The sequence below is a fragment of the Crassostrea angulata genome, chromosome 1, assembly GCF_025612915.1.
Source record: "Crassostrea angulata isolate pt1a10 chromosome 1, ASM2561291v2, whole genome shotgun sequence".
Classification (NCBI taxonomy): Eukaryota; Metazoa; Mollusca; class Bivalvia; order Ostreida; family Ostreidae; genus Magallana; species Magallana angulata.
Genome location: NC_069111.1, coordinates 50,304,462 through 50,359,461, shown reverse-complemented (window position 1 = coordinate 50,359,461; position 55,000 = coordinate 50,304,462). Strand labels below are relative to the sequence as shown.

The following is a 55,000-nucleotide window of genomic DNA, read 5'->3' as shown; positions in this document are numbered from 1 at the left end:
GGCTCAAAGACCATAAACTGAGAAAACTTGGGTCAAAATTTAGAATTGATGTAATATTGGTAATACAGTAATGGATTTTTAATGATTAAATTAAGGAGTGTTTTTATGGATTAATATACACAAACAGAGAATAACCTTTTATCATTTACAATTTATGGGAATGAAAAATTATAATTTTTTAATTGAGTCTATTCTTAATTTCTGTTCCATGGATGATGGAAATTTCTAATGCATCTATTTAGATTTGGTTATGACCATGTTAATATAAGTGGAAAAGAATGACCTGTGCATTTATTACTAGTATCTTTGGGATTTCTCTATATTGTACATGTATTATCTTTGGGATTTCTCTTTATTGCCAGAGACTGCTAGAAGTTAAGTATCGGTGCCATTAGGTGATATCCTGGAAAATGCTGAGTCATAGAAATAGTGTGCTTTTATCTTAATTTGAAAAGATAATTATCTCTTTTACTAAAATTAATAAAGTACTGCTGAGTTGTAAAATGTTTTCTAAACAGTTTCTCTGCAGATCACAATAAGTTCATTTATGTAGCATTTAACTTGTAATGTTGTAGCCTTTACCAAAAATGATAGTTTGAAAAACAATATTTCAGTTACTGTAAGATTGTGTCTTAAATTCAAGAAAATGAGAATCATACATAGTTGACTATTCCTTTATTCTGTACATAGTTTAGAAGAAATTGTTTTCATTTTTAAGAATTTCCATTGATATTGTTTTGTTGTTATTGGATGCTGAATAAATCTGGTTACTAAGGCAAGGGTGGGTTTGATATGAATTGCTACAAAAAATTATTCCCCATTACACTGCAACTCTTCCTTCAGTAAATACAATATTGATTAATAAATTAGTTGTTCTTTTTATAATATATCGGTGCTGTTACTATTAATTTGTTCAGTCTTATGTATATGTTACATTGATGAAGAAAGATGGTCCTATGCTGTCTGAAGATGTAACAGTTTATATTTTTTATTTTGAAAAGCGATATATTTGATAGAAAGAAAATGTCAGAAGCCATGACTAACTATTTTAGATGATCTTTGTCCTATTCACCATTTTTCCGTTGCTAGTTTATTATCTGAGGACGAGGCAGAACAACCGGCGAGTAATACTGGAGACACCCTTGCATTCTTACACAACATATTTGCCTGGGCTGAGATGTGTTGATAATTCAGATGGATTATTACATAGAAAACTTACTACTAAAGAGATAATTATGTCAGTAGATGTTGAAATGACAATTCTAGACATTGTTTGCATTTTGTAAAAGAACTCCCGATTACATGTATTAGAATAACTTTGATGTGACCGTTTCGTATTGTTTCATTCATTGCTATGGTGACTGACTTGTTACCATGGTAACAAGTGTGTTGTATACTAATCTATATGAATTTATACCTATGGAGGCCGAGGCCAGAGGGGTTGACATATTTCTGATAGTTTGATAGATTTCTTGTCCACAACAATCCTGTATATGGGTGACTGTCTTCAGCTGGGAATATGTTACAATCATTTGTGAATTTTTCCATTACCAAAATAGACTTTTTTTCTGGATATATTTTAGCCCATGGAATTTCTACAGGACAGGAGTTCTGTGGGGCTTACACACAGATAATTTGATGGACAGTGCTGACTACTACTATTACACGTGCATGCTGATGGCATTTCAGATGTTCATTGGCATGTATTGCCCAAGTTGAAAATGCTGGAAAACGTTCTTCACTATGATTAAATGTGTAATTTTCTTTCTATTATATATTTAGTGATCAATTCATTCATGTGCAAAGCATATAATGAGGGTATCAGAGATAGTAACTTGTCCTTTTATCTCAAAGATCCATGGGGTGGGCTAAAAGGTACAGGGCCACACAAAATGTGCTTTCAAGAGTTAATTACGTTAACATGGGTGGATAAAATAAAAAATAAAGTACAAGTTTCAGGTAAAAAAAATATTCATATTGTCAAATTTATCATTTTAAAATCTATTCATCTTTTAATTTAAAAAAAAATCAAATCTCTGAGGTTTAAAATACCATTTTGTCTCTTGATATAGAGAATCTTGAAACTAATTTTTGTGGCCTTGTTCAGTGCTCTGTTTCTGAATTGGGAAGGGGGACAATAATGCATGTTTAATCATTCCAGCAGTTTCTTCTCCGTCTATTGCTGACAATACTATAATTGTTGATTTTAGCATATTTTGTTTATATATATACATATATATTATATATATTTATCATTTAAAGAATCTAGACTTTTTACTCTGTCATTAAATAAAACGTGAGATCTGTTGGTGTTTGTGTCTTTGTAATATATTTCCACACAGAGACTCTAAAGCAAAGGATGACTTGAACATGATCTGCCTGTGACCTTTTTATCAGTGAAGATATATACCTTCATATTATGTCCATTAGACTAGTAAACATTGCCAAGTTGGTCTATGAGTAACATATGCCAAGACAGTGCAAGAAGTAGAAGTACTGGGTAGTAGCCAGTTGTAATGCAGATCTTTGGTAATATGTTATTCAATATGTTTGTAAATTGCCTGTGGAGCTTTGGAAAAGTTAAAGAAAAAAAAGGGGAAAATATTCAGTATATGTTGCACAACACCTCTAATTTCTCCAAAGTCAAGGTGACCATGACATTGACTTCTCTAAAACTTTCAAAGGACCATTCCCACCCATCCACAGCCACTTGCTTATTATGATATCAGATCAGGGGTATGTCATGCATGAGCCTCTGATATATCTTCTCACAACACAACGAGACATGGAAGTATATGCCATGGATGGACCGATGGAGTGGACATTATTTCATTATACACGTACCCATTTATGCACTAGTTTCAAATTCATGTAATGTTGCTACAAAATATTTTTGAAAAATGGCTACTGGTTAGTCCATTGATTTGAAAAAAATTATGAACCATGAACCAATCATTATGAAAATAACATCTGTACATCTTTATATAACTAATGATGACCATAGAAATTTTCAGAAAAATCCTGAGTTTTTGGAACTGAATTGTACAAATTATGTTTGCAGACTGATGGACAGATAGTTGAACAATGCATTTCCTATGTACCAAATTATGTTTGCAGACTGATGGACAGACAGTTGAACAATGCGTTTCCTATGTACCAAACAAACTTTGTTTACTTGGGGTTTATAGTAGTACTGAAGTAAGGTGCTTTCTATTGAAAAAAAATATCCTAGTATCAATTACAGAACACACCCAGTAAAACTGAGGCCTGTTTAACAGAGCAAGCGCTCGCGGGTGCTCATCATAATTTGTGTCGCAGGTATTGGGAATTTTGGCAAGCGCTCACTTCATTGAACTCGCTTCAGATTAGACCTAGATGAAAGTATAAGCATTTTTGCTCACTTCATGCAATGAAGTACAAATTAACCAATTTTCATGATAGATCTCGTTTTTCAATGTAAAAAATAATGCTCCTTCTGCAAGCCTATTTTTATGACCTTGACCAACATGATAACCAATCATGGCATTCAGATCAAGAGTATGGTGGCATATTTCTGCCCCTACATACAAGATAAATTATGTCAACATGCAAGAAAATTATGTCAATATGCAAGATGATTATGTCTAGTACATGCAAAATAATTATGTTGACATGCAAGTTACAAATTTATTTATTATACTTTCATGTTAAATACTGAAATCTGATTAGTTTAGACACAGTTGATAATTCATTCAATTACCCTCAGCGTAAGCAACAACACACTTGGCAACGGGTAACACTATATAAATAGTGCCAGTTTGGGAGGGTAACAGTTGAAATCGACAACTTTAACTGTTATCCTCCCAAACAGGCAATATTTATTTCATTATACTGAATGTTGATTTAAAGAAAACTTAACTGCTTTTCTACAGGAATGACTTCAATTCTACTGCGAACCGTACTCGCATCATTTGTATGCATGTAACAATTCGTATTATTATATTTTCATGTTAAATACTGAAATCTGATTGGTTTAGACGCAGTTGATAATCCGTTCTATTACCCTCAGCGTTAGCAACACACTTAGCAACGGGTAACACAACGAATTGTTACATGCGTGTACGGTTTGCCGTAGAATTCATGTGAAGCAGTAAAAAATTCTCTAAAATTAAGACATTCAGTATAATAAAATAAATAGTGCCTGTTTGGGAGGATAACAGTTGAAATTGACATCCCTCGAAAACCATTGTCAACCTCTACTTTGCGTCGGTTGACAATGGTTTCCTCGGGGTGTCAATTTCAACTGTTACCCTCCCAAATAGGCACTTTTTATATAATGTTACCCTTGCCAAGTGTGTTGCTAACGCTGAGGGTAACAGAACGGATTATCAACTGCGTCTAAACCAATCAGATTTCAGTATTTGACATGAAAGTATAATAAAACGAATTGTTACATGCGCGTAAATTATGAGCCTACGGTTTGAGTAGAATTCATGTCATTTCTATATAAAAGCAGTAAAATTTTCTCTAAAATTAAGACATTCAGTATAATAAAACAAATAGTGCCTGTTTGGGGAGGTAACAGTTGAAATTGACACCCCTCAAAAACCATTGTCAACCTCTGCTTCACATTGGTTGTCAAAGGTTTTCTCGGGGGGTCAATTCAACTGATACCCTCCTAAACGGGCACAATTTACGTATAAGGAAATCTGATTTTTATATCGGTAAAATCACTTACTAAAGCCAGTATAGGACATCACAAATGTAAGGTGCAACAAAATCATGTCAACATGCGAGTAAATTAGGTAGACATGCAAGATATTTATGGCAATATGCCAGTTAATTATGTCAACATGCGACTTATTTATGTCAACATGCGTCTTATTTGTGTGATCATGCAAGTTAATTATGTTTACTTGCAAGATATTTATGTCAACATGGGAGATAATTACATTGACATGCAACTTATGTTGACATGCAACTTATGTATGTCAACATACATGATAAGTTGCATGTTGACATAAATATCTTGCATGGTAACATAATTTTTATCTCGCATGTTAACATAAATATCTTGCATGATGACGTGAATATCTTGCATGCTAACATAATTAACCTCCATGTTTACATAAATAAGTCAAATGTTTAAATAATTAACTTGCATATTGACATACATTACTCGCATGTTGACATAACTTTGTTGCATCTTACATCTGTGATATCAGATACGGGCGTTATTAGATCTAAGTGATTTAACAACATAAAAACCAGATTTACTTAAAATATTTGTAACTTGCATGTCAACATAATTATCTTGCATGTAGGGGGCAGAAATATGCCACCATACAAGAGTAACCCAGCTGTAGTCAAGTTTTGAGCCTCTCCCAATATATTTCTGAAATATTTAGGATTTACTAACATTAAATTCATGGTGATCAATGATAGCATCAGAATTTGCCAATTTGGATAGAAAAGGTAGATCAAATAGAGAATCATCTTTTCAAGTCGCCAGGATTTCTGTTCTGATCCTTTCCTCACATGGAAGTTGGTCGAGAATTGGTACTGTGACGGTCAGACCGGTTCGAATACCGGCGCCAGATAGCTCAGTTGGTAGAGCACCTGACTAGAGATTCAGGGGGCCCGGGTTCAAAACCAGGTCTGGTCCGTCATTATTTCTCCCATCCCATTACATTTGGTGCCGTGACCAACCCCTGGAACTGACAGGTGAACTCCTGCCAAGGGAAGAGCCTGGGGTGATCTTCGGGGACGAAAATCATTTAAGGGGGGAGGAATGTGACGGTCAGACCGGTTCGAATACCGGCGCCAGATAGCTCAGTTGGTAGAGCACCTGACTAGAGATTCAGGGGGCCCGGGTTCGAAACCCAGTCTGGTCCGTCATTATTTCTCCCATCCTGTTACAGTACAAAGGCTTTATAATACACTTAGATTTAACCAAAGAGTAGACACAAGACATGACTTTGTATACAGATGACTAACATTTATTTAAGCTCTGATTGATACAATGGAATGTTGATATATGTTTATCAAATTGTACATATTGGAATGTGAAGTTACTTAACCAGATTATATGGAACAAATCGTAACAAAATTTGCCTCTGCACAATGGCAACCAATCTACACCTGAATTATATCTCAACAAATCATAACAAATGGAAAAAAAATAGTGTAAAGATACCTACACTAAGAATACAAATAATGTTCTCAAGTTTTCAGTTGTAACAAAGCTCTCACATTACAACACAATTCGGATCTCCCTGTAAAGTCTTTTTGAGGGGTTCGAGTTTAACACCATAATTCTGTGACTTAATATCATGATTTACGTCTTGCATATGGGTTTTTGCAAAAAATTAAAAATGGATTGTGTATACATTATGGTAGCTCCTTAGCAATATTTTCTGAGAAAATAAATTTCTATCTTTACCTGATTAATAGACTTGTAAACAAAATGTTCCAATCCCTTTCTTGAGTCTCATGAATTCAAGAACAAATTAACTCCAATATACAAATATTCTCTAAATAATGCTGCAATATTAAGGTTCCATACAGAAAGAAAAATTGCTTTAGAGCTACCCAACACAATTTATCACAGATATGCTAGGCAAGGGAATGAAGAACATCTCTTCCTGAGTGTTATAAAATACAAAGATCACTTCTATGTTGAACAAATTGTCAAGGATAGATCTGTTTAGCTAGGCATAAAAATGTATTATTGGTTTAGTTTGGTTGATGGCAAGCTATCTGTATGATTAGTTCAAAAGTCTTTTGGACACTTTCTCTAAAAATCAAATAATTGTGCTTGATAATGATATGCATAAAAGGCAAACTAAAAGCAAATAATATTAATCAAAATAAAGCAACAAACACACTAAACACAAGAATAACTAAAACATTAAACACATGCAGTTTTACATTTAAATAAGCACCACAGAGGTTCTATCTGACAGACAATGAATGACTAAAAAAAATTGGACAAACCAAATGAAAGCTGGTTATTAACATCACTAAATAATACAAAAAGAAAAAAATCTGATTACCTTATAATTGACAAAATACTACAAAAATTCTACATTACAAATTATAATTACCACCACCAAACTAAATAATTAACAAAAAGAAAACAAATTAAGAAACATTGTCCTTTAACCAAAAATAAACATGCATTTCTATGAATCAGACTGCCCAAGTAAGAATCAGCTAGGTTCTACATATATAGTATGCTTAAAAAAAACAAAAAGAAAACCTGCAATATCTGCAAAGCACATTCTTGTTACTCAGGATCAACAGATATTTCAAGCATTTCAAATGAGAGACACTCGAGTTTCGCCTGTGAACATTCTCATGTTCACCTATAACAATACCTATTTGGTGAGGTTGATTAATAACAGTAAACTGGCAAGTTTGTTAATGAAGGTGAACACTTTTTTTGCCATGATGTATAACCACTTTCCTTTCCTTAAACACGCTATAAATTCAAAATTACGATGTTGCACATTTACTTATCAAGTGGAATTAAGTTTTCCTTGTAGTAATTTACAACAAATTTGATTGATTTTTTTCACAAGATCAAGCACTTTTAACTTTAATTTACTAGTGTTACATTAATTATTATGTTGTAAACATTGCCAATTTTTCTACCTTTTTACTATACACTAATGTTACATAAAAAAAAGAAATAATGAAACTTTTGGCACTATTGATGGCAATGCACAAGGGGGTAGTTGTATAATATTCACAAATCAACAGCTTTCTCATCCATAAATTAAAAGAACTGTTATATTGGCAAACGATATTGTACCATACATCGTTCTAAAACTCAACAGGGATCAATTTCACATGTCCAAGAGATACACAGATTAAAACAAAATTTAAGAGATGTAATAGTTAAACAAATATTTGTTTTGTGGTACAATATCATGCAACTCATTCTTATTTGGTTCCATCAATATTAAAATTTCACCTTTGTAAAAAAAAAGTTACAAAAAAAAGGTATCCTCAAAAGGTGAGAATAAAATCTTAAGTGAACATACGTGTTCAATAGAACACTGTTAAAAGTTAAAATGGTGTCAACATTTAACATTAAAATTGCATGCAATAATACATGTAACAACTAGAATAATACCAACAGATACAATATCTCCTGTCCTTCAGTTTTAAAAGTGTAAACTTTTTCAACCATGTCATTTTAAAATACAACCAATATCCACAAATCAACACTGCAAATTAAAATGTCAGAATCATGATCACTAGACTGACATATGACTAATTTTGCTTCTATTTCTCCCATTTCAAACTATTAAGAAAATAAAAATATTATGCAAATCTGTCACATGTATGTTGATGAAGAGTTGTATGTAATCTCACTTCATGTATCCTGTGTCATAAGCAGCAACTGTTAAAAGAAGACAGTCTATTGGACTATCAAACAATTCACTTAACTGCATTTGCAATCCTAATACATTATCACTGAAAAAAAAATAGAAACACTAAATCTACCACTTCTGGCTATTATAAATATCTGCAGCTGACAGACTTTATGCAATATATAAAGATTACCGGTATTTTATGCTATTTTTTATATCACACCTTATATTAGCCCTAGGTCACTGATATCCAAAAAAGGGTCGAAGGCTGACATACAGTGACTGAGAGCTGATGTTAGATGCAATGTAAAAAATGTCATGTCATGATTCTTTTATCATATACTTGTAGAAAATTAAAAAAAAATAAAATATAAAACATCATGACTCTTTAGCTTTGAAAACAAACTTTTATGTCAATTTACTCCAGCTGAAATCATACTTAGGCATTGAAATTGAACTATGCATACCAATTTCTGCATCATAATAGCCAATATGAAACGGAAAAGGGTGTGATATAACAATGAAGATCCCCAGAAAGGTGTGCATTAAATATTTCATATTTGGCGATCAAAAATTAATTCCTTGGTTCTCAGGCCTACGCGCATCTGATTTAACATTGCGCTTCGCTTCGCTCCCTCCGCCCCCTTCTTAATCGCATAAATTTTACTTACATGATCTAACTATTACTAAGACCGATGCAGATAACTATTTGCTTTAAACATCACTTTTCTAGAATTTTATAAAGAATTGCACATTGTTGAAATAAAAGAAAAATATTGCATCCTTTTTTTTCAAAATAAAAAGAAAAATATATCACCACCCAACCACATCTGTTTTTGAAAATATTGGCTGGAGAACCAAGAGATTGATTTTTTAAATTATGGTGTTACACCCTTGAGGTTTATTTTTATGGTGTTACACCCTTGAGGTTTATATTTCACGAAGTGGGAATTTTCAGTTTATATTACAAAGGGCAGAAAACAGTATATTTTCTACAAGTATACGATAGAAAGGTAATACAAGCCCTGAAAATGAGCTTACTTTAAGGAATACAAGCCCTGAGAATGAGCTTACTTTGAGGTGGTGGTGGTACCTCCCCTGGTGCCATTACATAGGAAGGCGGTGCACTAGTAACCACCGGCATGGTGGAAGCAAAAGTCAGGTCTGGACGGGCAGACACAGCACTTGGAATGGATGCATAAGCAGGTCCTATGGGTCGCCCCTGATATGGGTTAGGGGCGACAGGGGTAGAAGCCACTACAGGACCTGTAGGCATCTCTGGAGGACCTGTGAAAGCATTTAAGAGTTTCTAGCAGAGAAAGCACACTAAACTAAGTAAATACTTAATAACAGAAAAAAAATGCAATCATATCCTGCTCTAAAAAAAACCCAAACTGTATTTGGAAAAATATTTCAATGTCAATTTCGGTTTTGCAATAAAATGTTATTTTACAATTTTCCAGTCCCTTTTTTAAAAAAGGCATGTAGAAAATGATAAATGCATTTCATTTTTTATAGAACTTACACTAAGCTTCAAAGAACAAGGTCATAAATTATTATTAAAACAACCAGTATTACATCACTGCTCAGAGTTTCAAAGCCCTGTTTTATTTACAAGGGTTTATAAGTATCACTGATACTGGTCACATTGGATCATCGTTAATTATTATCATTTTTTCTAAATCTATGAATAATATGAACCTTTCAGTTTTCATATTTGAAAAATTTGATATGTAAAATAACAGATCAGTATTTGGTTACGCAATAAATTGTTGCCATCCCTATGAATTGCTAACATTTGGGCCACAGTGTCTGCAGCTAAGTAGAACTTTAAATTTTCTCACGAGAAAATAACTTTTTGTCAAGAAGTCATTGCTTGAATCAATAAATCATGGTACTTGAATACTGATAGCAAAGCTATTCTTATCTATTTATCTTAGGGCTTGGCATTTTATATACCTGCATTTACCAGGTAATCTCTAAAACATCTAAAACAGTTTATTTAGATCCCAATTTGAAGGAATAAGTACTAAACAGTTTTCCAAAGTACTCCATTATCAAATATTTAAAATGAATCTTACAAATAATTGGAAGCTGCTAGTTAACAGAAAACAATTCCTATTTTCATAATTATACTTGCACACAAGGCCATTATCTAATGAATATACTTTATTTTAAAAAATGCTTCTTAATTCATGCAAGTAAGAATTTTCTTTTAGACTTCCCTAGCCATAATTACTTTAGACCTTACAACATCGTTATCAATAGAACAAGACATCAATAAATATGATCTGTCTACACATACATCACAAGTTCTCACTTAAATATAATTCTTGATTGAATATTAAAGAGTGAAGATGTTAAAAAAGCTTTGTTATATACATCACATGATCTAGATTACATTTTCCTAAAGATCAAATACTACAGGCAAGAAAACCAAGCATCAGTCTTCTTGGATGTTAAACAACTCATTACAATATCAGAACTTACCATCCAATGGAATGCCCATTTGAGACATAACAAATTCTGCTGCATAGCATTTAGCATCATCAACTGTACGACATAACTTATTGGGTTGAAATGGATTGGGATAAGCTGGAATAGTGACCTAGATCAAATAACAAAAAAGGCAATCTGACTAAGAACAAATACTATCATAATATATCTTGAGAGAAAGTTATTAAAAAAACAAAATTCTTGTGAGCAACTTAACACATTTTCTAAGTAAAATCATGAGATTCATAAAACTACTTGATTAATTCTGAAAAAAAAAACAACTTAAAAATCACATTTTTTAGGAACTGCATCTACAATTAAAGCATGCATTGACATTACCTTGTACAAGAATAACTGAGCATCCCCATTCACAGTTGAGTGAAGTTGGTAAATTGGGGAACCAAGGCCATTTTTCTGACAAAAGTCATCTAAAATCTATAAAATATTAAATATAATGTTCATTTTTTTAAATTATAAAATAATACTAAATTTGTCACATACATTTTATCTAAAATGTTTAAAACGCACATAACATCATTATGCTCAGGAGCACAATTAAGGCATCAGGATTAATAAAAACAACAACTTCAAAATAAATGCATAGAGATTTTGTGCAACAGAATTAGGAGGCCTGGTATTCTATTACCTAAAAGATATTCTCAATTTAACTAAAATAATGTGTCATCACTCATCAGGTATAAGAAATAGAAGTATTAAATCAACTGATTGATGCTTATGAAGCTGTTTTCAATATATCCATACCAGTAAAATAGAAATTTTTAAAGCTCAAATGACAGATCTTAGATGGCTCCAAATCAAACTAGGCATAAATAAGATGGTGACAATCTTAAAAGCCCCCCCCCCCCTTTATAAAGGACATAAAGTTGACAATAATTAACAGGACTTTGCCTCATTTTTGCTTGACCTTTATTTATGTAACCTCTAATTTGAAAATTTAGAGCTCGTTTTAAAATACTGTCGATTTTCCCACTTTATGAGAGCCAATGATTATGTCAGCCGCTCGCTAGCTAGACTCAGTTGGCCGGTAACTTCGAATTCGCCGCCATCAAATGCATATCGTCGCCACAAAAAAGCATGAGGTTGAAACAGTGCAGTTGCACTAGATATAGTACACTGCAGGTCGAAAAATTTGGATATTTCCATATTTGGAATGACTTTATAAAACTGTAGCTCAATAAACACATGAGAGAGAGAGAGAGAGAGAGAGAGAGAGAGAGAGAGAGAGAGAGAGAGAGCGCATGCCGTTGATACTGCAACTGTATTAAAAATCGTGTACTGCAGATCGAAAAACCACAAATTTTCTTATAAATACTAATGCTTGTAATTATTCATATGTTTGGAATTACTTCAAATATATGTCAATAGAGAGAGAGAGAACTTAGAGAGAAAAGGGGCTTCATCAGGCCTGTGTCACCAACTTTTTGAAAGTCAATGCTTAACCTCAAGTCTACGTATTGATCTAAAATTTATGAATTTTTAAAAAAAGGATTTGAGTTGGGGAATGAGTAGGGTGATTTTAAGATTCTGGTAACGGTGGAGCCATATTTACAAAAAATGTTTGTCTTTTTTTCCTTTAAAGATAGCATGCTGAATATTTTATGTTGTTAATTATAGTTGCAGCCAATTGTGCTAATTAAAATGCACTATTAAGTATCAACATTTTTCTGGGTTTACCCCTGAACCCCATACAGATCAGTGAACTACATACTCGTTAGCTATTGTAACATCTTCGCTGATGAAGATGATTGACCCTTGTCAAATCTAACCCTAGAAGGCGGAGTTATGACATTTACCCTTGTTACTTGAATGAGAGCAAGAAGAGAGATAGAAAGTAAAGATACAGTTCAAACATGTAAATAATTTGTGACCTACAGTGTTCAGGAAATCAATAAACAAAATTTGTCAGTAGACCCATAAGGTCTTATGTTAAAAATTAACAAACCTTGAGATGACCCCCTTAACAAACGGTGTGCTAAATGTCTTTTTTTTTTTTATATCTTAAATAATAATTATAGCAGTAGAAATTCATGTAAAAAATTTCATTCCAAAATCGAGGGCAGAACAAATTAGACCCAGCCTCGTTAATACTAAACAGTCCTTCTTTTATAAGTCAAGTAGAATTATCAATAAATTAGCGGCATTTCTTTGATGCTGGCAAAGCGACCCAGCCAGCTCTAATGCAGTTGTACTGCGTGGGAGTTTTGGGAACATGTCCTTGATGCCGGTGAAATAAAGGGGGTCTGGATTTATTGAGCTGCTGACAAAAACAAGACCATCACAAAGTGGGAAAATTGACGGTATTTTAAACAAGCTCTACTCCCAAATCTTAAAGCATCCTCTATCATACAGGCATAATATGGGTTAATATAAGGCAGATAGAACCAAGTAGAAACAAGGGGTCCATGGGCCACATCACTCAACTGAACAACTGTTCACTGTATAATATTCTATTTCATTTTTTTAAACATTTCCCAATATATTTCCATGTTCAACTTTGAAACCCTCTTGGGGTCCTGGTATTAGTTTGGGGTCAAATGGCATTTCTGATGCAGCGGTTCTTGAAAATATTTTTTAAGACACACAACCTATATTCACTGTTTTGCAACTATCTACCTTTAAATAAGGGTTTTGACCCTTATTTGAATAATTTAGAATCAACTTCCAATAAGGATGCTTTGTAACAAATTTGGTTAAATTTGGTCCAGTGGTTCTACAGAAGAAGTCAAAAATGTGAAAAGTTTTCAGACAGACATGCAGACAGATGATAAACAACAGCATTAGAAAAGCTAACTTGAACCTTCGGTTCAGGCGAGCTAAAAACATAGGCTCTTGATAAGTGTTTTACATAGATGTACACCCATTAACAACAGGCAGACATATTGTAAAGTCTGGGCAAGATTGGGCCAAAGGAAGAGAAACCAAGGTCTAAAATTGGATTTGGTATAACAATAGCAATTGACCTCAAAATTTGCTTCACTGTCACAGCACACCCTCTAGAGCACTATTCCAGTGGAATATGAGCAAGATAGGATCAAGGGGATATGATATATGGTCAGGATAAAGATTGTTCAACAAGTTCTTATATAACCTTTACCTTTGACTTAAAAACAATGGTTAAAGTCAATGCCCACACTTTATCCAAAGGCTCTCTTTGGGATAAGTATGAAACAGTCCAGGCCAACAGAGAATATATGGCCCATATACAAGGATTTTAAACATAGGTATGCCATGACCTTAAATATGTACAATTCTATCGAGGCAGTTAATAAGTTAATTAATGAAGAACATCAGACAGAAAGACAGACAGGTAGAAATCATAGTGTTTGAATTGAAAAGAGCATTGTGAGTTCCAAGCAGTAAATCCCCTCACCATGGGAAATATTTTTTCAATGTGTTGCAATGTACACAAAGTTATCTTTTTTCGAATACTTTCCTTCAACAATGTAAATACATCGAGTCAAATCTAACTTGTTTGTTTAATATGCTGTATTGTTAACTCCCACATTGCAACTGCTCGATAAAACTGGGTAACTTGAGAAATAAATCACTGATAACTTTAGAAATGAAAGGGTTTGACTCATTCATACTATGCAAAACTAAATTTGCAAATGCTAATTAACTTAAGCTCTCATCAAATTTTTCCCAAAATGCTTTTATACATAATTAATTTGCAGTGCTATATTGAATATCTCCTCTACAACAACTTGTACATGGAGAAAATAATGAATGGACAATAAAGAGGCTCATGGGCCACATCACTCACCTTAGCAGCAATAGGCATATACATGAAATGAAATTAGCTTTATGGAGTCATATACAAAATATCTGGACAATGTAGCAGAGTTCTTGAAATCTTTCGGTCCTGTTGGCAAGACCAATAAAAGTAACTTAGGACCGATTACTTGAGGTTGCCTGTTAGTCCAAATGACAGGTAAATGTTGAGAGAGGATCATGAGTTCAAATGACAGGTAAATGTTGAGAGAGGATCATGCGAAAATACAACAAAATTTTGTACAAAATCATCGAAGTTCTGGTAATCACTGAAGAGATCCAACCGCATATGATAAATCAAGAGGAGTTTTTCTGCAGATTTTTGGCTCTCTCTATATGTATAGAATTTATGTCACTTAAATGCAAACTTCCGATGCTGGTGAGTATTAAGTAAATATTCATACGGTGCGTTTATAATGCAGCTAGCCGATGAAGTCAGATGATAGGAATAAGACTTTCGATCATTTTCCAAATTATATATCGTCAGAAATCAATTGGAGATATTGGAGAGATTGTTAAAAACAGCATGAACTGAGGGCCCCTTTAAATCCAAGATGGCGAGTGTTGTTTCATTACGTTTTTCTATGGACATACACTGAATGAATACACTTTTTACCACAATTGAAACAGGGTTTTCAGTGAATGATTTTATTACAATACACAGAAATTCACACACAAATACCAGTTTTAATTAATCATTTATGTCTTCGGGAACAATAAGAATTCCACTATCAGACAACTAAGCTTATGTGGCATGATGTGTGCAGAAAGAGAAAAAAGAGAGGGAGAAAGAAAGAGAGAACAAGGGGAAAGTTGATAATGAGAGAGAGGGAAAAAAATGAAAATTTACCAATTGAATTAATCAAGTGATAAATAAGAATTTGAAAGTGAAGAGCCAGAATGTAAAAGTTAGGCTGAACCAGATTAAGATAAAAATGAGAGAAATTGGAACAGTGGAAGACTTCGTTGTAAGTTTAGATTGAAATAAATTGATAATTCAATTCAAAAAAACCGGCATAATTTTTAATTATCTTCCCTTGAAAGAGGAAGTGGCCTTTCATTTAAACAAACTTGAATTCCCTTCATCCAATAATGCTTTGTGCCAGATTTGGTTGAAATGGCCCAGTGGTTCTAGAAACTAAATGAAAATTTAAAAAGTTTACAGAAGGACAGACGGACGCCTGACAAAGAGTGATTAGAAAAGCTCACTTGAACTTTCAGCTCAGGTGAGCTAAAAAGTATGTAAAACTAAACAGCATGACAAAATATACCGATGCTTTTGATTGATGACTACATATTCCCCCATAAAGATAGAAAACTGGTTGGTGGTTGGGTTAGGTTTGATTTTCAAAGACTTGTGTATGTTAAATATATCTTTGCACATTTGCATCATCTACCCAATCTAAGCAAACATGATACAGATATGAAAAAGTGTATACTTCTTACAATAGAGCACTCAGAAAAGCATAGCTCTGTACCTGAGTTGGAGGTTTGACAGTTTGTGGTTTGAGTGTTATAGGATTAGTAGGTGTCAATTCCATGCCAGGCAGCAAATCATACAAACGGTCCTAGTAGCAACAAGAAAACAGCATGCACAAAATAAGAAATGTGATAAAAGATCTGTTCTATTCTGTAAAAGTAAGATTTTGCAGTGTTTGTGAATACAGTACAAAGTTATTTGTGTTAAATTATTTTCCGTGCACTTTAATCCATAAATATTCACTTTTTAAACTTTACTAGTGACAATTCTTTCGTTTTTGTTCACTAATGATAACAAGATGTCCTAATGCATGATGTTATAAACTTCATCATTTAGAAAAAAATAAAAACAAACAACGAAAACCAAATAACCATTTCAAAAACTAAAAATTCAACAAAATCTTCCAAAAAACTTAATCCGCCAATCAAAACAGAGAACAGATAAGGCATGCAGATATAAATGATTGACTTACCTCATGAGGAAATCTTCGAAGGCCCCTCCCCATTAATCCAGGTATTATATTAGCTCTTTGATTTCCAGCACCACGAGACCCTGCAGCACCCCGGCCTCTCCCTCTCAAAGCACCTCTTATCCCCACAGCAGTCCTGCCTTGAAAGTCCCTAAGTAAGAAAAAAATATATCAACATCATATATACATAAGATATATACATGTACCTCAAAACTTTAAATAACACATGATACTGATTCCAGATTTCTGTAAAATGATAATCAATTTTAAAAGTATCAAACAATAAACTTCAATGCATCATGACAATAGTTTAGTCATTATTTCAATACCTGCCAGATTGAGGAAAAATTTGATTAATCATAGCTTGATCGCTGTACAAGTTGTATCCACTGAATGCCTACAAAAGATAAATATCTTTAATTCAGTTCCCAACGAGGGATATACATGTAAAAATGTTATACAATACATCTTAAAGTTATATTTTGAACTAGTACCATTGGTATTTAATTTAGAGAGTGGACTAAAAGTAAACTGTTAGTGTCCTGATACATGAAAATAATCTGACTCAGCAATGGGTCTAGTTAAAAGTAAAATTTGCCAATCAATAGAGCAGTTTGTATTTGCTATCATAAAAAAATGTCAATTACAATTAGATGAACTCCCATATGAAATATTTTGCTTAAATAAGGATTCAGATCAAAAACTGTCAAAAATTCAATTTGCTATTAGGCCTGGTTTGTTTCTAAAAAATATTCAAATGGCTGTATATAACAGCTCCATAAACTTTAATTTTACTTTGAATCATTACCTAGTCATTAATGAGATGGTGACCAACTTTAAAGGCCATGCTTTTATAAGGCACACTAGAATGAAAAAAATTAAAGACCACTTTGATTTAACCATAACCTCTGATTTATGTATTTAGGTCAAAATCATAGCACAGATAGTGGAGAAGGGAGAAACAAAAGATATGTACAAGAATTTTTGCTATGACCTTGACATTTGAAACAGAAACATTTCATGCTCTTTATATACAGGCAGTCTTTTGGAGAAGTCTGAGCAAATTGGGCCCAAAAGAGCAAAAATATTGTCAAGATTTATTGCACAGATTTACTTTGACCTTGAACTTTGACATCGAAATGTGGTTCAAGGTCAAAGCACACCTTTTAACAAAAGGCAATCTTTTAATAACATATGAGCATGATTGGCCCAAAGGGAAAGAAAGTATTATCAAAAACTGGATTTCAAAGAGACCTACTTTGACATTCACTGTTGACCTAGAAAAGTGGTTCAAGATCACTACACACCCTTTGCCAACACTCACTCTACATGTAAATTATAAGCCAGATAGGGCAAATGGGGAAAATGTGTGGTCTAGACAAGTCATTTAGACATAACTTTGTTGTAATCTTAACCAGTCTAGACGGGACTCCCAAAACGGAGTTAACTCCCAAAACGGAGTCTTTGGCTCCATCATGCATTGCGGTAAAATGGCGTTTCTAATGTAAACAACGTGCGAGTTATGTCCCTTAGTTCTAAATAAATCTCTAAAATTGGCCAAAATCACGACAAAAATTAATTCTAAACTTTCAAAAACATTTCTGAACGTATATGTGTCATATTAATGTCACATGTTCATAACTATTTACTTGTATTACGCAAGATTAATTTTTAAAATGAAAAATTCACCCAAAACTTCGATCACGCACAACTTTAACTGTTTTGAAATAAATTGAACGCTTGGATATGTTTATTTATCATTGTTTGTTAAAAGTATAGTCTCATTTTAATCTTTTTCATGCTAAATTATTCAATTATCTTGAATAATTATGTATTTAACATGGTTTCCTATCATCGCAAATGCCGCTAGCGATTATAATTGTTTTGATGTTAATTATCAGTTCAATTTAAAGATTTATTGTATCTAGAGTGACAATTTGTTTCATTTTCTGGGCTTTTAAACAACAAATCCTATTTTTTTGAATACTAAAAAGACGTTTTTAATCATCGCTAGAGCAACCAGTTTTTGTTTGTAATCAAGGCTTTTTTCGTTTACGCACTTAAAAATTCGTATGTTTGGTGATTTTAAATTGTAACACAATACGGAAGAAGTAAAATTTAATACAATTTACCTTTTTATTAATGATTAAATTCCATGAAAAACACAAAAATATCACTTTTTAAGCATCGTCCAAACGTCCAACTTTGAAGAGAAATTACTTTCTTAAGTGCAAATAAACCCCTATTTTGTGCAAATACGATCCATAGTAAATTATATCCTGGGTCTTTTAAAACATGTTAGAAGTCTGCCAACACATGCAGGACTTTGCAAGACGATTTCTTGTTGACCCCATGTTTTCATCGAAAAATCGCCATTTTTTGTACCAGTGCGCATGCGTAGACTCCCAAAACGGAGTCCAAAATGCTTGCAGAAATTCACTTCCGTTGACTCCGTTTTGGGAGTCCGTCTAGACTGTTAACGGTAACCTAGAATTTTTTACCTATTAAAAACTTTGTTTAAGGTCAATACAAACTCTAAACACGTAGAAACTTTGTGGGTTACTTAGATTTGACCAAGATTAAATAAAATATGCTTTAGACAACTGATGTTGGACAGACAGGCAGAAAAAATGATCACTATTGAAAGCCAGTAGAGCTTTATGATAATGATAAAATTTCAAGACATTTTAGAAATAACAGTTTTTCCTCAAAAATAATTGGTGGTCTCATGTCAATAATTAAATGAGTTAGCATATAAACCAATGGTAAATAGGTTTAAATAGCAAGTTAATAACCTAGCAATTGTACATTCTGAGGTATAACTTCAACTTTTGTAATACATGTATAACAAAAGAATCACTTTTCTATAACCATTACTGTTAACAGTGACAATTAGGAGTATAAGCAACAGTATTTACCACTTAAAAGTAGAACACAAAAAAGGTTTAGTGCACAACTTTAGTCAAAGTCCGGAGATATAAATCTTGTCTAGTCAGAAATGGTTAATCAATAAATTATATAATGTATTTGTAACATTCTAAAGAAAAATCTCCTCTGAAGAAACCACATGCAACAAAAGATAAAATGAAAATTTTCAAACAGAAAGTTGAAAAAGCATTAAGAACCTCAAATGAAAGTTGCTTTAATTGTGCCTCTAAAGTTTCCTCAATATCATCCTAAGAAAAAAGAATAACATTTTTAAAGAATGCACACAATTTCTATAGAATCCCAAAGGTTTTGCATTGATACACATGGTATAAAAGTTTTGTAGGTATGCATATGATCAAAAGTTTTCAATTTTCTGTTAATACATCAAACTTGCATTGCATAAAAACAGGCATCACCCATGCCACTACCCAATTTGCTTCTCAAATTATTTAATCCATGTCATGTAGGATGATTATCAAACTTCTTTCTTTCTTAACAAAATTTGGAATCATCCACTACACTAATCAAAATGAAGTGAAAGGAATTGATTGTGTTTGGCATAGTATTTGTGGTAACCATTTGAAATAAAAAATTTAGGTGCAACAACAGCAACTTTGCCTCCAACCTGCACATGTTTTTATTAATTAAAATGTACACATTTTTAACAATACTATATTCACCAGAAATGTCAATAAATAATTCCTTCCACAACAGATAATAAGCAAGAAGACAATCTAAAGCATATAGGAAAGTTGGTAGTGTAAAACTTGAGCATTAAAAGTTACCTGTTGAAATGCACTTTTGCCTCTAGTGTAGTTCCTATAATCATTTTTATCAACTGGTTTTGCGAGTACAACTTCTACTCGGGCTCCATCAATAGTTGCATCTGTTACATTAGTAAATTAAAACAATACATTAATCAAATTTTCAACATAAAAAAGACAGTGCTTACTCTATACAGATGAAATATGTAAATGTGTATTTTGTGTTATCTGGTATTTAGTGTGACCAGAGGTCATGTGTGAGTTTTGACTGGTTCTTGGAATTGCTGAGGAAAGCCGCGTGGGAGTCTGCGTGTGATAAACGTGTATGGACGTTAGTCGTCTGAGCCAAGTGTGTCCGTCTGTCCGATATATCATCTTTGTCATACTCTGTGTTTTCATCATTATTTTCATTTAATACATATTCTATTTCACAACCGGAGTTATTCTTGAATCTCAAGTTTAACAGATAATAGTTATTACTGTGGTTTAGCCAAAAGATAGTGGAATAGTATTACTCTGTAGGACAATACCTGATAGCTCAAAGAACATTCAAGCCAACCATATTTTCTCATACACACTCACACAGATATAGATAGATCCCTGAGGCGTGTTCAACAAAGCGAGCGCTCGTGATCGCTCGCCAAAATTTGTGTTGCGGGTATAGGAAATTTTGGCGAGCGCTCGCGAACGCTTGCTCTGTTGAACTCGCCTCTGGTATATATGTTACAAATTTTACTCATTGTCAGAGTATCAAGGGTTTATTTGGGGTGAACTCGCCTCTGGTATATATGTTACAAATTTTACTCATTGTCAGAGTATCAAGGGTTTATTTGGGGTGTTTAAATTCCTTTTTTTGTATTTTATAGTTCAAAGCCAGAGGACTTACTGTTTGTTAGTTCCATAGCCTGGAGAGCATCATCTCTGTCTTTAAAATGAACAAAGGCATAATCTTTAATCTTTTTCACACGTTCCACAGCATTTTCCTTCCCCAACTTTGAGTTCATGAACTTTTGTATAGTTTCCTCTGTAGTACTTAACATCAAGTTTCGTACATAGAGTATTTTCACCTAAAAATGTAAAATTTCTTAGGTAAGCATATATATTCAAAGATAAGTTTCATCACAAATTTATACCAAGTCAATCTTATGTACATCATGAGCATCTTAACATGAGTGACATATACAGATACACTATAAAGCCTAAGGCTTGGGGGGGGGGCTGACTTTGGACCACTTTTTTTTGGAAGAAACCCTGTCAGTCAGTGGCAAAGGTGCAGTTAAAGTTTGCTTATTATAGTACAATGTTTTAAAATTCTTAAAGCATAAAACATATATACATTTTTTTAATGATACTGCTGTTTTAACATATCAGAAATATAAAGTCAAAATTTATAGTAATTTGAGAGGAGGGCAAAATATGCAATAATGTAGTTGCATGGTACTGAACTTATATCCTTCACTAATTTCATAGTCAGGTTAAAAATTAAACACATGCAGGATGATAACGTGTCTGTACATTCTTGATCTCTTAAGCAAACACCAACATTGTTGACAGATAATCTGCGTTATCTATGATAAGAGCAAACAGGAACAACGCGATCCAGGTATGACAAGGTGACCTACTTAAATTATCATTTACTGCTATTCTCATGGTATATAGGTTTTCTCTAGAGTTCAATTCTTAATTTCGTAGATATTCTTTGATATAAAAACCCAAACAAATATCACTTGAAATGCCGCGGTAAACAAACTGCGTAAACTGATTGTTTACGTTTTTATGCATGACTGAGAACACGTGTTTTGCCGGTGCCTACCTTGGACATCGTTTCTTGGTCGACGTCTTGCTCGGGTTCTGCCCAATCCACAGCAATCTGATGGGACCACAATTGAATTCTACCCGGAATCAACTTTCTCCTTGCCATAGCTGCAGCTCGATGACTTTCATATTCAACAAACGCAAACCCCCGGTTTTTGCTTTTATCCACAGCACTTGGGTACACAATCACATCCACTACTCCCTCTGTGACTTTTTTCATTTCTTGAAGTATTTCTTCTCTGTTCTTCATTTTCGGAATTCCACCGACAAACAGACGACAGTTATCAACAGAGGTACATACACCCAACAATCGTCCCTTTCTAATTTCAAAGTTATTCAGTTCCCGGACCGCTTTCTGTGCGTCGGCACGATTCGTATACATCACGAATGCATACCCTCTGTTGCTCCCTGAAAAGTCCATCATTAGCCTGAGTTCATAAAGCTTTCCAACACGCTCAAAAACAGGAACTAGTTCATCTTCATAGCAATCTCTTGGTATTTTGCCCACAAAAATCTCGCATCCACGAGGTGGATTTTGGGCATTCCAATCGGGCGGCGGTCCATATTTTCTCTGTCCATTTTCTTGCACCATTGGGTAACCGGTGCGTTCCATTAATTTCAAAAGATTTGCTTCATTCGGAGTCCCCGACACCGATTGCTGTTTTTCCTCCATATTCGACGTGTGACCAGGGACTGTCATTCTTAGCAGACGTCAGGTTCTAGGGTTATGAGGTTATTGCACATGCGTGTTGAAATTAAATTGATCCACGTGCACCAGGTCAACAAATAGAATTATTTTCCCATTGGTGGAGTATTGACTCACGTGATAAAAATTGACGGGGTGTTGGACGATCAAAGTCAACATTTTTCAACGCTTATCAGTTTCACCTTGAAATATGCACCGTTTGTAAAATTTAAACATCAAACATTTGCAAAAGGGATATATTATTCAAAGTTAGTTCATCGATTCAATCCTCCCAGATTTATACACAAATTAGCGCGATTTTATGGTTTTATTGTTTGTTTATTTGCCCCAATGAACTAATAAAGGATTGTTCAACATGGGAAGTATTTACAATACCCAAATTAGATTTCAAATCAAACTAAAAAGGATTATACAAGCATTTCCTCTTGTTTTCTGAGGTAGATTTTACTCAGAATAATGCTCTTGGAGAACTGATAGCTGAATGCGTACACCCCACTATCTTAAAACGCATAATCTCTCTCTCTCTCTCTTTCTCTCTCTCTCTCTCTCTCTCTCTCTCTCTCTCTCTCTCTCTGCATCGTGTAATGGAATAAATGGGAACCAGGAAATGAATTCGAAAGCCGCATTTCATATTAAGGGAGGGAATTCTCATATGAATTGCGATGATTCTCAGTTATGGTTTCGAAACTTGCATATTTTGCGAATATAAACTACTTGAATACGTATTTGGAATGCTGAGATTAATTTGATGGCGTTTTTCTCAAGTTCTCTCATAAATTGTGACACCTTTTGAGTTTCTTGGTATGAAGCTGCTTTACTTACACCCAAGCAAGCCTCTCAAACAATATAAATCATATGACAAATTATGTTTTCAGATTTTTAAGGTTCAAAGTACCTCAGATCTAGATAAATATTTATCCACTTTGTACGAACAATACAGGACAGATAGAAATGAAATGGAGAAATAAAATGAAGGTATATATAAACCATTTAAAATGCCGATAAATCATAAAAAGATTAAAAAAAAAACGACCTCCAAAACGAAGAAGGAAGTCTATCAGAATAAACATTCTCAACGTTAAGATTTTAAGCTACCTCATGTGGCCAGAGTACACCAATAATGTAATGCGTCAGTCCAAATATCAAACTGAATCTAATCTTAACAGAAACTAAGATTAAACTATATTTTGGGTTTTTAAACATTTAAATGCAACGTAGTCACTCATTTTAACCAATCACTTCATTGTTTAGCGTTTCCGCGTACAACAGAAAATTTACTTCAAGTATTATTAAAGTACTTTTAAAAGTTATTTTGACTAAGTTTAGACCCGTGGCGCGGGCATGAGCGACCTTTTCTAATTGACCCTGCATTGTCCTACGCCTGTGTTTCCGCCTGTCGATATCGTTGTCCGACCGTACTTCATAAAAACTTTTCTTAAATTTCTGTACTTAGTAGATCTAAAACACTGGGCCAAACTCATTCAAACTTGGTTCAAAATACCTTTGGGTGATTATGAAAAGGATTCGAAGTGTTCACCCGTAGATCCACATCCCTTTCAAATGGGATAAAGATGTACGTGTACTATAGTACCGGTATTATAAAAACTGTCAATTGTTACTCTGACACCGTACCAATACATGTAGTGGTGCAAACGTTAATACTTCGGAATCTTTGAATAATCTTCTCAAAGGCATCGCAACAGTTTGTGTTATAACTGTTTACATTCTTTTGATCAAAATGTGTATTCCTAATATTCGGAAATTTTAATTACCAAGAATCTAATTTTGTGTAAAGTATATTGCCCTTGCAAATATACTGATTAAAGTTCCCAAACCATGACCCCCTGTGCATAATGGCGCCAAAAGAAAGAGTGCATACTGCATATTGTTATTAAACAAAAAACTATACACGATCGAAATGAAAGGGTTACTTAGGTAAGCAATATGGCCCATAGGCCTCTAGTTTAAGTGTTTACTTCAGTGAAGTTTATAACATGCAATTACATGTGTTATACAACGTAGCGAGGGTGAATTAGATCTCAGGAAATCTTAAATAATTTGATCATTAACAAAACCAAGTGAATTTACTTTCTTTTTCAATTTTTTTTTTATTTTGATCTTCATAACAATGCTGTTCTCAAATGAAAATACATGTTTTATGGATTGCAATGCCGATACATACCTTTACCTATCTTACTGTTAAACTCCACCTGATTTATTATACTTGTAAACACCAGAAAGTATCCAGTACACAGATGATTTATGAAATTTATATGTGCCGATTTTAAGGGGTATATCTAGCCTATTTGATTTATGAATTGCTAAATGATTTCTGGCTACAGTCTCAGTCGAGAACACCAAGGAAGTGTGACAAGCAGTGACAATACGAATCCATATCTAACTCCTCTCAGAACCTTCACTGGAATTGTTATATTCATGTAGATGCATTAAAAATTCATCAATAGAATTTTTTGAAACATTTCTTATATATCGGTGTAAAAATATAATGTACATGCCTTGGTAAGTTTCGGCGTAAAAATGTACTGTACATGTCTTAGTAAGTGTACTCTACATGTCTTAGTAAGTTTCATTGTCACTTTCTTGGCAGTCAAAATGGAAAGCAAGATAAGAATTACCATTGTGATCCGGTTTTTGGGAGTTGATTTTAATCAACTCTCCTATGCAGTCACTCTGGCAAACCGAAAGTGAAACAGTGTTTGGACCTAAGCACAAATCATCACCGCCGACAAATCTTAGTTCTTGAATATAATAGAAAAATTCAAAGTAATGTATGCTGAAGCATTGTTTTTTAAGGAAACTTACCAATAAACACTTTGAAAATAGTCAGATTTTATATAATACGAACAACTAAGATATTTTTATAGTCTCATGTATTCCTACGCCAGAGTTTAATATAGCCTCGTTCAACCAAACGCTCGGCTGTCTCCGTAAATCTCAGACATGCAGAGAGTCTCTCTTGCTTGTCGGAGATAAACGGAGGCAGCCGAGCGTCTGGTTGAATGAGACTAGAGTTCGATATGAATAGTGCTTGGATCCATAAAATAGTTTGAAATCTATCTTTAATATTACACAACATGATTCATATGGGGTTTCTCGAAATTCTTGTCGGAAAAGTCTAAAATTCATATGATAAAAAAGTGCGTAATTCAAATACAGATTAGAAAATTATTGCCATGCAAGATAAGTTGATTTTAAAATAAATGATAATCGATAAAATCAACTCCCGTCATTACTTCAGTACTTTGATTTATATATATTTCATATATGGTAAGGGGAAATAACTCCTTTCTGACTTTTCTCTCTGTTGTATGTCTAAATGCTATTATTGTTCTTATCCGAACAATTATTTTAAAAATGTGTTTGTAGTTTTAGTTTTCTGACACAGTTGAAAATAAAATTAAACAAGATAAACAAGTTTCTGCATACAAAGATTTCACTATACGCAAAAATACACGGTTTTCTGATGCTAAAATATGCTCTAGTTCATGTTTATCTGACATTTAAAAAAAGTGTGATGACATGTGTATTTTCTCTAATAATTGATGAAATTTAAGGTAGCTCCGTACCTGTAAAATTATGGGTTCAAAGTTAAAAAACATAACTTTTTTTAACTTATTGGACTTAAATTTCATCCACAAATAAATAAAATATATATGTATCCATACTATTTAAGATGTAAGGTAATAAAAACCAAAGGCTGAAATTATCATCTGAAAATCACAATTTTTCTTGTTTAAAAATTAAATAAAAGTGGATGGATACTTGTTTATATATTTAAATTTTATTGCTTACTATGCCAGAAAACTAAAATTAATTAAAAAAAAAAAGAAAAAATTGTTTACATTAGAAAAATTATAGCATTTAGATATATCACTTAGAGAAAAATAGAAAAGAGTTATTTCCCTTTGTCATCATTGAATTATGTCGAATATAAGGATGGAAAACGCTTATAAAATATCTCCAAGTAAACACTGATTTGAGTTTTTGATGTGCACCTATAATAACTTAGAAATTACAAATCTACTTGCAAGAATTTTAATGAATTCATGGTTTATGTAAAATGTATGACGTCACAGGAGGGTGGATTTACTTTAAGTATTTTAGGTTGAAATCAATTCCGTTTTTAACATTCATCAGAAAATTTTACGAGTATGGAGTTACCATTCGCAAACGTTTTGTGTTAATCTGTTGTGAGCATTGGCATCTGAGTAACGTTGTATTCAATTGTTAGATATTTCATATATCACACATACATTCATTTATATGAAAGGGTTGTCTGGAAGCATTTTACACATACTGCAAACATATTGATAGGGCCAATGTTACTGAACTCTCATTTACTAACTATGTGTTGAATAAAACTGCACATAAGTCAATGGAAAATATTACAATAGTATCATTTAAAACTAAAGCGTATTCGTTTTCCGCATCATTCATTGTTCTTATAACAATGATTCCTGTTCGAAATAACAATATTTTTGTTAAAGCGTTTATTCCCGAAAGCTTCATGTATTATGCAAAGGGTTCGCGCATCTATTCGCGGATATATCGCGTTTGTTCGTGGAATGTTTGCGTGTTATTGCCAAAATTACCTGTTTATCCAAACTTTAATTTTTTCACCTATGAAAATGAGCTCAATGGCCATTCGTAATGCATGCAAATAATATCATTCATGCGGGAAAAGCATTCTCTGAAAACTATCTTTGAATTATAATTGATATAGAAAATACTACAAAAAGCCTACTAGTATTTAGCTCATGCATTTCAAAAGAACAAGAGTTTCGCGTTATATATCGCATAACTTTCGCGATATAACGCGAAACTTCCGCATATAAATGCGTTATTTTTGCGAATAAACACGAAACTTTAATTGTTATTTCGTACAAGCTAGAACCCAATTTAAAAATAATGATGGAAAACAAATACATTTTATATTTGAATGAATACTTAGTAAAATTTTATAACAACTGTTTTACGTTGATTGAAAAAATAATATACTCTTTTATATTTATATAAAATATGTAATATTTCATGTTAATTTATTCTATAAAAACGATTCCAAGGAAATAAGAATGTAGAGCAGATTTTTTTTCGCTGACCCTGTGTTCAAACAGGCATTCAGTATTTTTTTCCAAAATTTATACAATTTAAACGTTGGAAATCTTCAAACATTATAGTACTGATTTTAAATGACAAATGAGAATAATTTAGAAGACGAAATTACATTATTAAAATTTGAACATGTGCTAAAAAATATTGTTGTTTATTTATGTACAATTATATTCAATTTATTTTACAATCATATTTCATAAAACTTTTGATTCGAATTTAAATTGTTATTTCCAAAAGATGCCCCATTTTCTATAATATGAGAATACGAGAAGCTAGAGCGATGCATTATGTGACATTACTTGTAGATCACCAATTGAGTTTGATATTTTTATGGAATAATAAATTATATAATTAACTTCCAGAATATAGATGCTTTAAATATATATATTTGTATAAAGAAGAACTTAAATCATTTTATTACAAATGTTTACATTTTTATTACTTTGAAAGCAAGTGTAAAAATCATGACATATTACTATTAAATATATACGCTAAAAATATACAATGGAAATAAATTACTAAATATATATTATTATACACTGTTATAGAAAATAAAGGGTAAAAAAAATGATCCAGTGGCATCGATAAATTAAAAGACGTTCCTGTGATTAAACTGGCATTGATTGAAAAGGCACTTATTTTATCTCATACTGTTTACAAAGATTAAATGCGAACGTAACGCGTTTATTCGCTAAAGTTACGAGTTTATTTGAGAAAGATACGTGTTTATTCGTGAAAGTTTTGCATTATTTTGCCAAAATAACGCGTGTATTCGTGAAGGGTACGCAATTATCGCGGAAGTTACGCATTTATTCGCGAAAGTTTCGCATTTATTCGCGAAAGTTTTTCTTTATATCGTAAAAATTACGCGTTTCTTCGCAAAAGTTTCGCGTTTATTTGCGAAAAAAATATTTCTTTACCTATGAAAATGAGCTTAATGGGCTTTCGTAAAATACAATGTTATGTGAATCGAATCAACAATCAAGTTATTATGAAAAGACATTAAAATCTTTGATGCTTCAAAATAAGCAATATTGTAACCATTATCGTTTACACGTTATAAAAGTTTTGCGTTTATTCACTAAGTATTTCATTTATTCGCGACAATTGCCATTTATTTCAAAAATTCACTTTTTCATTCGCGTACGTTACGCGTTTATTCCTAAAATGTTTGCGTTCATTCGCGAAAGTTACATACGAGTTTCTTCGCCAAAATATCTCGTTACGCGAAAATTCTGTGGTTGTAAGCGAACATTTCGCATTATATGGAGAATTGTATGCATTTATTTTAAAAGTTTCGCATTTATTAGCGGTATGTATTTGATATGAACGAAAATTAGCTCATGTGGGCCTTCGTATTGCCTGTCGTCCTTCTGTATGTTAACTTTTTATATTCTCTACTTTATTCTTCAACCAAACTGAGTATAAAGCAAATCCTAAGGTCGAGGCTTTCAAGTTTATCTTAAGCCCTCTTCAAGTGGGATGTGATTGGGAAATAATTAAAATATAGTGGAGGGTCTCAAAAATATTTTTCTCAAGATTTTTTCCCATATAACATGCAATGTCAATACACAAACAAAGGCTTTCTAATTTACTATATGGTTTGTTCAAATTAAACTAGGACCTCCGAAGTTAGGGTGGTATTGGCCACCTCTATATTGGAACGTACTCCCTATCGAAATAACAATAAATTAATTACAATTCTATAATTGTTTTCTTTCCCATAATTTTTTTATGTAAAAGCGTAGCGCAATGGGTTAGAACGTTTACTATGAATCTGTTAGTAACGAATTCGAATCGTGCTGAAGCTATTATAATTTTTACCTTAATTTAAAAAAAACAAGAATAGAATTTCTGGGTCCCCCGCCGGTCAAGCAGTATACTATTATCGAGTCTATCGACCAAGGCTGATTTTCAACTTGACCAAGGTATTAGTGGTATAAACATTTGGTATAAATTTAATGAAAATCCGTCAAAATTTGTAGGCATGAGAGCGCTTACAAGGTCAATTTTTTGATAAAACGGAGTCATCATTGTGGTCAAAGTCCCATAACTCCAACAAAAAGTATCGACCAATGCTGATTTTCGAACTTGACCAAGGTATTAGTGGTATAAACATTTGGTATAAATTTGATGAAAATCCGTCAAAATTTGTAGGCATGAGAGCGCTTACAAGGTCAATTTTTGGATAAAACAGAGTCATTATTGTGGTCAAAGTCCTATAACTCCAACAAAAAGTATCGACCAATGCTGATTTTCGAACTTCACCAAGGTATTAGTGGTATAAATATTTGGTATAAATTTGTTGAAAATCCGTCAAAGTTTGTAGGCATGAGAGCGCTTACAAGGTCAATTTTTGGATAAAACGGAGTCATCATTGTGGTCAAAGTCCCATAACTCCAACAAAAAGTATCGACCAATGCTGATTTTCGAACTTGACCAAGGTATTAGTGGTATAAACATTTGGTATAAATTGAATGAAAATCTGTCAAAATTTGTAGGCATGAGAGCGCTTACAAGGTCAATTTTTGGATAAAACGGAGTCATTATTGTGATCATAGTCCCATAACTCCAACAAAAAGTATCGACAAATGCTGATTTTCGAACTTGATCAAGATAATAGTGATATAAACATTTGATATAAATTTAATGAAAATCCGTCAAAATTTGTAGGCATGAGAGCGCTTACAAAAAAGTGTGACGGACGGACGCACGGACACACGGACGCACAGACCCACGGACACACGGACCCACAGACACACGGACCCACGGACACACGGACGGACGCCCGGCATTTCTATGTCCCCGCACCGCGTTGCGGCGGGGGACAAAAAAATATTCAACAAATTTTTTGGGTCAAGTATCATATTGTTTGATTAAAAAATTTAAAACTGGTGAAAGTGTTTTGATCATAATGTACTTTTATACATAGACGCCCTATACTAGTACATGTATCACCTTAAGAACGATCGAGCATCAACGAAGGATGAAAGTTTATTACAAAAATACTTATGAAAGAAAACAAGAAAAATCACCTTTGAAGAACTTGATGGCTAGACTTTGTGAAGTATTTTACACCAAGCAACAAATTGCATGGGGTATTACGTTTCTGACCCGTCCACCCGTCAGTCAGTCCGACAGTCCTGCTTTTGGTAAGCTCAACCCTTAGATCGCTGCACGGAATTCCGTAAATCTTTGTAGGTATTCAGGCTACAATGTGTAGACGTGCATACCAGGATTACCAGGAAAAGGCTCCATTATTTTTCTGGGAATTTGGACCTTTTATAATTTAGAATTTTGGCCATAAATCAAATATAGAAATAACAGTTTGTAGGCGCAACTCCTCTTAAATCGCTGTCCGTAATTTCGTGAAAAAATTGTAGGCACGTGTATAAATTTAGCATAAAATGTGTTGGAAAATTTCGCTTCCAGTATTTTTGTGGCAAATTCGGACCTTTTTGAATTAAGAATGTTGTTATAGATTTGCATACATGTATGTGCTGGAGGTTTTAATCTGATGATTTTTATTTTACTATAATAGTTGTGCCCCTTTTTTAAAATTTATTTTGTGTAATGAATGTGTACCCTGCCATTCATTGTGTAGCATTGTCAAGTAATGGTGGAGCATGTGGTATGTGAGCTTTCTCGCATTTTCATTTAATGTACAAGCAAGTTAATACATCGAGGTTTCAACCTGGGTTTGTACAAAAGAAAGTCTTTCTGTTGAAGATCAATTACAGGTGTTTGCTGTATATTTTGTATAGTTTGTTTCACATTTTTCCGCCTTCTGATTACCGTCACTGTAGTCTTCTTTTCAAATGTTAATTTTAGAGTTTTTTTGGGTTTTTTGAAACCTCCCTTAGTTTATCAATGCCTTTTATTTTTTCATAAGCTACAAAGTAAAAGGCGTTATTTTTTACTTTACATCGTACTTCATCTTTTGGGTTTAAAATGCTCATTTTCATTTTTCAAAACGCTCCTAGATGATCTGATGTATATTATCTTTGGGTATTTGAGATCGAGTCATTTGTGTCCATTTCTTTACAATAATATGCACTTGAAGAAGTCTTTAATTATCTAAATCATTTTGGAACAAATATTCATATTGCAATATTCAATTTAGATAAAAAAAAATTTTAATAACATATGTATAATCACAACAAATTTATTTCTTTATCACAGTCTTGCTAATTTCTCAATGCTACATGGAGAATATCCTTGTATATCATACAAACCTAACAAATACATGTGGTAATAGGCAACAATGTATTAAACAGTTAGTTCTTCTCTTTAGCCTCAGTATACTCCTAAGAATCAATTCAGGTTACTATAGTTTGCTGGAAAATTTCGGTCCTACAAAAATAACAACACTTTTATCTTCAATCCACTAAGATTTGTCTTCAGAATAAGAATTTTAAAGACTGCGACTCTTTTGTATTTGTAATTGTATATGAACATTTGCAAATTCTACTTTTTACTATAACAATTTAATAAGTTTAAATTTTCCAAGGTGGTCCAGACCCCTGAGATCCACATATGATTCAGCATACTAATAAATCTGCTTGAAAGAAGGTTTCAAAACAAATATTATGATTCAACACTTTTTTTCTTTTACATGTATTGCCTGTATTCAAGTTCAAACACCTTTTCTGTCAATAACTTGAACCCTAGTAAATATATTCTACTGAAAATTTTTTAATAGCTTTTTGTTCTTAAATTATCTAAGAAACCTGCAATTCCTACCTCTCTGCTTGGTCTCTAGGCCCCACAGACCTTCTACATAGGGATCTTTTATCTGCAGTTGCTCTAGCACATTTATATCTGCATGACAAGACATAAGAATACATTAAAATGATTTAATATTAGTCAATCATTAAACTGCTCTCATAAATATTCGTGCCTTACTGTAGATTCCTAATAATACGCGAGAAATTAATTTCCGCGTAAAATTGTGAGAAATTCATCTCTCACATATTTTAATAAATCTTGCTTTCATGCTTCGGACACATGTAAACTAAATGGTATTATGATAAAAATTTGGCATTGCGATTTTTGATGCAAATAGTTGAATAGCGGAAATAAGTACTTGTGTAAAATAAGAAATTTACAGTATTCCCATTGGCTCCTTTACTGTAAGGAATATCACCTACTCATAAATAACAGTATATTAACATAAAATGAGCTTTTTCACACCTGAAAATACTTGAAATTTGAATTTTCACAAAAACCAAGAAAATAATGAAAGCAAGAGAAGTTTATTGAATTGGACCTCATTACAGAAGCCTTGCTATGGGTTCCTCATAATAAATTTAAAACAGAATGCATGTCATTGTTCTCCAATAAAAACAAATGTTGTGGATTCTAGGGGGCAAATTTTTATAAGCAATTTACATGACATCAAATGTGAACCAAATTTTGAGTTGATACAGAAAAACAGAACTCTTGTGTCAGTAACTGAATATACAGGTGCAACAAAGATCTCATAAAGTACTAGAATTCTAAACAAAGGACAACTGGTTTTTTTTTTTTTTGGTAGTTTAAACCCTTAATAGATTAAACCCTTAAAGAACATTGGCTACATCATGGTAAGAAATCCTCCATAGGTTGATGTCTTAGACCATTACCTTTTGTTTGTAGAAACTGTTGAATGATTGGTAATACTGTTTCCATGGGAACACTCATATTGATATGTGGATAGCTAGCACCCGATGAGACGTCCCTGTTAAATTAACACAGAGAAAAAAAAAACAAAATATTATAAAACTGTCTTAGAAAGTGACACAGATGTATTTTGATTTGTGACAGGTTAAATCAATCTCAAAGAATTGTTAAATGTTGGTTTACATCATATAACTACGGGTAATATCTAAACACTAGAGGTCTGTTCAGGATTTTTAATGAAAATCAAGCAGACTTTGTACTTTAAAAATTAAGTCATCATTAAAGTCCTCATTTGCTATGTCTGAACAATAAGTTGAAATGAACAATACGAAATATATAATTCTTAATGGCTGATCACTGTGAATCAAGAGTAAATGTGGCATACTAAGAAGTCCTTCTCTTATGGTACTTACTTTGCGTTGCACACTGTGACCCCCACAATCCCTCCCTGCCTGTTGACAATGGGTCCTCCACTTGCACCTGCATGTATTGCACAGGTAGTCTGAAATTGTACCGTAAAAATCAGTGCATCTGTGCTAATCAAGAATGTGATCAGAAGTAGACTTTGTCATAAAACTGGAAAGCCACTATGATTAAAAAATATACGGTACATGCACCAGTAAATGATTGAAATCAACTTACAATTGAAATTAACCTTTAAAGTACGTAAAATGAGCAATACTACTTGTACCTGGACCATCACAACTTTGTTCCTCATTCTATGAACTTTTGACACGATCCCTGATGTAGCAGAGGGCAGAAGGTCATACTCTTCATTAAAGACTGCATGACCTATTCCAAAAACTGGCTCACCTAGCATTGTGACAAAAAGTGAAAGAAGGAAAAGCAAAAAAACAATAAAATAATATAGACATTTAAAAATTAATCTTCTTCAAAACCTTATCATGTAAAAGCTCACCTTCCTCAACTTGAGCTGTTTGGGGTATAGACGGGAGGTCAGAAGGTCTAACCTTGACTGACAGAAGAGCAAGGTCAAATGCAGGGGATGAAACATTTCTATACAAAAGCTTTCCAGAGTAAACATTTCCTGATGGCCACTTTATTCTTACTGAAAAGAGATAATTAAGATTTCAAATATCTTTACATAAATTTAAGTAAATTCAACTGTGCATCTGAACACATCGATAGACATACACATACATGCATTGTACCTGCACTTAGACTGCAGTCTTTGACAACATGATTGCATGTCAAGAGAATAACCTCGTTGCCATGGATACCAACTGTGAACCCTGACCCCCAACTTCCTCTTACAGAGATAAGTGGAACTGAGTTGACTAAATTTTGAAAAGCTGGATCAGATTTACCTAGTAAAAATATATATCAATCCATATTAATTATTGATGTAATTTTATATCACAAAAGAATCAAAATAGCTAATCAATTTTAGTTTTACAAAAGAGACTCACTATTGAGTACCAAGTTTGAGACTGTAGGAGAGATGCTGACAGGAATGGCTTCCATTGCAGTCAGTATGTCTGGGAGGGCACAGGCCATGGAGAGTCCCACCCACTCATTGTTCCTCCAGCACAGGGTAGCAATCATGACCCCTATCACGGGCCTATCATAACTGTCATTGTAAATATGAAGATAGTGTTACAGTATTTAGGAAGATTTTAAACTTATTTTACAATACTACCCTTTTGGAGTATAACTACTTTCTTTCTTTTTATATTCTAAATACTGTAAATAGACACATTACAATACATTTGAACGTTTTCTTTTTTAATCGGAGTGTCAAAGTACTGTAATGTACACAAAGTTTTGACTAGTTTTTATATACAGAGGTAAATGCATAGACATATTTCATAGATGTACAGTACAGTAAAAGATACAAAAAATATACAATATGCCCTAACTGCGTATTAAAGGAGGAATGTTTTGGTTAACCAATTCTACTGTGGTGCAAAAAAAGTTCATTGTGGCACATGTATGTACACTGTAAAACAGCTCATGGAGAGCCCTATTGAAGTAGATTATCATTCCTCTTATTTCATGTTTGTCCCCAGCGCCCAACTCCAAAAACATAGTGTAGGCAGAAATGTTGGAAAAGAGCACGCCTTAATGAGTTAAATCTATGATTGCATGTAGTAATAAATTGCTTCATCTAACACAATACTTACCGTAAATTAATATAAAATGGTTATACAGGTAAAAAAATGTAGAAAGTTTAAAGTCCTTCCCAATTTCTGGTTGTGATTTGATTGTTGAAGGGAAACCTATTTTTGGAAACCAATGGTTGGTTCATTTCCTCTTGCTTTTCAAAAGCTAGCTGAAAGAATGCCATGTAGCCTTCTCTGGGCATTTTTATTATCTAACATTTTTTCTCTCTCAAACCCCCCCCCCCCCCAAAAAAAAAACAACCCCCAGAAATTGGAGAGGGCTACATTATTGCAGTTATTTAGGTGCAAGATTGAAATGGGTTTCAGATGATACAGAGCACCATAACTTTACTTTACCCCAATAACCAGTAAATAAGTGTACACACTTTTATCACAGTACCTTTACCTTGAATTATTCCTTTCCAGGAGCAGTCCCCCTTCTGAGCCAGGGACACATCTAGCGTCCGTCATCAACAGGACCTTGTTTTTCCCCGCCATGTTACTGAGGATTCCTTCACTCCTCGAATTCAGAAACACATCAGGATTCAGCCCACCGAAAGGTGTGGACATTATCTCGACTGGATCACCTATGTAGTTTTGACTAGAGGGTTTTACCATATATGTTGATTCGAATGGTACCCACTCATGCAATTTTATCAAAACAAAACAGGATAATAAGTTAAAGGAAACCAGTGACTTGGACTTGTCTTTTTTGTTTTTGTTGGTCTGTTCATCTCCAAATTCCCAACTATCCGAAGGCATGAGTTTGTTCAATATATTTTTCAAAGATGGTACACAAAATATGCCACAGACCTCTCCAGGGAATTGTATGCACTGGTTTTCTTGCAGTCTTTCTGTCAATGCACTGGATGGAGTTATGCCAAGTTCCATTTTTAAATCAGAATTCTCCAAAACTTTCAACACAGTATTTGGCAAACTGACACCAACATCTAATGGCATGTACTTCAGTACATCTCTTCCACTGCAGTATAAATTCCTTTGTAGTTTTTTGAATACATGACTTTTTTCATCAATATGTTCAGATAATACCATTCCATGTGTAAGGAAGTGTCCCGCCCTGCTGTCCAAAAGGAACCCACTACAACTATTCTCCATGCTCCTCCCCATCTGAGAGCGAACTGTCACAGTACCACAAACAGGCTCCGATACTATCCTCATCATTTCACAGTAATTATATTTATCTGCCAATTAAAAACACCTATTATTAGTAACCATAAACACTTTTTAGAAAACAAAATATAAACTTGGTTTACATATGCTTAAACATGCACAGATCTTCATAAATTAGGATTCATCAATAGTATTAAAAGCAGGTCTAGAGAAATACAGTTTTCCATACTATCGGCAATAAAGATAGACAAAAGATGGCCAGGGTACACAAAATATTTCTCTACTTTTATCACTGACAGTACCAAAAAAACCATAAGTACCTCTTTCACCGATCTACAGTAATAAGACTTATAAAGCAGATACTCTTGTTTCTCTAAAGGTTTCCTGTCTTTGATATGAATTTAATACTTTATCTTTGCTCAAAGACATTTTTAGAACTCTAAGATGTGTTGTAGCATCACAAATGCTCCTGCAGTCTGCATGCAGCCAAAATTTTAGATGCCATATCTAGTTTTACATTTGTCTGCACAAAACATTTCCTATTTTTTATCCAAGTTCAAGGGGCATAACTCTGTCATTGGACCTGGAGTGAATTTGAACTTGACCTGTATTTTCTGATAAAATACCTGTGTAACTTACAGAGTCAAAAGTTAAAATTCTTTTTTTCTATGTTCAAGAACCATAATGGTAATTCTGTCAAAAATCATCAGACCTGGACCAAATTCAAATTTGAACTGCATTATTCCTATGACATATTCATAGATCAAAATTGAGTTAAATGTGTAACTGTAATGCCAAGATAATGAATGGAAAGTTAATGATGATTTAATGATGGAAATGGGTAATACTATATGCCCTTGGCGCCAATCTTAAGGCAATGGCATAAAAACACAGACATTATAATTATCAATACCTGTAGCTAGGTACTAGGTTGATTATAGAGATCTGTCCTCATCAGTATAATTTTACTCAGAATTTAATTCCTAACTGCACATTGTTTCAGAAAGAAAATCAGCTACATCATAGTGTTTAATATCTTTGTTCACTGATCGACTTGGAGGTGATCTAGGTAGCATATCGTCTGATTTTATAGAAAATTGAATCATTAATCTGTTAAGGTGGTATGTGACACTTCGATGTTGTGACGTATAGTTTATCAAAATAAACAATAAAACCAAGTTAGAGTAATTACATAAGTAGTTTTTTTCCCAATATTGTCACCTATCAATGTAGTACAGTGGGTTAGAGGGTTTACTATGAATCTGTAAGTCACGAGTTCGAATCCCGCTTGGGGTTTTACAATTTTTACCTTTCCAAATATTTTTAAATGCTATTTTTTTGGTTAAATATTGTAAAATTTGAGAATTCTAAAACAGTGAAAGTATTTCAATTATAATGTACTTTAATCCACATTAATATCGACAGATGTCCCATACCACCAATTAATTAATAAAGTAATTAACTTAATAAATCACATCCAGTCTTTCACAAATAGACAGCAAGCATTGCAAATTAAAGAACTTTACAGTTAGTCTGGTGAGAACTTTTTCAAGGTGCTTAAAACTTATAAATCTATATCATTGATAATATATTGATCAAAATACATGTATACTATAGCTGTCATTCTAGCTGACTGATATCAGATATAAACCAGTAAAGTGAACATAAAAAAAGAATAAATCGGTACTCTAATAAATGTCAATTACATTTACTTTCAAGCAATTTGATCATTATGATAGTAATCAATAAAAACTAATATCACAACTAATTAAATTCTTCAAATCATGAAAGACATTATACATTATAATTTAAGACTTTGTTATTTCTATTAGTAATCCAAAATTATCTTTATGTCAAGAATGTTAATATGAATTGACACAAATAAACTTTAGCCTGTGATGTAACTGATGAGGATCCCATAATTATGGCACGCCAAATTCACATAAATGAGCTGAACATGCAGCTATTAGTTTTACAGATGACAAATTATGTTCATTGACTGTTAACTATAGTTTATGAACCACAAAGTTCGGCAAACTATAATTACAATCGGTTAACTATACTTTTCATCTGCAAAACCATATTTAAGGGTTGTAAACTTTAGTTAGATAAACTTTAGAATGATAATCTAAGTTTATATGTCTGCAAATAACGTTAACAATAGCTAGATTTTACTGATAATTATAGATTCACATCAGTAAACTATAATTTGCATTCTTTAACCATGGTTAAGAGTTGTTAATCATAGTTTCACACTTGGGAAACTATGTTTATCAGATAAACTATGTTTTGCAATCGCAAATGGTTGTTTTCAGCGTTAATTATATAGTTTTACACTTCTGAAACATAGATGATCGCGTTAACTATGGTTTACAGATGTGAAATAATAACAGATTAACGTTGTTAACTATTGTTTTCTGTCTGTAGACTTTACAATCTTTATACCTAGTTTATCAACTGTGAAACTATGGTTAGCTCATTTTTGTGAATTTGGCATGCCATACATAATAGCTAAAGAAGTACGTGGTCCTTAATTTGAATTATTTTGAAGACACAGTTGTCAGTTTAAAATACATGTAACCACAAGTAAAGCAACATAAAAAATATCTCCATTATAGTTAGTAAAGATCTGATTTTTAATCAGACTGCTTGTATATATACATATTGCTACTGTACTTCAATTCATATCCATAACTGGCTTAACTATTTATATTTGACGTGTGTTTTTCACGGTGGGTATGTTTCTCTTATTTCGATTCATCAGAGCTTTAAAATGTAAACGATGTTTAATAGTACATCAAAAGTCCAGCTTGGTACATCTATTTTAAGATACACGCACATGTTTAATATTGACAAGTTATTCTACGAACACCTGCAAATTTCACTTCCGTGTTGTCTACGTCATCACAATTTGTGTATTAACAATGTCTTGTTAAAGCACTACCTCTTGTGGAAAAAATGCGTTCTCAGTCTCAATATATAATGTATTGTATACTAAAGAATGCATACATACAGGATACTTATAGTACAATAAGCTGGGGGTTGTCAATATCTAGTCAATTAAGTTGTAAATGCTTGGATTCTCTCAACCAATCACGTTATTTCCGGTTTTAAACGATTGAATGACGTCAGGCTGATATACCGCCCACAAAATGTATTATACTTAACTACACCAATGCACAAGTACAAAAAATATATCGAAAGGCAGCAAAAACAATGTAACATAATATTCTTATAAAAGATTGTACAATAAAACTGGAAAATGACTTCAAATCTTACCTGATGGGACAGACTATTTCAGGTCAAAGTTCATTAATTTCCCTGATCGCATGAATGTAAACCCCAATGAGGTCACAAGCCTGTTACATGACGGTGAGTGTTTTCTGAATAATATTTTGCTGATAAAATTTGCTGGGAAATGGTCGTGTGTGTAGGGTTAACCCGTTGCTCGATTTAATCTTCGTTAAAAATACAAGTTTCGAGGTGATGAATGCACGCGAGAGTCGGGAATTAAATCCGTGATACATTAAAGTTTATTTTGCACTAATGCGTTGTTGGGAGAATGGGGTCAATTCAAAGAAAAATGTTTTTAAATCGAATGTAAGGGGCCTTTGAGGAAATCTGAGATCTAGCTGAATGAATTGACATCAAAGTACATAATAACATGCCTAAATCATGCCTTGTAGTGTTGTGTTGTATGTTCTAAAAATGATCTGCACACTGAACAGCCATCCTACTTTGTCATGGTGTGACATTTAAAAATTTGGACATGATAGTTGACACCCAAAACTTTAAATCTGATTATAAAGGAAATAAACCCCTATTTTAATATCATGGCATGTGTTGCATTTTGTAAAACAGAAAACAGGGATAATGTCAATACAAGCTTTCATATTTTACTGATTTAACAACATCATTGTCTGTCCAGAGCAGTAATTGAACAATGGAATTCGATCATCTTAATGAAACGTTTAGATATGTTTCTGATTGGATGATTAGTCTTCTTTGATAGCTCAAGGAACTGAAAATAAATCCTCTAGGCCAATTTATAGTTTAAAGCTGTTTACAGGCAGTTTTTTTCTTTACTAAATGTAGTTTTTATATGTAAACAGGAGATCTGTCACACTTGATTTGACATGCATATTTTTTAAAGAGATTTGGCCTCGTATTCTATAAACTCTTCATGTAATTTATATCCCTCTTAATGTGATTTATTCAAAATAGTATATAAATGTTGGATACTTTAAAAACTGAAATTTATGAGGCTGTTTTTTGAGTTGTAAATTAGTTAAATATGAAATTTATCAGTATACATACATTATAATGCATACCACAAATCGCATTGTCTTTTTGTAATATAGTTTTCTTTGCTATAAAAGGGTTTCCAAAAAATTTTTAAAAGACAACATTTAACCAAAACAACCAACCAAAGGTTGTGAAATAAGACATTATATTAAGGATCATCAGCTGTAAGGAGATTCAGTGAAAGTGTCAGTCCAGATATCAATCTAATCAAATCACAGGCAAAATTTTTGCTTTCCATTTATCAGTTTGTGTTCTTATAATATAGCCATGGATGTTTTATAAAATGGTTTTCTAAAATTGTTGACTTTTATACAATTTTTTGTTTCTGATTGCCCTCTAAATGAATTTGTGAATTTAACTTGAAATCAAGTGTTTTGAGTGAGGACTATTTTTATATCTGTACCCTTTCCAAATCTTTTGTAACAGTCAGACCGGTTTGAATACCGGTGCCAGATAGCTCAGTTGGTAGAGAACCTGACCAGAGATTCAGGAAGCCCAGGTTTTAATCCCAGTCTGGTCTGTTATTATTTCTCCCATCAGGTTACATTTAGTGCAGTGCCAACTTTGGACCCAACAAGTTATTTCATGCTAGAAAAAGAGCCTAGGGTGATCTTCATAAGCAAAGATGATTTCAGGGTCAAGGGGGATTTGTGAAGGTCAGACCTGTTCAAATACCGCTTCCAGATAGCTGTAGAGCACTTATCCAGGGGACCAGGGTTAAAATCCCAGTCTGGAAGGTCATTATTTCTCCCTTTTCAGTACACTATTTCAGGGTTGTCTCGAAAAATTGAAGTAGAAGGAGGAAATTAAAAAGTAAAAGGGGTCTAGGAGGGGGCTAGCATTTAGCTAGATTGTGTTTGAAATGCAATAATAGCCGGGTAATTAAATCATTTTAGGCGGGGGAATTCTCCGCGCCCCCCCCCCCCCCCCCCCCCCCCCAGGTCTTAGAGACAACCCTGCTATTTTGTTACAGTATGCCTTTTATTTCAGTGATTCCTATTGGCTAATTAACTTTAAGAAAAGTTGTCATAGCCAAAAAAGTATTTGCACATTCAATAGAACATGAAAATTAAATCAAGGACTAGATGATCTAATTTTATGTTTTTTTAAGTTGGAGATCAATGTCGAGAAAGGGTCAATATGATTGTTTGGTCCAATGTAATTTTCTTCTATATAATCGAACTTTGTCATTCTAGAAATGGTGCACCTTAAAGTTTTTTTTGCTAGTTTCTGAAAACAGTCTCTGTTTTTCTATGACTGATGCTTGACAGAAACGGTACCATTCCTAATGCTCAATTCCAAGACAAGGCCAATATGCTGATATATATAGAGTGAAAATATATTAATTAATTCTTGGAAAATACTTTTCTCTATTATCATATGAATTTTAGAAAAATTAAGCGCACGGTTGTTCTGTTCTACTTACTTCATAAAACTCTTTACCAAAATTATGAAATTCATGGCCCCTGGTGAAAAGGTGAAAATGTATTCATTTTGAGAAATGCTAAATGCACAATTATGATGTCCATGAAGCCCTCTAATCATTGTGAAATTTATGTCCCCTGGGTCAGTGGTTCAGGCCCTAAGGCAGGGCCAATATTGCCATATAGTGAAAATGAATTGAATCTTAAATCTTCAACTGAATGGATGGTTATGATGCCCATGGACCCTTCCACTTAAATTGGGAAATTCATGGCCTTTAAGTCAGGGGCTCGGGCACTTTGATAGAGCCAATATGACCACATAGTGAAATTAATAAAGTTTTATGATATTTTATTCTGTACTTCCATATTTGTTGTGAAATGGTGTTCATGTCCACAATGTCCTCTTCTAAATTCTGAAATTCCTTGCTCATGGAGCAGGGGTTCAGGGCTGCATTTTACAATAGAACTTAATATGGCTTATGACCAAATTAATGAATGCTAATTAATCAACGGATTAATCACTGTTTTATTCTAATGGTTGTAAAATATACCTGTGGAATTCAAAATAGTTGTAAATATTACCGTAAATGATTTTATATTAGGCTACATAAAATTAATTTTAAGATTCTCATCCCCGTCTGCGCCTCTGAAAGTGGCTTGCCCCATTGTATTCTATTTCCTATATAATATTTTCTGGAGTGTTTCAATAGTCAGTTCAATAAACTATTAATAGTATGATTTGGGAAAAGTTGAAATTCACAAGAAATAAAAGGAAAATTTTGCATGAAAAAAAGGAGTGATATCTCAGAAAATTACATTTTTCATTGGAAGGTGTTTGAAAAATTCATACCCTGTCCCACTGGGTTAAATTCATATATACCGTATGTGCCACAGTGAAGTTAGTGAGACTGTATATCAGAAGCTGGAAAACCCCCAGCTTCTATGACTTGTTTGATCCATACTGATAGGACCTGGATCTTTATACACAAGAGATATATATATTATTATATGTAATGGGGGGGGGGGGGGGCTTACAATGCTGTTGAACCCATAGAAAACTGGAAATGGGGAGATTTAAACAAATACAGGAAACAAATAACCTCATTCACTGATTTAGCTTCCAAGGTAATGTGGGTTTAGAACTTTAAAGTCGGAAAAGATAAAACCCAGGAATGAGGCATTTATAGCAATTTTTAAAACTCTTATGTTTGTTTCATAATGAACGGTGTACACAGGTTCTTATTTTTTCGATTTTGTACTTGTTTCATTGTAGGTAAATGCTAGACAGAGAAAATGTAAATGAAGCCAACATTGAACTACAGTGAAAAGACTGGCAACAATAGGCCAGCAGTAATGATTTCCAAAAGGTAAAGGAGTACTTCCTGTTGTAAACTTCATGTGATGATTTATACTGATACAATGGAGTACAAGCTTAAGTAAATGTGATCTATTAATAGCATCACATGTAAAATGATTGGTGTTATGAGTGGTTTTATAAGAAATTATATGGAGGGTAAATTAGATTTCCCCTTCCCCTTCTAGATTTCTGCATGTGGCAATACTATGTGTTTCTCAATAACTTAGAAAAAGAGAATGTGTAGTATAGTGAAATCAAAGGGTTTAAAGATAATTTTCTACTCTTTTTGAAAGTTAATAATTAGGTGATATGTATTTTAATTTTTCAATTTACATTTGGACAGGTAACTAAGAAATGGACAATGGAGAATCGTTCTTTGACATAAGGTAAACAAAAAAAAAACAAACAAAGGAATTTTCTATGGCTTAATGTTAAGATAATTTTGTAAATACAGAAAAAAATAAAAACAAAAATGTTTTTAAGCAAATGTTTAGTTGTCACTTGTTGTAATCAGATGGAACTGGTGCACAGTTATCGGTTTATTGAACTTGTATTACTCTAATGTACAATTATAGAATTTTCTAATTTTTATTTTTCTTCTTTGATTTCAGTGAAGGATTTTTTGGAAATGACAATGATCCAGTAAGTCAGAATTCAGATTGCAATTAGAAAATTTAAAAATTAATAATGCACTGAAATAAAAAAAAAAATTAAGAGACCCACACCTTGCAATTTCAACCAATGCATTTAGCATATGTAATTTAAAGTGCTTTTCCTCCAAATATGACAATCACCACATCCAAATAAATGAATTGTTGCAGGGAACCTCGGATTTCAGCTGGGCAGACGAGTTCATTTCCTCTTCCGAGAACCAAGAAACGAATCAAACCACCGCCTCTGTCCTACAGCAAGGGATAGATGAAGTTATCACTGCTTCCTCTTCACTTCCTGTCATAGCCTCACAAAATAACTCCATCACCACATCACAGCCTAGCTTCATTCTCACCAACACTACCGGTCCAGTACCCCTAGCCAATCAAAATGCAGGAATTCAGTTTGTGCAGCAGCAGCAAACCCAATCCAACCAATCACAACAAATTATTACTTCTCTGCCAAATTTGATTGGGTTAGTGTCTTCTCCTTTGCCCGTCTTATTCAAAGTCAAAGATAAAGATAACTGAATTTTTGTATGCATCTGATTTAAACTTTTATATTGATAGAAGGAAAGAATAAAGTTGTGCAATTTCTTTGTAAACTTGTCTTTACAGGTCCACTGCTCAATTAGTGAGAGGACCCAATGGGCAGTTGATCCTAACCAGTGGACCAATACAGGTCCAGCAATCTCAGCAGACACTCCAGCCTTCGTCAGTTCAGTTTTCCTCTCAACAGTTTCAGACTCCCAGCCCGAGTCCAATTCCTGCCAGTTCCCCTGCCGTCAATCGTCCAATCACCCCCGCTTCTTCTTCTCTCATCACAAAGTCTGTCGGATCTATTCAATATGCCACCTCCTCTGATTCTACAACTATCTCTTCATCCAAAGTTCAAACTCAACCGTTAGTTGGAAATGCAGGTGTAAACTTCCTACAACTTCAAGGAAATGCACAGCAACAGATACTTGCCAGGAACATTCAGGTTCAAGGACAGAGCAGTTCCAGCGGAATCAATGTCCAAGGGCAACAAATTCTGCAAAATCAAGGTCATGTTACTTATCTTCAGGGACATGGGCAGTCTGCTATGTTGCAAGGTCAGCAGGGAGCAGCTGCTGTTCTTCAAGGTCATACTGCTGTGCTGCAAGGCCACAATAATCAGACTGCTTTGTTACAGGGTCAGCAGGGTCACACTGCCATGTTACATGGTCAAGGACAAAACATTGTGAATACACAAAACACTGTTATACAGAACCCAAATGTTGTGAACTTGAATGTAGCACATGTGCTATGCAACAATCCTGCTCTGCAGAATCAACAGGGTGGGACAGTCCAGCAGGGCCAGAATATTCAAGGAACTCTTATACAAACTGCTGATGGTAAAAGTATCATCATCCCTAGTCAGCTTCTACAGTCAGGTCAGCCAATCAACCTCCAGAACATCCAGCAGGTGTTCCAGCCCCAGCTGAACAGCAGTGGAGCCAGTGTTGTTCAAGGATCCTCCACAAGTGGAGCGGGCCTAATCCATGGGAATGCCATGTTGGGCAACAATGTGACTCTTGGTGGTATTGGAAATGTGATCCGCATGGCTACTAACACCTCGATGGCTGGACAGGACAAACACTTAGGTGCGGGGTTACCTGTCATTGGTGTGAACAGCCAAGGTCAACAGGTGCTTATTCAGAGGACTCAAGGTCAGCAACAAAACATAATGGTACGCACTCTCACACCACAAACTTTACAGCAGCTTCAGCAACCTAGCAACAACACCTCCAGTACATCAAACTATCATGCCTCTCAAGCATCACAAGTAATGCAGCAACCTTTACTGGTGTCCTCTCAGCCTGGGATACAGCTCCAGAGAATAATCACTCCCACAGGTCACCAGGTCATAGCAGGTCAGCAGAACCAGGCTGTGAAGGTCATTGGTCAGAACCCTGCAGGTGTATTGTCTATCAATCTCCCCCAGAATATCAGTTTCCAGAATCCTCAAATGCAGACTGTACAGCTTCTTCAGCAGCAGGTACAGCGGGCAGCAATGGGGGTAAAGAGCGAGCCGGGCACATCTTCACCGGCCCAGCAAGTGGTGCTTGGGGCGGGGTCTGACTCCAAAACTCTGTCATTTGTTACCAAAATGGTCTCACAGCAAGGCTCTGTGGGATTACAAAATGATGCAACTAGTTCACAGTCTAGTGTTCAAAATGTGTTCACATCTCATGTGTCAGTCATGCCGCAGTACTCTGTGGCGAGCTCTATTGCTCCATCCGCCACATCCCAGTCCCAGACTGCTCTGTCTCAGCCAATATTTAGTACTACTACTCAGATACCCCATGTCGTTCCCTCAGTGGTAACACCCCAGCCCTCTACCGACACCAAACCACCCTCATTTATACAGCAGACCACGTTACAAGCAAGAAACAATGCCCCAAAACTTCAGACCATTCAAATCACGCCGGAGACCCAAAAGAAATTGCAGTTGATTCAAACAGAACTGAAGACTCTTCAGAGTTTGAAGCAACTGACCAATGAACAAATGCAAAGACAGAAGAAGCTAATAGATGTTCAGAAGAGCATCATACAGAAGTGTGCCCAGCAGCAGCAGCAGGCTGCGTTACAGGCAGCCCAGCCAATGATTGGTCAACCCCAGGCAGGCTTCCCCGCCACCCTCAACTTGGTTGAAGTCAAAAAGGAGGAACCTCAAATGGTTCATCCACCAATGATTGGGGAACCCCCCACTGGCACAGTGCCCCAGCAGGTTACTGTAGTCAGCTCCTTAGCTCAAGGTAATCTTCTGGATATTGGTGCCTTCTGAAGAGACACTTGAATGTCCTCATTGTACTATCATTGTTTTTATTTTTCAACTGAAGTGCTAAAACCAATAACAGAAATTTTACTTTTTGATAAAATTTTGTTGTTGATTCTTGAGTATTGGTGTATTAAATATCAAACTCTGTATATGCAATTTGATTAACAGGTGCCATACAAGCAACTGCGACCCTGTCGAATGCCTCCCCACTGTTGTCAGCATTATCCTCAGCCACCACCAACATCCGTCCAACCATAGCCACCACACAGAATCTTATACTAAACCAGGTCACGTCGGCCCAGACTGTGCTTAAAATAGGTCAGGAAGCGACCGCCACCCCGAGTGTGCCAAAACCTATGGGTACAAATTTACTGCCAGGAACTGCAACTCTAACCGCTGGTACTGCACAGGCACCAGTCCCTACGCAAATCAAAGTAAGAGTACTATTTTTGGATATCAAATCAGAAATGTACTACAAATGCATGTACCGGGTAGTTTGTGCTGGTAAGAAATTAGATAAGTATACTAGGAGCTTCAATATCCCATATTTATTAGATTATGGATATAAATTTGATAGTCATCATTTGAATCCCACCGTTTGATGTGAACATGCATATACCATTCAGTAATGCTTGATTGCTTTTATTCAAACCTTTCCAGATAGCAAATCATGTCCTTCAGTTGAATTTGACACCTGATCAGAAGAATAAGGTGGAGGGTTACCTGGCCCGCATGACCCCTGAACAACAGCAGCAGCAGATCAAACTGTTCCTGAATCTACAGAGACAGCAGCAACTCCAGGCCCAGGTGCAGGCCCAGAAAGCCCACCAGGCAAAGCTCCAGCAGGGCAAAATACCCGCCCCAGTTCAGGTGGGCAATTGACCTCAAATTCATCAAAACCCATCATGGTCATAAATTTTTAAATAACAAATACAGTACATATTTTTTCGGGGGGGGGGGGGGGGGGGGGGGCTATGTATTCTAAGAGCCAAAAAATATCATTTTACCTTTGTCAAGGTAAAATCTGTTAGTGAATGACCATGCTTTATAAATAGAGTACAGTTGCTTCATTTGAAAAAGAAACTAAATCTAAATAATACTTGTTCTTATGCAATTTAAAATTTATACTTCAAGTAAAATTATTCAATCAGTCTTTTTGTTTTAGAATTTGGCAAGTGGCAATGCAAACACAGCAGTGGGATCAGGTGCCCCAACAGGTCACATGATCTTACAGACAGGGGGACCAGACAACAAACTGGTTGCTGTGGCTAACATGCCAAAGGAACAGCTGTAAGTCAGAGTGTCCATTGTCCATTTAGCTGAACATGGCTTATACCATCAAAGTTTGTGTCTTGATAGAAAATGGTGGTACATGTATTTGATTGGGTGATTTTTTAAGATAATATATTGAGCAAATTTTACAAAGCAAATTTGAATAACAGTAGTAATCTAAAATAAAACATAACTGTATCTAGCAATATTTTTTGTGTGTGATTATACATGTACAAGTGATTTGATAACTTTTGGTTGTGGGATTCTCCTTACTGTTTATGTGAATAAATAATTGTGATATGATGACTTAATCTTTTTCTGTAGGATTCATCAACAGTTGAGCAAGGATCAGGAGAATGCACTGCGGTCAGACACACACACTCCATTCCACAACCAGAGGGACATGACCCGCAGACTCCTGCGCTACCATGTGTTCCAGTGGGCGGAGCCACCCAAGAAACTAATCAAAAAAGGTCAGAAATCAGCCAAGTTCAGGCCTGGTTACCTTAAGACTTTGATCTCAGTCTTACTTTTCCACTATAAATGCCTTTTGTGATAGTGATACTTTGATGGAAAGAGAGCTCATCTAAGAATTAGCACCCTCAAGCAAGTCTTTATAATCATTAAATTGCTATGTGTTTGTTTATTTCAACTGATTATGATCTCTAAATATGATATGTACTGTGTACAGGAAAATATTTGCCCCGTTTTGTGTTTTTACCCTTTCGCTCTCGTTGTCAGCGGGAAAATTTAAGACTGGACGAATTCCAACATCTCAAATTATCTCTTTTAAAACACAACTTGTCTGAGCAAATTCAAGACGGAGGGAAACTGTTTTCAAGTGTAAAAGGGAAAATGGCACGGGGCGAAAATAATCCTGTATACATTATTTGATCTATAGATACAAGAGCAGTAATTGTCTACTGTTGGTTAAATACCACATTTTATGGCACTACAATAGAAATTAAACTTATGTAGCTGTTTAATAATTATAGCCGCAGAATACCTTTTCAAAAAGGGGGGAAAACCATTTGTAATTTACTGAAGAACTCATAGTGAAAATGTTTCTATTGTTTAATTAAATTGTATTTTCAGACAAAGAAATGTTTGAAAATTGTGCAGAGGGCTTGATGAGAAAAAGTGGTGCTATGTTTGAAAAGTTCCGAGTCTTGCTGATGAAGGAAAGCATGGTTAGTAGATAAATTATGATCACTCCTTTTTAGGGGGCCTGTACACCTATTTTAGTTTGTATCATTTATTTCATCACAAAATGGGAATTGGAATGCATTAATGTACTTGTTTATCCAAGCAAATGTATTTGTTCAACTTGTTCGCTTAGTGGTCATGTTATAAAACTAATGAACAGTAGATTAACAAGGGGTTAAACTTGATTTTTGGGGCATTTTATTTATGTTGGTTTTCCAGGATAAAACTTTTAGTTATTAAATTACAGTTAAGGGTGAAAGACATGTAATAACTGTATCGTCGGTAAAAGAAGGCAGGGATTTGTGAATTGATACATTATATGAAAAAATACCCTCTTTTCTTTGAGAACCCTTTATAACTTGGTGAAAATTGAATACTGTTGGTAGTCAATCCTGCTGATTCCCAAGAACAATTCAGTAAAACGCATCAAGGATGAATGTTATACAGTAAAACTTCTATGAAATAATGGCTGGTTTGTAAGCATCGCCAATCTAGCAAGAATTAAGAATGAGTAGTGAAGTTTATACATTTTATCAATTGTTCATGGAAAACCATGTTCTGTTAATAATGAATTTTTTCACTCTTTATTATTAATGAAACTATGTTGTATCTAACGAGCTAGTAGTAAAAAATAATGAATGAACTATAGAATAATTATTGTGGGAGTAGGTAATATTACATTATAACATTGTGTTAAAATAATATACTGTGAATGATTGTAGAGGAAAAACAGTACTGCAGAAACTGTAATGATTCAAAGACTGCTGAATGAAGATCTCAAGGAAACCATCACCAAGGAGAAGAAGCAACTCGCTGATGACCCGGGTACGGTTATTTCCCTGTTATAGAAGTCCTAGCTGTTCCCTTGTCATAATGTAGCAGGCACTGTACTAACTGAGCAAGCAATACACAATGGATATAAAAAGATGTTAAAAATTGATGCAACCTTAATGTGAATTCAGACACCTGTTTTAAAAACATTTTGTATTTTTAGAGTGTTGTAGGCTACACCAACAAAGGTATCCTTTTGCGTAAAATATGCCTGATGTTGAATTAAATTTTCTCTGTTTTCAGGATCATTCAAACCTATTCCGTTACACATTTTACAAAAATCTGAAAAGGCAGCAGCTGCGAAGGAGGAGGTAAAGCCTGTGGTTGTTAAATCGGAGCATTCTCCAGAACAGGTGCCCCCTGACAGTAAGTCCTCCAGTCCCTTCATCTCAATAAAGGAGGAGGAGAGTAACTCACGCCCAACTACGCCAAAATTCAGACTGATCATTCGCAATGATGGACAGAAGCTGACCAGTTCGACCTGTATAACAGAGGACGGGGACGCTGATAGTGACACAAACACTTACATTGCTGAGGAGAGCAGCACCGACAGTTACGGGGACAACAATTCCGACAAAGGTTCTGTGGGCTCGAGGTCAATGTTGGATAACATTGAGAGTAAAGCTGCTGATGACATCACGATGGATGACAATGCTGCCTCTAGGTGGAGTGACATTAGTAATGATGAAAAACCATTCTCCTCCTACATGGAGACCGAGAGTGCTGAAGCTTCACAGATGAGCTATATGAACTATCCCTCCAATAAAATGGAGATAGAAGAGACAGATTCTAATGCATACCCAGACCACACGGAAGCTGTTCCTAGCATGATCTCATCAGATGACACTGTCAATTACAGTAGTCAAAACACATTTCATCGTAGTCCACCAGCCATCAGTCGTTCCTTATCATACACATCAGATAAAGCCTTGTATCGTCAAGACAGTTCCAAAAACTCCAACTTCAGTGGGTCATTCTCTGCTCTAGAGGATAGCCAAAAATCGCTGGAGTCAAGTGCCAATTCTTACACTGGCTCCGCTTGTGCTCAGTATGAACCCATTTCCTCTGATGAAGGGGACGAGGAGGAGGGTGTGTCGCGATTTGTGCCTGGTAAAAGTGAGCCTTATATTATAAGTATTGGAAAACACACTATGAAGTATTCTGGTGATTCTCAGTCATATCTGCAAAGTGAAAACTTAGGCAAATTAAATCAAACCTCTAGTGCTGATGTGATTGAAATTGCTGATAATGATGGTAACCTCAAACAGGAAAGTAGTAGTAGTAGTGATAGTGACTCCGATTCAGAGGCAAGTTCTCTGAAGGATGGTGATAACGTGACAAATTACCAAATGCAAAGTGCAATTGATTCCATTTTGCAGTATGACAGTGCAACATCACCATCATCAGCATATCACCACATGGACCAATCAGATTTCTTAAGTAATGACTATGAAGCCAGCCAATCAGAAGAAAGTGCTATAAATAGTCCCCAATCATATGATAGACAAGATACTGGGGACCATACAGACACTACCTCTATGGAGGATGATCTAGATGCTGCCGTCAAAAGTATTTTAATGTAGTGGTAGTCATTTCTACTTTGTTGTTCATACCACATGCCTTAGTACATGTCCATTGTCCATATCATTGTAATTCATTGAATATAGTGTAGGTAGGTAGGAATCTCATGAAATGTCTTTAAATTCCTTATAACAGAATTTACAAAGTAAATTTGTTCTAGCTGTGCTGGCATTTGAGATGCTGATAGTAGATTTCGTTAAATTGGCAGAACATGACAGGACAGAGTACTGTTGTCCACAAATGTCACTTGGGTCCAATAGGTTGCTAGTCTTGTAGACCATGACACAGATTTTGATTGCATTTTCATTTATTTTACCTTTGATAAAAAACTATGGCTAAGTTTATGTTAAAACATTATTTTCCTTTTCTGAACAACATAATTTTTTCATGAATTTAAAAAAGGATATATGCATAGAGGGGCAGAGAAATCATGTTTGTAAATTTGAACTCGACTGTCTTCCTCTTTATAATTATTCATCGAATTGATTAAGAATCTGCAATTATAATGGAATGAAAAAAAAAAATTATAGACTTTTTTTTATAAAGTAAGAGGACAGCTTCTATTTTTTTTGACATACAAAATGGAATGTTGAATCATTTGAAAGTTGATGCCCCTGTTTCTTACAACTATACAGTGCTTTGTCGGTTTAGTAGCTTGTTTTGTATTTTAGGTAGACCAAGGTGTCTATCTTTGCATCTTTTGTGATATTTTTGGTTATTTTCTACTTTTGTAAATTTTTACCATGAGAAGGAATAATAGGTACTGAATACCATAGTTTGTTACCAGTATTGCCTTTGATTTGTGTACAAGATGTTTGATACTGTCAATGATTGTTTGTTGATGTTGTGTACAAATCTTATGTTGTAATTCATAATTCATACAGGTGCACATAAGAGTTTTTTTTTTATGAAATGAAAAAAAATAGGTTAGGAAACATTGGCAGCATTTTTGTGCTAGTCATGGCATAATTTCATGTATTTCCTCATTAATATCATTCCATTCTTGTCAGTTTGTATGGTATTATGTATTTTGCAATAGATCACCTTTCTTTTTCTGTCTTGACAAAGAAGTGCCATGTCAAAATGCAATACAGGAAAGATATGTACATAAACACACAGTGAACGCTGTGGCTATGGTCACTGTTAATAAGTATTTACCTGCAACTTGTCCTCAGGTTGCTGACTACCTGAGTACCAACTACATTTTCAGATTGAGTTTCTCAAACTTTTATTTACATTTTTCCAAGCACCTCAAAGATGCTTCACAAAAAAACTTCTTGCAAGCCAGATCATGGTACAATTTGCTGAATTCAAGTTTTCAAGAAGCAAAACTTCATAAAAAATTTATCGAACCCAATATTTTAATGAAAAGTGGTAGATAATGTGCATATTTTCTGGCTTTTTGTGCATTGATGTAGAATTAAGTCATAATATCTCATTTATTTATTACATATCATATCAAGAGTTCACCCTATTTTGGGTAATTGAAAAAAGAAAGAAAATGAAATAAAACAATAAACAAATGCTCTTCACGTCTTGTGATTTATCAGAGTTACCGTTCTTTGCCAATAGAACTCTCTCTCTTTGGCAACCTCTCTCTCTCTTTCTCTCGGTGTGTGTGTGTGCGCGTCCTTTGCTTTGAAATACGTATATGTACGTGAGAGCACGAATTTAAAAAAAAAATGTCAAAACCTACTAGATTTTTATCTTCAATAAGTCACATCATCTGAATTTATGATGAATGGAGATGTTAAGGCAATCTTTCAAATTATGAAATATTAATTTCTACGGACCGCTGGTTGCGGGGTAAACTCTGTACTTGCTTGCATCTTAGGAGCCACGGTCGCCGCGACAGCTGGTGGCGAATGACAAGATGCTGGGAGACAAGTCATAAATATTACTTATTTACATATAAAGGCCTCCAAGCAGTTACCAAAGAAAATTGGCTGCAACAGATGCAAGGAAATGTGAGATTTCCTTAACTGAAACTGGGCAAGTTTGAAGATGCTTGCCAAGAAGGCTCGTAAACTTTTTTTTTATTTTCGAGAGCTTACACCGTGTTGATTTCAGCGTATAAATTTTGCTGAAGTTGGGGTGTGTCACGCGCTCCTATGCCAGTAATCGTCATCATAATTTACGGCGGTATTCATACTCCAGTGGTTAAATTTTCTTTGAAATAAAATGAAGTTGTTAAAATCATAAAGTAGTTTAACGACACGGTATTGAAATTCAAAACTTCGCTTCACTACTTTTAAATAGTATCTACGAAAGATTCAATTGCAGCAATACAACACCGTCACATAATGACGAGCGCGTGGCAGGCGTCGAGCGTTGACTGTGCGCGCACGTGCGCCATAAATTATTTCTATGGGACTCTGACGTGCCCTTGGTTCGGCTACTGATCTGACGATACAGGTAAACGGGTTACCTGACGCTAATGACCCCCCCCCTTCTTTCTAACCCCACTTCATGGAAAATGGTCACAGTTGGGGTGGGGGATACAGGGTCTGAGCGGTGCGTCAAACTAGGGGCTGATGGGAGCTGCAGAATGTTCTTAAATATTAATTTTGACGTGTCTTCCCATCTTCGTATTAATTCATCAAACACATAGAAGTGGTGCGTCCGCTGACCCAAACGAGATAGTATCTAAGGATAGATTGGACGGGTGGAGGTGAAACAAAGGGGTGTTACGTCACGTGACGGCGAAGTTCGT

The 55,000-nt window shown here is 34.4% G+C and overlaps 4 protein-coding genes across 12 annotated transcripts in view; 2 read left to right on the top strand and 2 right to left on the bottom strand.

Annotated features, from left to right (window-relative positions):
• Nucleotides 1–2,308, top strand: part of LOC128182216 (diacylglycerol kinase theta-like) — a 28,324-nt gene extending 26,016 nt beyond the window's left edge. For both annotated transcript variants that reach the window (XM_052850821.1, XM_052850817.1), the window contains exon 22: nucleotides 1–2,308. This exon is cut by the window's left edge and continues 1,423 nt beyond it. The gene's annotated coding sequence lies outside the window, so the exon portion shown is untranslated.
• A 3,648-nt stretch (nucleotides 2,309–5,956) lies between these two features.
• On the bottom strand, nucleotides 5,957–23,104 carry LOC128188026 (APOBEC1 complementation factor-like). 6 transcript variants are annotated; one of them, XM_052858795.1, is made up of 11 exons: nucleotides 22,103–22,908; nucleotides 21,176–21,356; nucleotides 20,311–20,411; nucleotides 19,723–19,773; nucleotides 16,927–16,994; nucleotides 16,601–16,748; nucleotides 16,127–16,216; nucleotides 11,196–11,291; nucleotides 10,851–10,968; nucleotides 9,435–9,647; nucleotides 5,957–8,407 (listed from the first exon to the last, which is right to left on the bottom strand). In XM_052858795.1, exons 1-11 carry the CDS (start codon nucleotides 22,802–22,804, stop codon nucleotides 8,358–8,360), a joined length of 1,818 nt encoding a protein of 605 aa, XP_052714755.1. In that variant the 5' UTR covers nucleotides 22,805–22,908; the 3' UTR covers nucleotides 5,957–8,357. The 6 variants fall into 6 exon arrangements, with proteins under 6 accessions (XP_052714755.1, XP_052714773.1, XP_052714764.1 ...); XM_052858813.1 differs by having other exon boundaries at nucleotides 5,957–8,463; nucleotides 22,103–22,904; XM_052858804.1 differs by having other exon boundaries at nucleotides 5,957–8,389; nucleotides 22,103–22,876.
• An 8,988-nt stretch (nucleotides 23,105–32,092) lies between these two features.
• Nucleotides 32,093–39,917, bottom strand: LOC128176280 (peroxisomal leader peptide-processing protease-like). 2 transcript variants are annotated; one of them, XM_052842505.1, is made up of 10 exons: nucleotides 39,803–39,917; nucleotides 36,134–36,929; nucleotides 35,035–35,195; nucleotides 34,777–34,932; nucleotides 34,524–34,673; nucleotides 34,296–34,417; nucleotides 34,018–34,106; nucleotides 33,568–33,662; nucleotides 32,687–32,764; nucleotides 32,093–32,296 (listed from the first exon to the last, which is right to left on the bottom strand). In XM_052842505.1, the coding sequence occupies exons 2-10, from the start codon at nucleotides 36,907–36,909 to the stop codon at nucleotides 32,271–32,273; spliced, it is 1,653 nt and encodes a 550-aa protein (XP_052698465.1). In that variant the 5' UTR covers nucleotides 36,910–36,929; nucleotides 39,803–39,917; the 3' UTR covers nucleotides 32,093–32,270. The 2 variants fall into 2 exon arrangements, with proteins under 2 accessions (XP_052698465.1, XP_052698474.1); XM_052842514.1 differs by lacking the exon at nucleotides 39,803–39,917 and having other exon boundaries at nucleotides 36,128–36,267.
• A 226-nt stretch (nucleotides 39,918–40,143) lies between these two features.
• Nucleotides 40,144–53,814, top strand: LOC128176268 (uncharacterized). Of its 2 annotated transcripts, none has more exons than XM_052842483.1 (13): nucleotides 40,144–40,230; nucleotides 43,861–43,954; nucleotides 44,288–44,330; nucleotides 44,556–44,586; nucleotides 44,766–45,070; nucleotides 45,213–47,374; nucleotides 47,566–47,831; nucleotides 48,058–48,267; nucleotides 48,563–48,687; nucleotides 48,994–49,142; nucleotides 49,765–49,859; nucleotides 50,598–50,700; nucleotides 50,950–53,814. In XM_052842483.1, the coding sequence occupies exons 3-13, from the start codon at nucleotides 44,299–44,301 to the stop codon at nucleotides 52,287–52,289; spliced, it is 4,818 nt and encodes a 1,605-aa protein (XP_052698443.1). In that variant the 5' UTR covers nucleotides 40,144–40,230; nucleotides 43,861–43,954; nucleotides 44,288–44,298; the 3' UTR covers nucleotides 52,290–53,814. The 2 variants fall into 2 exon arrangements, with proteins under 2 accessions (XP_052698443.1, XP_052698451.1); XM_052842491.1 differs by lacking the exon at nucleotides 40,144–40,230 and adding an exon at nucleotides 41,183–41,900.
• The last annotated feature ends 1,186 nt before the right edge of the window (nucleotides 53,815–55,000 follow it).

Bases quoted from the DNA above. Each gene is read 5' to 3' on its own strand.
- LOC128188026 (XM_052858795.1), bottom strand. From the start codon at position 22,804: ATGACAGTCCCTGGTCACACGTCGAATATGGAGGAAAAACAGCAATCG. The intron at 19,774-20,310 runs GTAACTTTTAAT...CTTTTTTCTTAG, and splicing joins GCAAAAGTGCATTTCAACAG to GATGATATTGAGGAAACTTT. The intron at 11,292-16,126 runs GTACAGAGCTAT...AATATTTTATAG, and splicing joins CTGTCAAACCTCCAACTCAG to ATTTTAGATGACTTTTGTCA.
- LOC128176280 (XM_052842505.1), bottom strand. From the start codon at position 36,909: ATGATGAGGATAGTATCGGAGCCTGTTTGTGGTACTGTGACAGTTCGC. The intron at 35,196-36,133 runs GTAAAGGTACTG...TTACAATGACAG, and splicing joins CTGGAAAGGAATAATTCAAG to TTATGATAGGCCCGTGATAG. The intron at 32,297-32,686 runs GTAGGAATTGCA...TTATTTTTGTAG, and splicing joins CCTAGAGACCAAGCAGAGAG to GACCGAAATTTTCCAGCAAA.
- LOC128176268 (XM_052842483.1), top strand. From the start codon at position 44,299: ATGGACAATGGAGAATCGTTCTTTGACATAAG. The intron at 49,860-50,597 runs GTTAGTAGATAA...GAATGATTGTAG, and splicing joins TGCTGATGAAGGAAAGCATG to AGGAAAAACAGTACTGCAGA. The intron at 50,701-50,949 runs GTACGGTTATTT...CTCTGTTTTCAG, and splicing joins GCAACTCGCTGATGACCCGG to GATCATTCAAACCTATTCCG.